This window comes from Antechinus flavipes, chromosome 2, assembly GCF_016432865.1.
Source record: "Antechinus flavipes isolate AdamAnt ecotype Samford, QLD, Australia chromosome 2, AdamAnt_v2, whole genome shotgun sequence".
Lineage (NCBI taxonomy): Eukaryota > Metazoa > Chordata > Mammalia > Dasyuromorphia > Dasyuridae > Antechinus > Antechinus flavipes.
In genome coordinates, this window is record NC_067399.1 from 141772222 (window position 1) to 141838880 (window position 66659).

Here is a 66659-nt window from a genome sequence, read left to right on the forward strand (position 1 = left end):
TGTGACTCCAAATTCAGGATTTGTTCCATGACACCTGGGTGCCTTCCTTACTAAGGAACAACTCAATAGATTGGGGGGAGGGAGAGTAGGGAGTAGGCATAATGGAGAGAGTCTGACCTATGTGGTGAACTTGGCACTTGGCTGAAATCTTTAGAACCAAGGATAGCACTCCTGCACTAGTGGTGCTTGTGGGTCCTACTTTCCTTAGAGATTCTGTTTCTAGTGCTGAGCCCCTGCAAGTTTGTGTGGTAGAACAGGGGAAACTCTGAAAATCCAGCTGTGCCAGGGATCTTGTTGCCCAAGGCTCCCAACACTGGAAGAATAGGGCAGTACCCCAAGGACTGAAAAATAGGTAGTTGCCAACAGGAAGGGTAGAAACAACCCACACCTATGATGGTTGTCTTAAGGCCAACTTAAGGCCAAGTTTACTCAGCTTGAAGCTAATTCTAGTTTGCTGTGCCCAGGAGGGCTTTTGAGAAATGAGAGCCCTTAGGAACTCAAACTGAATTATCAGCGCTTTAATTCTGAAGAGTCAGGAACAAACAAGCTTCAAAGCTAAGGGCTTGGCTTGGATTCTGAAATGCAGGGGCATTTCATGACCCCCATTGTCTAATGTAATATATAAGATCCCTGGACCAGGAGGCTGAGGGTTTGAGGACGGGAAGAGGCTGAAGTAACATGGATGTGGGCACCAAAGAGATCTTGATGGAGAATGCACTGCCACCACCGGTAAGAGGAAGTTTGGGAAGGATGAGAAAGGGCCCCCTGCTAGGAAGCTATGATACAATGGGACTATGGGCATTCATAAACCTATACCCTGGACTAAGGCATTTCATGGACATTTATTGCCCCTAGAAGCTTGGCACACATGTTGACCTGGAGCAGCCAAAGGTGGGGATATAGGAATGATAGTCAATTCCTGTGTCTTCCTTGAAGCCCTTCCCTGATTACTATCTCTTGTAGATTTCTCCTTCCCTTCAACTCTTTTATTAATTCCTAACTGGGACAATCATTGGTACCATTGCATGTTGTGTTATCTCTGTTTGTCTGTTTGCCTGCCTGTCTGTCTCTCTGTCTCTCTCTGTCTCTGTCTCTCTCTCTGTTTCTCTCTCTCTCTCTCTCTCTCTCTCTCTCTCTCTCTCTCTCTCTCTCTGTGTGTGTGTGTGTGTGTGTGTGTGTGTGTGTGTATTTTCAGTTGGATTCCTTGACAACAGAGATTCTGCTTTCTACCTCCTTTTATTCTTTTCAGGACCTAGCAGTACAGTGAATAGCAGGAATGTGATAAAATCTTGATGACTTGTTGCTCAATACCCAGGAGAAGTCTTTAGGAATCTGTTTATATAGTGTAAAAGAATGGGTGACATCAGAGATAGGAATAGGATGGCAAAAAAAAAAAAAATCAAAAATAAAGAAAAGGATAGAAAAGGAAAGGAAAGGAAAAAGAGAGACATTAAGGGATCTTTTGTAAAAATGAAGAATAAAGAATGGAAAGAAAATCAGAAAGAAGCACAGACAAGCAGGATAGCTTTAAAACATACTTTAAAAGAAAGCAAGCTGTTGATAACAGCTATCTGTGGTTTTGTTGGCAATCTTGAATTTTTTTCCATTGTATATATGGAAATGCTTATTTTTATTTGATATTTTAAAGTTCAAAATAAAAGTAATTTTTTTAAGAAAAAAAAAAGAATGGATATCTTTGTTAACTGACATAAGGAATCAAGTGGCAGTAAGGGTAGGGCAGGGAGTCATCTAGTCACGTACTTTGGCTTTGACCGTAATTTCCCTGGGCCCTCTCCCCATAACAGGACTATTCAGCTGCCTCTCAAGGCCGACTTAGAATACCCTGCTGCCCTCTGAACATCAAGCGGCTGCTCATCATCGTGGTGGTCGTGGTTTTGGTAGTGGTTGTGGTGCTGGGGGCTCTGCTCATGGGACTACATATGAGTCAAAAGCACACAGAGATGGTGAGGAGGTGCCAGAGAGATGGGCAGCTTGGGAGTGGGCTGGTAGGATGGGCAGGGAACAGTGAAATTTGATTTGGGATGATGTGGGGTGGTCCCTGTGAGCAGAAGATCGTGGGGCTATTGAGAAGGTTGAGCATGGAAGGCATGGCGGAATAGGTGCAAAGCAGGAGCAGAAAGAATAGACATAATAGACCTAACTTTTGCCCTTTATCAAGACAGCTTGATCTGATTAAAAAGTAGCAGAATTGGCACCTTCACACTCTCACCACATAAGCCCAAATGCTCTCCTCAGTTCATTCTGGCTGAGTAGCACTGCCCATACACCAGCCAAAGGCTACACTTTGAATAGAACCCTGAAAGAATAAGAAAGGAAAGCCCACATGAAATGAGAAGACACGGCAGAACTAACAGTCCAATTTTCTAGATCCTGGAGATGAGCATTGGGGGGCCGGATGTCCAGCAGCGCCTGGCCCTCAGCAGGCATGAGGGAACCATCTCTACCTTCTCCATTGGGTCTTCTGGCACTGTGGTGTATGATTACTATCGGGTATGCAAAAGATGATCTAGGACTGGTGTTAGGTGGGGGGTAAGGGTGGGGCAAGTCAATCACCAGATTGGCTGGAAGGTGGGGTTCACTATCTCTCTCAAGCATGTTTGGGATTTAGTTTAGGTGCAAACATGCCTGAACACCAGCCTCCACCCTTGTTCCTTCCTCCATACTTCATTCTATAATGGTCACCTGATCCTGAGTTTTTAGCTCCCAAAAGACCAGCAGGCTCCAATGCTGATCCTCACAGTCCACTAGATGGAGACTGATACTCTGAACCCTCAAAGGATCAGGATCCAAGGCTTGTTGAGAGCTAGGTTGTAGAAGAGGAAGAAATTTTCTTCAGTCCAGTTTTTTCTTTTCATACTCAGCTTCTGATTGCATATAAACCTGCCCCGGGTGCCACCTGTTACATCACTCAAATGACTCCAGAGGATATCCCTAGCCTAGATGTCATCACTCGAAAATTTCAGAGTCACCTGGTGAGTGGTGCTCCCCATTTCCATTGCATACTCAAGTATTTTTAGCTGATGTCAATCATATTCCACCCTTGGGGAAATGTCTTTTTTTAGGCTAAACCTTCTTTGCCCACTGCTAACCTGAATCAGGAGGAGGATACCCCTGCCAGCTCAGAGTCCCAGGTGGACCAGGCTTTCTTGGGCACTACTATGAAAGTCCTTTGTGGCAAAGTTCCTCTACACTACATTTAGGGACTATCTGGTGAGCAAGGGGATAGAGGCAAGATTCTTGGAGGGTACTGCTAAATTGAACCAAGGGAATTGTGGAAAACATGACATTATGTCTGTGTCTGCCAAAGGGCACTGAACTCAGATGAACTATGGGTAGAAGTGGAGGGGGTGGAGGAGGCAGATTATGCTCAGGAAAGCCCAGAAGTGAGAATGGGGATGAAGAGGAGAGCTGAGGTTCTCATTTTCTCCCCTTCCTCTGGAGAGGAACCTTACAAGTCTTTAAGTCTAGCTCCCTCATATTACAAATAAGGAAACTGAGGCACAGAGAGATTAAATAAATTTCTGACAATAACATAGCAGGTAAAAACCTGGAACTAGGTCCAAGTCCAGAGTTTTGTATGGTGCCGGCTGGCTTTCTGGTAACTTTGTCCCATGGTAACTAGGATATTTGCTTTCTAGGTTCTGGGCTGCCAAGAGAGCAGAAGAGATCCTGCATGGTTCCTGAGTTTGAAGAAGGTTATAGTTTAAAAGGAGTAGAAAAGGAGGGGGTTAGGAAAGGGGTGGGGGGGAGGAGGTTGAAGGGAAGAAGTGTGTTTGCTGGATGCAGGTACTTCTGTTACAAAAATAATAAAATTACTTTATGAGCTCTTTAAAAAAAACTTTTCTGTAAAACCTTGAGTGTGTTCCTTCCTGTCTGTCAGTCCACTACATCTCCCCGACCAGGGTCTCGGGGACTTATGGAGTAATGAATAGCGTTCTAAGGTAGGGCTGGGAAAGACGGTTGGCAGATAGGGGAGAACAGAAAGCTCCTCCCTCCGCTTTGTAGAACGTGACTCCTTGTCCCGGACACGAGTGGGGAAGTAGCTGAGATTTGAGGAGCGATCAGCGAGGCTGTAGCGCCCTCCCATGGCTATTTCAGAAACGTCCTTTTTCCGTGAAAAAAAGACAAGTTTAGAAGAAACAGAGAAAGAAAGAGAAAGAAACCAAGAGGGACCGAAGAGAGAAAAAGAGAAAGAGACACAGAGAGACATATATACAGAAAGGAAGTGAGGGAGGGAAGAGACAAGGAGACTAGGGAAGTCTCTCTCTCTCTCTCTCTCTCTCTCTCTCTCTCTCTCTCTCTCACACACACACACACACACACACACACACACACACACACACACACACAGAAAGACAGAGGGCAGAGAAAAGGGGCAGCGGGACAGAAGAAAAAAGAGGAAGTGAAAGAGGTAGAAAGAAAGGAAAGAGAAGAGGAGTTTCTGCAGGGACTGTGGCTGGAGGTGGAGGTGGTGGTGGGGCGCTTCTTTTTCTGTGACAAAATCTTAGGACTCCTTGGCACCCTAGGGACACCCTATGGAGAAACTCAACCATTAGGAGGCACTCCCCTGAAGCTTCCACCCCACAAGTGAACTCCGTACCGGGGCCACATCGCACTGTTTTTTTCTCTAGCACCCGCGCCCCACGCGTGTCCCTTGGTGCCCGGAGCTCCCTGTTCTCCCAGGCCTGCGCGGGTGGAGCCAGCAGTAGCAGCAACTGCAGCAGTGGTGGTGGCGGCGGCAGCGGCCAGAACCCCCACCCCCCACGCGTGGAGGGGGCCCCCTCCCGTTCCTCGGCGGGAGGGACCGCGACCGCCCGCGGGCCGGCTAGCTGCTTCCCCGCCTCCGGCTGGCCCCATTCCCGGGGCTGAGCACAGTCCGGGCCCCGAGGGGGGCTGAGCTCCGAGCGAAAACACGCCCTCCGGCGAGCTCATTTCCCTAAAAGAAAAAAAAAAAGAGGAAAAAAAAGAGGGGGGGAGGAAGAGAGGGAGAGAAAAGCAAGAGCCGGAGAGGGAGAGAGAAGGGGGAGAGAAATTGAGAAAGGGGGTGGACGGGAAGAGAGGGAGGAGGAGAGGAGGGGAAGAGATAGGAGAGGAGGGAGAGAGGGAGGGGTAGAGAGCCGGAGAAAGAGAGGGAGAAAGAGAGAGAGAGAGAGAGAAAGAAAAAAAAAGCCCTCCCTTCTCCTTCCATTCCTCCTCTTCCCCTCCTTCCTTCTCTGCTCTCTCGGGCTCGGCCCCGGCCCGTAGTCGCATCCCCGCCAGCATGCCGGGCTCAGCCGCTCGCCCGTCCCTGCTGCTGCTGCTGCTGCAGCTGCCGCTGCCGCTGCTGTCCTTACTGCTGCTGCTGCTGTCCCCGCACCCGGCCCGGGCTCTGGATTTGGCCGATTACACCTATGACCTGGGTGACGAGGAGGATCCGGAGCCCCTGAACTACAAAGACCCTTGCAAAGCCGGTAAGTGTCCCCCACCACTACCACCAGGGTGGGGAGGGCAGGCCTGGAGCTGGGGGGGGGGGGTGAGCAATGAAGGTTGGGAGGGGGCTAGTATGGGAGAGGAGGCAAGAAGATCCCTGCCACGCCACGGGGTCTACTAGGGGTTCGAGTTGGGGGAGGACAGTCCAGTGTGGGAAGCCGAGCCTGCCTGGTTGGCAATGCAGCGGGGAACAAAAGAGAGAGGGAGAGAGGGAGGGGGAAGTTTGGGGGACTTCTAGGACAGAAGTTTTGCTGCTGCCACCGCTGCCTGTTGCTGCTGCCTGCTGCTATTTCTCTGATTCCAGGAGAGGATTCCTAGGGAAATCTCCCAGGATCCGGGAAGGCAGCTGCTGGGCAGTCCGTTTTCCAATCCACTGGAAATTTTTTTTGGCCACACTTGTGTATGTGTGTGTGTTCGACCCTGTGCAATTTTTCCTTTCTTTCCACTCCTCCCCTCACCCCCCATCTCCTCTTCTGGAGCTGTAGAAGTTTTCCAGTCTATCCCTGATGGTCCTTGGGATTGCCTGACTACTAGTGGAAAGGAGAGGTGGGGAAATCCCTATGGGCCTAATCGGGACAGGCCTCTGACCCAAGGGGGAGAGGATAGGTTTTTTTTTTTTTTTCCTTATGAATGATGAGATTTCAGCTTCTCTTGTTGCCTGGGATTCTTTGGGTGGTTGTAAGCCCCCACCATGCTTGGGGAGACTGGTTAATCAGCTGTCAAAATCAATGAACACAACCCAGAGAGGGAATTAACCTTTCCCCACATGCCAGGAGGAGGCTCACTGGCACCCCCACGCCTAAGGCCAAGTTGGTGGTGGAGAAAGGGAGGACACAAAGAGAAGTGGAATCTTAAATATCCACTTTCCTACTCCACCAGAGCAGGAGGTTAATTAGTAGAGGTCAGGGTCTTGGGTCTGTGTGATGAGGTGTGTATATAAGAGTGTGCAGCCTCACTGTGGCTCATTGGAGAGTGTGTTTAACCCTACCCTGTAAAGGGTCCTGCCTTAGGAAGGTCTAGGTGGTCAGGCCACAGGGCCATTTGTGTTATAGGAAGTCCTAGAACAGGGTTGCCTGGGGACAAGGAGCCACATAAAGTATAGAGATAGCTGGGCTTTGTAGTTCAGGTCAGATCTCTCCAAAGAAGTTGGGGGTCGGGGAAGAGAATAAAAAGATGGAGTGGAGAGGAAGAAGAATTCTCAGGGCTGATGGGGAAGCCTTCTGGGGTAAGCCTGGCCCCCTAATATTGTGAACCACTAGCTCTTATAGAAAAAGTCCTCCTTCTAATGACTTCTTCCAATCTCTCCAATTCACTGAGGTCACTGTCAGGTTTCTTGGTAGAGAGGGACCACTGCAGGGACAGAATTTTCCCTACTCATCAATACCCACATCTGCCTTCAGTTCTGAACCAGAATCCTTTATTGACTTCAGTTCAACAATTCAGGAGACAATTAACAAATACTTTCTAAGTACAAAGCATTGTGCTCAGTGGTGGGGGATCCAGAATATCTGTTTATTTGGATGGTCAGTTGGTTGGTTGGTATGGTTTTTTAAAGGGCATAGCATGAGTTCTAGAGGACTTTAAGAGGGGCTCAGATAGTGACTCCCTTAGTATTCTTCCTAACTTCTATCCTCTGTATGTTACTCCTCAAAAAAACTTTAGCAGCTTCCCATTGTCTTATTTAAAAAAAGTATAAAGTGCTGATCAATCTGCCTTTTTCTCTAGCACCCTTAATTCCCTTCCTTTATTCTATGCCATGGTCAGACTGGCTATATCTTCAGTCCTCATTCTCATTCAGGACTTTCTTTCCCCTTGCCCATTAGAAGTTTATTGCCTGTAGGCATTTTTCATTCTTTGTACTTATATTGCCAATGGCCTCAAATGGTATCTGGCATTTAGGAGGTGTTTAATAACCGCCTGTTGATTGATTGATTTGCTCACACTGTACCCTGCATCTGGAATAGATTTCCTACTTCTCCAATTTCAGTCAGTTAACTGACACCACCCTCACCCCCACCCCCAACTGAACAGCCAACTTAGGTGCCTCCTCCATGAAGATTTCCCTGATCTCTCCCTCTTCTTTGACTTCTTCTCCCCCCACCCATCAAGTAAAAGTGGTTGCTCAAATTTCTCTTTGTGTGGATTTCTCCTTTACCCTTTATTCTTTGTGCTCATATTTTCTTCTAACTATAAGCACCTTGAGAATTGAGCTTGTGTCCTAATTCTATTAATAATCACAGTGCCTGGTGCAGAATAGGTGACAAATGTAATAATGTTTGTTGAATAAAAAAGAAATTTGAGAAGGATAAAATTGCTTATAGCACTTATAATTTATGTTGCTATATTTCAGTCCTTTCTTCTCTATACTTGCTGGGAAGAGAGACAGATAGAGGATGGTTGTCTGGTGAAAAGAGAGTTCTTGTCCCCTAAGTCAAGGTCCAGGTGTCCCCAAAGGAGTTTGTGTACTCTTTCTTTGAATAAATGGACATTTCCTGTGCATCTATTATGAACAGGGCTGATGGAACCACAAACTCTGGCAACTTACTGAAAATGTGTTATATGGGGTGTTCTGCCATCATACAGTTTATTAGTCTAGAAGAGGGAGACAAGACATACATGTATAAAATGTAATTACTAATATAGCTAATATATAAGTGCCATATAAATGGCAGAAAATTTATGATAGGAGAGTCTGTGATCTTTAGAGAAATTCAGTTCTCACTTTCCTTATCTGTAAAATGAAGGGGTTGAAATCAATGATTTCTAAGGTCCTTTCCAACTCTAAATGTGGGAGCAGGGAGAAAAAGCATTTATTAACCACCTATTATGAGTCAGACATGATGCTAAGCACCTTATGAATATAATCTATTTGTCTATTTCTAATAGAAATTGTTTCTTTTCTCTCTGACTCTTCCATTTGAAGAGTTGCAGTGGGGATAGACTTAAGTCCCCAAGCTCCACTGGTAAGGGACTGAATAGGAGTGGTGATAATAGTAATGGGTACTTGCTCAGGAGAAAGTCCAAACTGATAGCAAAATTAAGCTGCTGAGACTGAGGGGATAACCCCCATGCTCCAGAGATGATGTGGTTATAGGGGATAGCAATCTCTGGGTCAGTGACAAAGCAAACTGCAGGTCAAACTGGGCAAGTTGTTCTTACCCACCTATGTGGCCATTTCCAAAAACAAATTTCCAATCCCCTCTCTACACACACACACACACACACACACACACACACACACACACACACACACACTGATGGTTTCAGCAGCCACCTAGGCTCCCATGTTGGCAAAAACTTTGACTCCTCTCTCCTTTCCCTCTCTTATCAAATCAGGTACCAAGTTTTGTCAGTTCTACCTCCAAATATCTCTTATATCTGTTTGATTGTCTGTATCTCTATTGCCATCAATTTGGGGTAGGTCATCATTACCAATGACCTAACCACCTCCACTCTCTCTTGCTTTCCAGATTCATGCTTCACATGTTGTCAGTCATTTTTCTTCTATACAGAGCTGATAGTAATATTTCTCTGCTCAAAATTCTTCATAGCCTTCCTATTGCCCATAGAAAAGAGCATTGGATTGGTCAGAGGACCTGGCTTCACATTCTGGCTCTGCTATGTATGTGTGGATTCTGTGAATTCATTTCTAGCTTCTTCTGAGCATATGTGATCTCTCCCAGTTCTGAATACCCAGACTTTTTTGTACGCCGCTCACATTGTGCAGTCATTTGTACTAGACTTTTGGGATGTGGATGTGTATATATATGCATGTTTGTATATGTGTGTATACATAATACGTACATACATATATACACATACACACATATAATTCCCCTACTAGATTGTGAACCCCATGAGGTTAGGAACCAAGTCAGGAGCCAAATATTGTCTCTAATGCCCAGAAGAGTGTTCTGCACATTTTGTTTTTGCTCAGTCATTTTCAATTGGGTCCAAGTCTTCTACCACATTTGGGGTTTCCTTGGCAAAAATACTGAAATGATTTGCCATTTCCTTCTCCAGCTGGTTTTATAGGTGAGGAAACTGAGACAAAGAATTATGTGATTTGCGCAGGGAGAAGCCAGATTTGAACCCAGAAAGATGAATTTTCCTGACTTTGGGTCAGGTACTCTATCCCCTGTGCCACCTAATTGTCCATTCTACACATACTCATGACTGACCAGGTGGCTCAGTGACTAAGGAAGAGACCTAATATAGGATGTTACTCAAATCATCCAGAATGTCTATGTAGGAGTTCTGTCTACCAGTTCACACCTAGGTGTTCTCATATGGTACTATACTCTCTAAAACCATATTTTTCTTTCCTTTGCCCACTTTTCTTTCATACTTCTACCCTCTAGCCCTCCTGTGTTCCTGTTGTTTCTATACCCCAAGGGCTAAGGATTGCTTGGACATACCCAAGATCTAACTACTTTTTCTGGCTGACTCTTCAAGTGCCATACCATCTCTACAACAAAGTCCAAATTCTTGACCTTGAAATAGCTTGAGGTAATGGTGATAGATAGGTGCCTCTGTTTCCTAGAGACGGAATTTGTCTCTGTTCAATTCTACTCCCTCCTCCCGCTTTGTACATAGCTTAGACAAGTTTGCAGTCTAGGAGAGTTGACAACCCTATCAATAAAATGGAAATGTCCTTATGATTGGGTTGTCCTGGGGATAATCAGACACTATTCACTCCACCATTACCACCACCCCCATTCCCACCCCACCCCTGCAACTGCTGTTAACCATCAAGACAGCTTTGAGAGAGATCAAGAGATCCCCTAAATGGAATTCATTAGCATTTTTGCTCCCTTTGGGGAGGATTCTGGAATGTTGAAGGATGATTAAGAGATCATATATTGAGAGCTGAAAAGAACCTTAGAGATCATTTATTGAGTCCAACACCTATATTTTATTTTATTTTATATTTTATTATCATAGGTTTTACATCATCTACATTCCCCCTATATGTTTATTCCTCTCTTTTCTTCCCATCCCTTATAACAAATAATTTTTAAAATAAAAAAGAGGAGAAAAATCAGCCCCCCAAAATTAAGATATCAAAAAAGTCTGAGGCAATAATGTGATATTCAACAACTCTTCAAAAGAACAGGGCAGAGTATTCTCTTGTGTATCTTTTTGGGAGGCTGAATGTGTTCATTATCATCTTGCAACATTATTTCAATTGTTTTGTGGTGGTTTTCCTTCCATTTATGTTGTTGTAGTCATTGAGTATATTGTTTTCCTGACTTGCTTCTCTTTGTATCACTTCATCCTTCTTTCCATGTTTTTCTGTACTCATCATGTTCATTGTTTCTTAGATTCTAAACCATAGTCTTCCATTACAGTCACATACCACAATTTGTTTATGCTTCCCAGTTGAAGGGAATCGATTTTATTTCTTATTTGCTACCACAAATAAGGCTGCTATAAATATTATGGTATATATGGGACCTTTCTTTTTTATTAGTGACCTTCTTGATATATATACTCTCTGTGTAATCTTTCAGAGTATATAAACTTTTGAATGACTTTATTTACATAACTCCAAACTGCTTTTTAGAATGATTGCATCCATTCACATATCCTGTGTCTGTTTTTCCACAATCTTTCTAACATTTAAATATTCCCTACTTTTTCATCTTTGTCATCTTTGCTATTTTTTTCCAACTTCCCTCTCCTCCTGCACCCTTATTTTACAGATAAGGAAACTAAGGTCCACCAATTAAGGCTTTTATCACATAGGTAGTAAGTGGCAAAGACACAATTAAAATCCAGATCTTCTGCCTCCAAATCTAGCTTCCTTCCCACTCAGCAACTTTACCTTCTCTGCTTTATATTTTGTTTATAGTCTGAATATTTCCCTTCTTCCTGGCTATTTCCCCAAGTAGATTTTAGGGAAATAGTAGAATAAAGTCTTGCCTCCTTGACTCACATTCCCTTCGGGCCCTAAAGCCCATGGTTCTTACCCACATCTGACTTTTTTGGCTGGAATGATGAGGGAAACTGTGGGCAATGGGGAAGGGGGAGATGTAAGTTAAATAGGATGGAATACTAGTTAGACAGCCTATTTCTGTGCCTGCTCCTCCACTAGAAGCTGAATCTTAGAGATTGGGATGAAAACATCCTACATGTAGACTCTGGGGAACCATCTCAAGGAGAAAATGAGCAGAAGAGAAAGGATGGTGGGAGAGTTTTGGAGCCAAGTGAGAAAACTCTGTTTGCCTCTTATCTCCCACATTTCACATCAGCTGTTTGGTACAGGTCTCTTGCCACAGTTAGCACCTTGGAAGACTTGAGAGAATGTAGAGATATTTATTGCCAAGGAATAGGGTATGTAGCTGCAATAGTCAAGAACATAACTTTACTCTCACCATCTCTCAAAATCTATAATAACATTATAAACTCATGACATGTTAGGTCTAGAATGGACTTTATAGAGCAGTCCAACAGATTTGGACTCAGTTTACCGATAGGGAAACCAAGGTTTAGAATAAAGAAATATCCAGAATTTGGCTCTCCTTGTGGTCAGTCTAGAGCTCAAGTGTTTTTTCTGCCTTTTCCATTATGTCCACTTTAATTAGTAAATTAAGACATGTTTGGTCCCCAGGAAATTATGGAGGGAGGTGGTTTACTGGGCCCTGCAGGCTTTACTCCCAGACACATTAAATGACTCACCTCCCACCCACTCACGGCTCACTCCTTTGTTCAATTCTTTTTCTTTGGGGCCCCAGGGGTGAAAGAAAAGCTGAGGACTGTTCTAGATCTGATGTAGAAAGAGCTGGACACAGTTGATACCTGACCAGTACCTCTGGGACCAGGGGCAGGTATGCTTGGTGGGAGGGGTCTTAAAAATCCATTATCCCAATATTGAGTAACTCAAAATTATACCCCTAATTCCATCCCTTCAGCCCCGACCCGAGGTAGGGAGCAGGTAATAGAGCCAAGAGAACAACATTGTCCCTTTATGGGCATTCCCTAGCAAGGGCAGCCCTATCCTCAGGAGATTATCCTTGCCCTCACTCCTAATCTCATTTCCAATTTTAGGTTTTAAATACTTGATTTGAAAGGGTAAAATAAGTGTGATTTCTCATCAGACCATTCTGCTACAGAGGAAAAGGCATCCACTTTGAATCAATCAGAATTTGCTGGTGTGGTTCCCTCCTTCTCCTTCTCCCAATCATTCAGTCAATTAATCAACAAGCATTTATTAAGCACTCCTTTAATGCCAGATACAGTCCTAGGTGCTAGAAATACAAAAACAGAAAAGGAACAGTTCCTATTCTCAAGAATATTCTATGGGGTGGAGGAGACACAATTTGTCAGTATATTAGTATAGGTGGTAAGTAGCTAGATGGTTTGGTGGATAGAGCTCAAGTCCCATAGTCAGGAAGATCTGGGTTGAAATTTGGCCTCAGACATTAGCTGTGTGACCCTAGGCAAGTCATTTAATCTTTCAGCCTAATCTACTAGAGAAGGAAATGGAAACCAAGCCGGTATCTTTGTCAGGAAAACCTCACAGGGGATCACTAAGGGTCAGACATGACTGAACAACAGCTAGACTTGTAATTTCCCTGGTAGAGAGAACCTCAGGTAGAAAAACTCCCTTTACAACACGCCTGGCACCTTTTCTGCAAATTATCTTATTTAAAGAGTTGCCTGAAACATTGAAAAGTGACCTGCTCAGGATCACTCCACCTGTATGTGTCAGAGGTAAAGCTTCTTCATGCTTGGCTCTCTTATCATCTATGCCATGTTATTTGTTTATTTATTTATTTGTTTTTATTATTATTATAGCTTTTTATTTACGAGATATATGCATGGGTAATTTTTCAGCATTGACAATTGCAAAACTCTTTGTTCCAACTTTTCCCTTCCTTCCCCCCACTCCTTCCCCCAGATGGCAGGTTGACCAATACATGTTAAATATGTTAAAATATAAGTTAAATACAATATAAATATACATGTCTACATAGTTATTTTGCTGTACAAAAAGAACCGGACTTTGAAATAGTGTACAATTAACCTGTGAAGGAAATCAAAAATGCAGGCAGACAAAAATAGAGAGATTGGGAATTCTATGTAGTGGTTCATAGTCATCTCCCAGAGTTCTTTCCCTGGGTGTAGCTGGTTCAGTTCATTACTGCCCTATTGGAACTGATTTGGTTCATCTCATTGTTGAAGAGAATGCCGTGTTATTAAAAAAAAAAAAAGGAATTTGGGGGAGAGAAGAGGGTACTAACAGGTAAGGAAATCAAGAAAGGAAAAGTGTAAAAGTTTAGAGCCGAGTTTAGAAGGAAATAAGGGATTCTAAAAAGACAAGAAAGATTTAACTGTTTTCCAGGCATGGGAGGTAGGGAGTTGGTGCAAAGATGCAGAGGGAGGAGATCATGGCCTCATAGGTTTAGAACTGGACTAAACTATGTGTGATGAAATGCAAGAAGGCCCATCTGGCAGATTGGTAGTAAAGAATAATAAGCCTGGCTAGGTAAGTTGGGGCCAGATTGTGAAGAGCTTTAAAAGCCAGAGGAGTTTGTATTTGGTCTTAAAAGCCATGGGAGTTTATTGAGTAGAGAAGACACACAGTCAGACCCAGACTTTGGGAAAATCACTTTAGCAGCTGTCTGAAGAATAGATTGTAGGAAGAGAGAATGTATATAGTGGGGCGTATTTTTGAGATTGGAGATGTGTTTTAGACACTGTGCTCAGGTGTTTTCCTGAACAAGATCAAATATTTAGATGAACACATTTCCACACATAAGAATATGTGGTCAAGAACACATGTGTTCTCAGGATGGATGGTTACTTAAATTTGCTTGTGTATGAAATCAAGTGTGTTGGTAAAGAAAATGCCCACTTTTGGGCCGCACTGGGACATGTATATATCTATGCTCTAACCCTGAGTGTCCTTCATCAGGCACCCTCAGATCTCCACAGGCAATCAACGATTGGAGACACTGGGAAGAAGGTATAACTCCAAGTTTGCAGCTTCTAGGACCCTCAGGCTCCAAAGTTTCAGCCTTCCCTTTTCCTTCCAGCTTATCCAGTGCTTTGCTCTAAAATCCCATGCTAGTTAACAAGCAGAAAATAAAAACAAAAACTTTTGATCCCAAGTTGAAAACAACGGACCCTGACCCCACAACTTCCTTCCTGACTGAGGAGGGAAGGCATTGGTTCTGGAGAAGACAGCTTTTTCAGCCTTTGGCTGGAAGGGAATTCCCTAATGGGTGTGATTTTCCTGGTTCCTGTACCAGAAACTCCTCCTCCTCTCCATCCTGGGGCTCTCCCACATCCCCAGCTCTCCCTTTTACTCCTCTCTTCACTCCCTCCCCCCCCCCCAGTCTATTCCCACACATTCTTCGGCCATGACATCCCATTCCATCCCATTCTATCCCACGGGGCTCCCTGATCCAGGCCTGACTTGCTCTGAGATTCTCTGGGTAAATTACTAAGGCCCATCAACACACAATTCCCTTGCAGGCTCTGACATGTTCTACCTTCCTAAACGACCTCTCATCCCACACATTCCATTGTCCCCCAGATGGGTGCTTCCCCACTCTGATCCTCTGCACCAGACAGTGGCCCAAATGCTTAGAATTTGGGGTTGCAGGTTAGAACCATTTCAGCCTCCCCAGGGGCTCCTTTCAGCTGGGAGCTGATTAAGCATGTTCGGCAGGGAGGAGTTATAAAGTCGCATACTTTTGCAACTCCCTCCCCAAAAAGTGCCCTTGAATATTTAAGAAAAGGAGATAAATAGAGGACTGAGTGCTTTGGAGAGCATAAAATTCTATACACATGTTTGGGATTATTACTGTTGCATGTGCAAATGTGCTTACATGTTTGCAGGTGGGTGCCCATGAAGCTCCCTGGGCAAATGAATGTTTATGTATATGCCTGTACAACAGTGTGCAGAGCAGAGTGTACACTTGGGGGATCATGAGATTAAGAGTTGGCAAGAGATCAGCTTAGCTATCACCCGATTAAATCCCCTCATTTTGTAGCTGAGGAAAGGCAAGGTCCGAAGAATTAAACAATTTGCCCAAGATCAGACAATGGAGCCATCATTCACTCCCTCCCAATGCTCCTTCCACAGCATCCTCCTCTGTCCCTGGAATAGGACCCACTGTTCCCAGCCTGGGCTCATCCTCCTCTACTCATCCAGTTTCTTTGTAATCTTAGTTGTAGGTAATCTAATAAGGTCACCATTTCTTCATTTCCCATGGACTGGGATAGTTGAATACAGTTTTTAGAGGGGATGAATTGTGGCTTCTGTATCTGAATATGATGAGCGAGGCATTTCAACAGGCTGGAGAGAAAAGCCTATGCCTTAATGAGGCAGTTAGGTCGCAGAGTGATGGAGTACAGTACCTAAACTCAGGAAGATTCATCTTCCTCAGTTCAAATCTGGCCTCGGATACTAGCTCTGTGACCCTGGGCAAGTTTCTCACCCCTGTTTGCCTCAGTTTCCTCATTTGTAAACTGAGCCAGTGGAGGAAATGGCAGTATCTTTGCCAAGAAAACCCCAAATGGGATCACAGAGTCAGACACAGCTGAACAACACTGTACTTGAAGGAACATGAGTATTTGTGTGAACATGGATTTGTGGTCTATGAAGACGTGTTTATATGGAAGTCCCATGGTCTAATGAAAAAAGTCTATCACTTACCAGCTATGTGACTGTGGTTATATCAGTAGCCAAGGTGCTGGAACCAAGGTCAGGAGGACCCGAGTTCAAATCCAGCCACTTGGCTATGTGACCCTGGGCAGATCATTTAACCTCAGTGTTTTCATTTGTAAAATGAGGACAATAACAGTGCCTATCTCTCAGAGTTGTTATGAGAATCAAATGAGATAATATTTGTAAAGTGCTTAGTACCTAGTAGGTGCTTAATAAATGCTTATTCCCCTTAGGTGTTTGTAAATCCTACCATCTACAGGAAGCCTTCCCCAATGCCCCTTAATTCTAGTTCTTTCTCTCTGATGATTATCCCCAACTTAAATCTTTTCCCTACATAGTGGTTTGCATGTTACCTCCCCCATTAGCTGGTGAGCTCTTTGAGATCTGTATGTCTTTCTGGGTGTCTCCAGTAATTAGCCCAGTACTTAGCACATATAAGGCACTTGATAAATGTATAGTGACCCAGTCTTTATATCTTGTGTCAGTGCCTTCTTCTTAGGGCACCTGCCTAACTGTGCCTGTTTGTTGTCGAGTGTTTATGTACTAGTCCCACATCTGGATTGTCAGTAAGATATACTGGGAAGAATGTCTTTGTTTCTTTAAGACTGTCAGGGACCACAGGTGGGCCTTTGTGTACCTGTATGTGTCTGAGTAAATGATTGTGTGTTTCCACAGAGCAGGCCATTTGGGGCAGAGAAATCTGTGTCAAGACCCAAGGTTAAAACAATTTGTGTAATTCGGACAGCCAAGCCCCAGCTGAACTGTGGGATGGGAAGCAGATGTCTCCATGGGCGGAGCTGCAGGGAATCGGCTTCCAGCTCTTAGCTCTATCTCCCCGGCCCAGACTCTGCACAACTCCCCCCCCAATCCGGACTTCCAACTTGCTCCGATTTCCCGGAGACAATTCTTTTTTTCTACTCTCCCTTCCTTCTTTGCTCCCCAGAAAGGAAATAGACTCAGCTCAGATGCTCAGATCTGAGTGAATCTAACAATTCACTAGCATCTCTCAGTGTCTTAGTTTTTTCATCTGTAAAACGGCCATAATTGTACTTGTAGCACCCATCTCAGAGTCATTGTGAGGAATAAGCTATAAAGTTTTTTTTATATCATTATCCAAAAAAGAGATTTTTTAAATAATGTAATTATTATAGATATTGTAGCTCTAGTCTCTTCTTCTCTCTTCCCCCTACTTCTCTGCTTTTCTGTATGAATATTTTCCTAATCTCTTAGTTGACTCAAGTCCCCCTGAAAGCTAGGCAGCTAGACTTTGCTCTTGCAAGACTGCTCATTGAAAAAAAATCTTTTAAAGCTCCCTGGAGAGCTAGCACCCAGTCTTCTCTTCTCTCCCTGTTTTTTTCTCTCTGCTGTGGATACTTAACCTGTGGGGGAAGATTTGGGGAAATGTAGGGCTAAGGACCAGGAGAAGGTAGGGACAGTCCCCAGTCAAAGCAGGGGCAGAAAGACTGTGTTTTGCACTCATCTGATGGGCTAGTCCCACACCTCTGCTGCCTGTTTTCCCCCATCCAGGGAAGGGAGTAGGCGAGCAGAGACCCTGCCAGTTGTGGGGAGGATAACTGACTGACTTTTCCTCATGCCTTTCTCTAGCTGCATTTCTTGGGGACATTGCTCTGGATGAAGAGGACTTGAAGGCCTTCCAGGTGGAACAGATTGTGGAACTCAGGCAGCGGGCCATCCACAGGGCGACTGGCAAAGCCTCAGGTATCACCAATACTGTGCCATCACTGCTCCTAGAGTTCTGTGAGCTCATCAAGACAGGGTGGAGACTGCCTGCTTTCCAGCAGCCTCCAAAACCTCATTCCTTTCCTGTTCCACAGACAGAGGCCACATAGAGGCCAGGGCACAGCCCTGATGCCCATCCCTCTTCTCGGGTCAACTTAGTCTATGAGAAGACACATAGGGTGGACAGCTTAGTCCTCTGGGCTGTCCTAGGTTCAGGGATCCAGTGATTACTTTTATTCCTTGATTTGGAGAAATCTGACCTATGTCCTAGGCCCACCCAAGTCCCTTTCTCACCTTCAGCTTTCTATTGAAGGCTTTTATGCCCTGCCAGGGGACTACAGATGACAAGGACAAGAACTATCCCCTAAACCTCTGGGAGCACATCCCCAGGGAACAGAGGAAGTTCTTCAGCCCCTAGCACTCACCTTCATGCCCTGCCTTTCTTCTCCACTGAGGTATCACAAGTGGTAGCAGAGGGCAGATGCTTTGAATTTGGGAGCTCAAGGCAGGTCAGCCTTCACAGGAAAGTCAAAAAGTGGAATCAGGTGCTGAAAATGAGTATCTTTCTATTTCTCCCTACCACAGACCTTACATTTTCTCTTGAAATAGTATCCCAGGTCAAGTTTGTTCCAGCCCCACCACTGCTCCAAACTGGGAGTGGGCAATACTTGATCTTTTCCAGAGATGGCATCTGAATAACAGTCTTGTTCCAACTGATTTTCCTGTTGACAAGACCTCTAATGACTGTCTAATTGAACAAATCCTGATATAACCAGGCAATGTTTAGTCAGTCTAGTAAAGAGAGAGATTTGACTACCCCCAAGAGCCATAGTTTTGAGGTCAGAAAACTTGGATTCAAGATTTTGGATTCTCTGATACATTACTTGTGTGATCTTTGACATGTAATTTAACTTTCCTGGTTTTATTTTCTTCAATTGTAAAATAAGAGTAAAGGACTAGATTTCTTATGAGATCCCTCTCAACTCTATGATCCTCTGACTCAGCCTGAGAGGTGAATTAGATTGTGAGGTTCAAATATGCCATTCTATAGAAAAGTAAATAAGGCCCTGAGGGAGTTTATTATTTAGGATTGATTGATTGAAGGAATAAGGGAATATTTAGCCTTGAGCATGGAAGACTCAGAGGGTCATGAGAGATGTCTCTGAGTATTTGAAGAGTCATCACAGAGAAGACAGATGAGAAAAGTTCTCCTTTGTCCCACAGAGGAGGACTGGAACAATGAGGCAGAAGTAGAATGAATTTAGGCTTGATGTCAGGGAAAGCTTCCTAACAATTGTTCATCCTTCATTCTCTCTTTTTTTTCATAATAACTTTTTATTGACAGAACCCATGCCAGGGTAATTTTTTTTTACAATATTATCCCTTGCACTTGCTTCTGTTCCAATTTTTCCCCTCCCTCCCTCCACCCCCTCCCCTAGATGGCAAGCAGTCCTATATGTGTTAGATATGTTGCAGTATAGCCTAGATACAATATATGTTTGCAGAACCAAACAGTTCTCTTGTTGCACAGGGAGAATTGGATTCAGAAAGTAAAAATAACCCAGGAAGAAAAACAAAAATGCAAATAGTTCACATTCGTTTCCCAGTGTTCTTTCTTTGGATGTAGCTGCTTCTGTCCATCATTTATCAATTGAAACTGAATTAGCTCTCTTTGTCAAAGAAATCCACTTCCATCAGAATACATCCTCATGCAATATCGTTGTTGAAGTGTATAATGATCTGCTCATTTCATTTAGCTCATCCTTCATTCTCAAAGAGGACCAATGACATCAGGAGGGTCTTGAGTTGCAGGTGAATTGGATTTAAATGAGGCAGGGCTATGCAAAGTCATCAGGCTCATTCTCTCCTCCTGAGTCATGTAGTTCAGTGGCAAGACATAAGTCAAGACCACTGGTGATGACCCCCTTCCTAATAGTTGGAGCTATCTGAAAATAGAATGTGCTGCTTTGGTTGGCAGATCTTCAAGCAGAGGCTGGATGATCCCTTACCAGGGATGTTATATAGGAGACTGCTTATTCAGGACTCACTGGGACTCTGACTTTTGAGGCCCTCCTAACTCTGAGATTCTGTTATCTGGGCGAGGAATGTGATATAGTTGGAAGCTCATAGGTCAAGAGATATTCTATATGTAAAAAATATAAATGGTAGCTATGTACAGCAAGTATACAGAACTTTGTAATCCCAACAAGCTCATAATTATCAGCCAATACATTCTCAGATATGTGGATGCAGTTTATAAAACTGTCATATCCTTTGCAAATACAGGACATAGTTAAAAGAAGACAAACTTATTCTCAGATGGCTTCAGGTCCCTCACACATCTCAGGAAAAAGTGGATAAGCTTTCTCCCACCTAGAACTCCATCCTGCTTCTCTTTTCTTTTCAGGAAATAGTTCAACCCCCACCAACCAGTATGCTCGGGGACGGGCTCAGAGGAAGGCTCGAGAGAAGATGGGGGGCCGGAGCCGGGGCCGGTCCCGTAGCAGGAGGGCAGCAACATCTCGGCCAGAGAGGGTGTGGGCCGATGGCATCATCCCTTTTGTCATTGGAGGGAACTTCACTGGTGAGTGGAGAGTACAAGGATGGAGTACAAGGAGAGTGGGGCGGGGTGGGTGGGCAAGATCAGGTGAACCAACTTCTTTAGGAAGTTGACATCAGGAGGTTCCTGAAACTGAGTACTGACCTTCAGTACAGAAACTCAAAAAGGAAGATTTCTCCTCTTCCTCTACTTATCAGCCCCTCTTCCTGTTGACTTCTCTCTCCCAGGTCACTGTGTGACCTTTTTCTCTTCACAATAAATGGAGGTATTCAAAGAGACTGAGAACCAGAACATCTGGGCTCCATTTGTGACTGGCTTTGGACAATGCCATCCCTTCTCTGTGCTGATGCTCTTGTTTCCCAGCTGTAGAATGGGGAGAATAAGTTGGACCACTATCATTTTCCTCCCCACTTCCCCTGCACTGCCCTCTTCCAACCCTCTTCCTCTAATACTGCATTATAATAAGGGCAAAGCGCTTTTAGCTGCTTGGATGAGAAGCTGGGGTCTCTGAGCTGGTGATCAGCTAGGATAACCCGCCAATCCCTTTTCTTACATAGGGAGCCAGCGTGCGGTCTTCCGGCAGGCCATGAGACACTGGGAGAAACACACCTGTGTCACCTTTCTGGAACGCACAGATGAGGACAGCTACATAGTGTTTACCTACCGACCCTGCGGGTGAGTGGGAAACCCTAAGGCATAAACTTCCTTAGGTACCACCCCTAATAGAAGCAATGTTTTGGGCATGGCTCTACTCACCTGGGCATCTTGCTGGGTGCTGCTTATTGATGGAGATGCTGCCCAAGGGTATGGTTCTCCTCACCCTCAAATGTCCATCTCTCTTGGCCACTGGCCCCGGGATAGACCTACTTGGGTTTGTCCAAGCTCTTTGTCTTGGGTCCCGTCCTTCCCCTCAGCCTGGACTAGGAGTCTAGGCAGGTTCCTCCCCCTGAGTCAGCTGCACTCCCCCAGCTCGGGCCCTGCCCCCCTGAGCTGGCCCTGCCCCCCAGGTGCTGCTCTTATGTGGGTCGCCGGGGCGGGGGACCCCAGGCCATCTCCATTGGGAAGAACTGTGACAAGTTTGGCATCGTAGTCCACGAACTGGGCCACGTCATCGGCTTTTGGCATGAACACACACGACCTGACCGTGACAACCACGTGGCCATCGTGAGGGAGAACATCCAGCCAGGTAACCCCATCTGCCTTTCCCCCCTTTAGCCTCCTTGGTTCTGTGGCTGTGACCCTAGCGTTCCCAAAGCCTGATATCTGTTATACAGAATCACTGAGAAAAGATAGTGGTCAACAGACTCCCCTAACTTCAGCCTAAGTCAGCTCTGTCTCTGGGCAATTCCATGGGTTCCAATCCAGGGAGCTAAGAAGCCTAAGGTCATCTTTAGTCCAAAGGACCTTGATTAGAATAGGTTAAGTATGGAACCACTTTAGGAATACCAATCTCTCTTCTATCCTGGATAGAGGATCCTTAGGTCACTCCAGAAATCAACTAGTCTCTGGGGTAGAAAGGGGGGAACAGGGGCAAGGAGAGCTATTTTCCCAACCATTCACTTCTCTGCTGTCTCTCATCTTCTCACCCTTTCTCTTCCCCGGCCCTCTATGATTTCCATCTCCCATTCTTGCTTTCCCTCTCTGTCTTAGTCTCTGCCTGTTTTTCTCCATTTCATTGTCTCCATCTCAGTGTTTCCTTTTCACCATCAAGGCCCCATTCTTGTCCACTCCCCTTGCCCTTTTCCTCCTTGCTCTCTCCCCATCCACTCTTGGAGCTTTCTCTGAGACGTCTGGGCAGAGCTAGCATGTTAGCAGGAACTTCTGTCCTCCTCCTGGCTGCCCACACCTGGGGACCCCAGCTGCATCAGCACCTTATCCTTACCAAGAATCCTCCCCTTCCTGGTGTGCTAGCCCCAAGACAGGTCTTCTGACACTGTCTCAGTGCCCCAAAGCTGGGCAGTTCCCCTCTCCTTTCCCCCCTCCTCCTGCCCCCCGCATCCTTTTCCCCATCTCCACAGGACAGGAGTATAACTTCCTGAAGATGGAGCTCGAGGAAGTGGAATCTCTGGGAGAGACTTACGACTTTGACAGTATCATGCACTATGCTCGTAACACTTTCTCCAGGTAAGAGGCAGAGCCTAAGCTTCTAGTTCTCACTCTCACCTTACTCATTACTCAGTAGCATGCTGGATTTCTTCAAACTTGACATGGAGCCCTGACAGTACAGGTAGATGGTAGTGTGTACTATGATCCTATATAAATAACCTTAGCCACATCAATCTAAGTGATCAGCTCCTCTAACTCCTTCATTTTACAGATGAAAATGAGATTCTGAGATGTTATGGGTTTGCCCAGCATTACCCAACTAGTTAGGGTCTGAGATGGGATTTGAACCAGAAGTCCTGGGCTCCAGTGATTCCAAGCTGAGTTTCCATGGTCAGGACCAAAGACATCTGTCCTCTGAGCATCTGTAACCCCAAAGCTCGGAGAAATGCCTTAAGTGTATATCATCCACCCTTCCTCACTCGTGTATATTTTATCTAGCAGAATATACTGAATATCTTAGTATCTTCTGTAGTATATCTGCCCCCTCCCCCCATTTTCAGAATTTGCCACTGTTAGATTTGGAATGCCTGCTGGTCCAACATTAAGTTTCAGAGAAGAACCACAAGCCTTGCCTTCTGGGAAAGTTTGGGGAGGAAGTTTTGAGATCACCAGACTCCTTCAAGTCAGTATCTCAGTTCCTTTCTCATCAGAAATAGGACCTGGCCTCTTGCAGCTTCTAACTCAGCCTGCTCTTTCTGTTTTCTTTCCTTGTCTTTTCCTCTGCCCTTGAATTTGTCCTTCTACCCCTTGCCCTCACCCCACCCCCAGCCAAAGCTCAATCTCTCTCTTTCTCTTTCAGTTCCACTCTCTCCTTCTTCCTGCCTTCTGGCTCTTTCTCAATCCAAGGCTGTTCCCAGACCCTTGAAGCAACATCAGAGACCAAAGTAAAGTGATGAGGTCATTACATCCTTCCCCCCACAGACCCATATCCCACCCCACCCTACCTTCATGCTATGCTCCATCCAGCTGGATGTGAGTCAGGGACTCTGGGGAGGTAGAATCCTGTCCAATCTCTCATTCACCTCATGGGAACTTCCAGGATTTTAGCATTCCCATTAAGAAGGGAAGGAAATAATTGGAGCCATCAGGTTCCCAAGGTCTTCAGAGTGATCCCTAAGGACTGAGTTGGCTAGCAAAGTTTTAAATGTTCAGAGGATCTAGTTCCAGCAAGGTAAATTGCTAGGGATTGGCAGATCAGAGCAGACATGAGTGAACTTGAGCAGTGGGGTGAGAACTGGGAATAAAGTGGTAAGATAAAGATTGGAGATTCAAAATTTACTTTTTCTAAAAATAAGAATGTAGAATAGCTATGGAAGGTACCCTAGATATCTTGATCCCATCATATTTTTTGTCTCCTCCCTAAATGTTGAGTTCCCCTGTGGCTTCTCCAACCTCGTGGTGGGTCCAGCTGTCATGGGGTGGGGTTGTATCTATGGCATAGTAATGATAGGGTACTTTGTCTCCACCCTGTCCTAACCCTGCTGCAGAATGTCTGAACTCAGGCAGGGTTGTGACCTACGGAACAGATCCTGAGCCTCTTGAAGCTCCCCTCACTGATGATATTGTGTTTCTGCATCTGAGTGGGTCCCTGCTAAAGGCACTTGCTTCCCTTTCTTTCTCCCAACATTACCATTCTGATTTTGGTTTCCCTACCCAGGGGTATCTTTCTGGACACCATTGTTCCCAAGTATGATGTAAATGGGGTAAAACCCCCTATTGGCCAGAGGACTCGACTCAGTAAGGGAGACATTGCCCAGGCTCGCAAGCTCTACAAGTGCCCAGGTGAGAGGGAAAACTTACAGTTAGGGATCAGAGCTAGTCTCCTCCCCTTTGGAAAGGAGGGTTTGCTTGATTAGTGTCATTGAGAGTCAAAGGCATAGCACAAAAGACAGAGTAGTTTCTTTAAATAATTTAGCTATATTAAAATGACCAGGTATTTATTTTCTCTCTCCCTCTTTTAATTGAAAAATAATGTCAAAAAATAAAAATGATAAATTTGTAATAAATATGCACATAGTCAAAGCAAATTTCCCCAATGGTCATACCCAAAAATGTATATCTCATTTTGCATTTTGAGTCCCTCTCTTCTCTATCAAGAGCTGTATGTAGCATGCGTCATCTTTGGTGCTCTGGGATTGTGGTTTTTCTTGCATTAATCAGGGTGCAGAGTTGTGAAAGATGGTGGAGTAGCACGGCACCAGATAAATCTTGGGGGAATTAGGAGGCTGGCTATTAGAGCCAAATGAAAAGTCTTCAAATTGTACAAGGTGGAAAGAATCAGACATGAGGGGGCAAAACTGGGCCTTTCAAGGCCTGGGCAGGTGGTAGGGGAAAAGGAACAGAGTTGGGAAGAGTACAAAACAGAGCAGTATATTGAGGGATGAGCCCAAGGGAGTGAGTAGGAGACTTGAAAGGAGTGGCCTAAAGGAAGAAGAGATTAAGCTGGATGTAGAGATGAGCACTTAAGGGTTTATAAGACTTTCTGAAGCAATCAATAGATGGAAGTCTGATGGAGCCAAAGGCTCAGAGGAAGTAATTGAGCCAAATGCTGGTGTTGGGTATGTTCTAGGTATTAGTTGGTCCTTGTAGGGAGAATCCATTGGAAGGAAGCAGAAGATTCTCTTGTCCCCTGCTCTCTGTCCCCCAGTTTAACCTATGTTGAGCTTAGCTAGGAGTTGGGGCCCACTGCAGGGGAAATAGATTTAGGCCAGAGTTTGACCTCAAATGCAGGAACCCCTTGTTGCCATGATAACGCCCATAGTGCAACTGGTTGTCCTGGCAGCAAGAGGCAAGGAGAGGTGGAATGGGGGGGGGAGGGTATGTGTAGCAGGGGTGTATGTGTGTGTACAGGGAGAGGAACTTAAAGAGACAGATTCCTTAGAGATTCCTACATGCCTCCTTTTCCCGTCCTTGCCCCTATCCTTAAAGGAATAAAGCTCGGGTTTGAGGAAGGGTTGGATGCAAGTTGGGAAGGCTGGGTTACTGGGACTAATGAGCGGCACTGGGTCATTTGTTGTTTGCCCAACAGCCTGTGGAGAAACTCTTCAAGATAGCACTGGAAACTTCTCCTCTCCTGAATACCCCAATGGCTATTCTGCACACATGCACTGTGTTTGGCGCATCTCAGTCACACCAGGAGAAAAGGTACCACCAAGCCTCTGACCTAAATATGTTCTTCTCCCTAACCAGCACTCTCCTTACTCCATATCCCTAGGGTATTACTTTATTCTGAAAGGGAATTTAGTGTTGCGGATAGGAACCTCTCTACAGATTTTCATTCATTCATTCATTCATGCCGTATTTAAGTACACTGTGCGAGTGTAGGGATATAGTGAACATAAAATCTAGTTGGGGAGGCCAGATGTTGATACAAGCAGTGTGGTTTAGTAGAAAGAGCTCTGTATTGGATGTCATATAATATCCCCCTCTCCTCACTGAATAATAACATCAAAAAAGTGAAAATAATATATTTGTAACAAATACAAAGTCAAACAATTCAAATTCCTCCCATTGGCCATATCCAAAAATATATATCTTGCTTTGCATTTTGGCTCCATGGAGTGCTAGTCAGGTAACCTTTTGCAAGTTACCTCTTTCTGAACTTTGAGCACAAATTGAGGGAACTAGATCAAGTGATTCGTATGTTCCTTCTGGCTCCAATAATCTATAATTGTGGGCAAATCACTGAATTTCTCAGTGTCTCAGTTTGCTCAGCTATAAAATGAGGGAGTTGGGCTAGGTAACCTCTAAGGTCTTTTTCAGGACTAGACTAGATCTGTAATCTCTAGATTTTTGTCATAATCTATGTGCCATAGACATCTGTGACTCAAAGGGCTTGAGTTGTCTTCTGTGGGTTTACAATTCTTTCTGGATTTAAACACTAACAAAGAAACCTGGGAAATATATTCCAGGTACAGTGAAGACCATACTTGCAACTACTTACTCATTATTCAAGTTACTTAGTAATAAAAATCCTTACAACTCTACATGAGCCAATGGCCCTCCTCTCTAATCCCTTCCCTTGCCCCAGCACATATAACATGGTCATTTACAGCACAGGCTGAAAGAGACTTCTGGTAGTCTTGTTTTTTACTGTTCTACGTGTCACCACATTTCACAATCTCTCTTGAGATTAAGGGAGGTTGCTTTGACGCTATTGCCTTCCTCTGATGTGAGTCACCCTAGCTGTACTGTCCCTGGCTAAGAAGTCTGTGATTCTTCCCACACCGAGAAAGGACCTGGGAGTTCCCTCTTTTTAAAAACCATTTTTAATTTTAAAATTAAATTTTATGTTTTTTTATTTGTTTTAAAGTTAAATACAAAACAAAAAAACTATCATATGCACAGCATAACATAAGAGAATATTTAAAATATAATCAATTAATTTTCACTTCAAGAAATCCTATATAATAAATAGTACACACTATATTCAAAGCTGTCCATTTCTTCTTTGCTTCTTTGTAGATTTTCTTTTGTTCTTTGCTTTGCTCCTTCCCACCTCCCTTCCAAGAAAGCTGCAGTTAAGCATAGAGCTATCTGTGTGTGTCATTCATTTTTGTGCATACATGCCTGCAAATTTACATATATGTGCCCACATACATATGTATCTACATCCACATGCATTGTATATAAATATCTACAATTGTCTACATATATACACATATACATTCATATGTATATATATAAAACCAGACTATGCTTATATCCACTTGTTCTTTGTTTCTCTGAAGGTAGATAGAATCATCATTCATAAGTCCAAATCTTTCCATATTTTTCTAAATGCTCATTATTTCCTATACCACAGCAATATTTCAACCTTATACTGTCTAGTTATTTTAAAAAGTATAAAACAATATTTATTAGTGTGGCTGACATATAGTGTGGTTTCCCTATTTTTCTCTTCTGATTAAATCCATTCTAGCTTTAACTTTGAGATCATGATTACTGGGAATTTTTTACATAATAAATTTCACTCAGTTTTATTTTTTATTAATCATTCTTAAAAATGTTTAAATTATAAAATAGAAATCATCAGTAAGAATGAACATTTTCATACACAAAGAATGGGAACTGTGCATGAGACATGCAGCCTGTTCCTTTTAATATACACCATATTTAACATATTGAACCTATTAATGTAATTCCAACAGTTTTTGTTAACATATCCATTGTACAAGGATAGTACCAATATTTCTATTCTCATCTGTTTCCCTCTGAATTCTCTTCTAGTCAATTCTGAGTGTTTTTAAATGTTTCATTGACACCTACTTCTTTCCTCTCTTTTCTTATATGATTTTCATTATTCTCCACTTCCCTTCTCTGAATTCCCTTCCCCAAATAAAATCTTGTAACAAAGAAGCAAAATTTATGTTGAAATAGTTATATCTGGAAATGTCTCCACTTTCCATGTATGGTACATTATCATCATTCAGCAAGAAGCCGGAAACATTCATCAGCCTTGAAATCAAGATTGGTCATTACAGTGATCAGAGTTCTTAAGTCTTTCACAGTTTTCTTTTATAATGTTAGAGTCAATGAATAGAAATCATTCTCTTGGTTATTTTACTCTACATCCAGTTCATAGAAGTCTTTTGCAGTTTCTCTGAACCATTTCCTTATATAACATTTTATGGCTCAGTAATATTTCCTTAGATTTATATCATAATTTGTTTCATGATTCTCCAATGAATGGGTTCCCACTTTGTTTCCAGTTTTTTCTACAACAAAAGGTGTTGCTAATAAATATTTTTTATAAACATGTAGATCTTTTCCCTCTGTCTTTGATCATTTGGGGCTACATGTCTAATATAGTGTCACTGGATTGAAGAGTCTGCACAGTTAAGTGATTTTTTGAGTATGGTTTCAAATTGCTTTCCAAAGTAATTGGACCAAATTCACAGCAGACTAATAGTTTACAGATCCTTCTGGTCTTGGTGTTTTTTTCCCTTTGATAGTTCATTTATATCTTATTCAATTTCTTTTTCTAAGACTGGATTATTTAAATTCTCCATTTCTTGTTCTGATAATCTGAGTATTTTATATTTTTTAAATATCCATTTAATGCGTTGTTATTTTCTGGCAATTTGGTAAAATAGTTTCTAATGTTTTCCTTTAGTTATTTCATATGTTTATGATAATTACCTTTTTCATTTTTTATATTAGCAATTTGATTTTCCTATATTTTATCAATTTAGCTAATGATTTATATATTAAAATATTATATACATATATTAAAATTTGTTTTTTTGAAGAGCTCCTGCTTTTATCATTTCAATTTATTTATGTCCTTTTGGATTTTCAACTAATATATTTTGTGCTTAGTTGAGATTTTTAAATTTGTTGTTTTTTCCTAGTTGTATTCCCAATTTGTTGATCTATTCTTTCTTTTAATAGTGAAAGTGTTTAGTGATATAAATTTTCCCCTAAGGACTGCTTTGACTATATCCCAAAAGTTTTAATATGTTGTATCATTGCTATTTTTTGATGAAATTTTCTATTATTTCTATGAACTGTTTTTTGACCTACTAATCTTTAGAATTAAATTATTTAATCCCTATATAAACTGTAATCCTTTCTTCAGAGATCCTTTATTATGTTTATTTCATTATGTGTAGCAAATTTAATATTTTTGCTTTTCTGCAATTATTAATGAAGTTTATGTAACCAAGAAGAGCAATCCTTTTTTTTAATTAAAGCTTTTTATTTTTCAAAACATATGCATAGATAACTCTGTAAAATTAGCCTTTGCAAAACTTTGTGCTCCAGCTTTCCCCTCTTCTCCCACTCCTCTCCTCGGATGGCAAGTAGTCCAATATATGTTAAACATGGTAGAAATATATGTTAAATCCAACATATCGATACATATTTATACAATTATCATGTTGCACAAGAAAAATCAAATGAAACCAGAAAAGAAAATGATGAAGAAAACAAAATGCAAGCAAACAACAACAAAAAGAATGAGAATGCTATGTTGTGAACCATACTTAATTCCCACAGTCCTCTCTCTAGGTATAAATGGCTCTTTTGATCACAAGACTATTGAAACTGATCTGAATCACCTCATTATTGAAAAGAACCACATACATGAGAATTGATCATCATATAATATTGCTTTTGCCATGTACACTGATCTTCTGGTTCTACTCATTTCACTTAGCATCGGTTCATGCAAGTCACGCCAGGCCTCTCTGAAATCATCCTGCTTATCGTTTCTTATAGAACAATGATATTCCTTAGCATTCATATTCCATAATTTATTCAACCAATCTCCAACTGATGGACATCCACTCAGTTCCCAGTAAGAAAAACAATTCTTTACATGGAGCCTGTGAACTGAAAAAATATATTTTGATAATTGTACTTCAATATAATTATCTTTATCATTCTGTATTTATTTTGTAAATTTAAATTATTCTAAGAATGGAGCCATAGGTTTAATCAGACTGCAAGAGAGATCCACAATACAAAATAGATTAGGAACTCCTATCTTAAGAGCATGGTTAATTTTTGGACAGTGATAAATACATGTGTTCCTTTCTATTCCCATTTAGTTCATCACCCAGATCCTTATATGCTTTATTATTTATCTTTTGTTAGATTTGTCTAGATCTGAAATGGGAGGTTCCATTTGCTCAAACCAATACTGTCCTTTTCAGCTAGTCTGCCACCCCATTAGCCACGTAATAGATCAGGAGTTTAGTCAGTCTTTTAGTTCTTATGCTGTTCATTGTCATCTAGATATCACTTTGTCACCATTCATTTAAAAAACAGTTTCAATATACCTGGGGCACAGAGAGTCACGAGTGCCAAAACTATAGATTTCAAATATTCTGTCTATAAATCATATGACAGGAAAAATATTTCTTATTTCTTAACTTGAAAAATATGGTAAAAGAAAGCTTGTCATTATCAAGGTTTTTGGTGTCAAAATTTAGAAGTTGATGACAGCATTAACATTTCTTCAGCAGTAGAGAAACAACTAAGCTTAGTTCTTACCTAGTGAGACTAATTAAGTTACATCAGGAAGCAGCTAGACGGCAGCACCTACTCCTTTGTTGCAGGTATTTTCTCTAAAGAAAGAATTTTTAAATCAGCAGAATTTTTTGGATCTGAGTGTCCCTAAACCACTAACACCCCACCCCACTCCACTCCCAGCTAAATTTGTCTTAGAAGCTGATTTGAGGGCGTATTTTTTGCTGCTTGCCCCAGATGTGAAAAATACTATCTATAGCTCTGTCTGTGACATTTTCCTTAAAGAATGATATGGTCTGAAAAGTAAGTTTTTATCTTATTTCTGATTAAAGTCAAGTTAAGGGTAGGAAAGACTCCTAATCTTTATCAAAAATGACCTATTCCTCATTTCCACCCACTTACTTTCTAACCCTGTTTGGGAAAAGATGAAGTGTTATTCCTCAAAAGATTATATTCCAGCTTTTCAGGGTCTGCCAGAGCTCTCCAATTTGGTTATCAGTTAAATTCCATAAAACAGAGGGTGCATTATTCAAGTTAAAAACATACATAAAAACAAACAAACAAAAAAATTCTTCTCATGGGCTACATTGTTAATAGTCAAGTAGTTAAGCAATAACATGACTACATTGTTAATCAGGTTCAGTCGATAAGAGCATTGGGCCTGGAGTGAGGAAGACCTGAATTCAAATCCTCAAATACTTGACACTAGCTATCATTTAATTATCTGATCGCCTCACCAAAAATAAACAAACAAATACATAAAATCTACAAAAACAACAAATCACCAATATGATTGACACAACTAAGTAAAGCAACAGTTTTTCATTTCTCTCCTGTCTTTCTTTTTTGTATGAAATAGGCAATTTTATATTCTGACAACTTTCTCTCTCCCTTTTTTCTTCCCTTTAATCTAAGTTAAATTCTTCCCCAGAGAGGAATTTCAGCTTTCAATTTCTCCTTCCTTCTTGTGGATCAGCTCCTTTTTCAATCCCATGTTTCCATTATTTGTTTCTTTGGAACTAGGAGTGATTATGATTAAGACCAGTCTTCATCATCCAAGGCCTTGTTAGAATCTTCTTTGAAATTGTTCCTGACCTCTCTATCCCCTAGGGTTCTCGGTAGTACCAGTCTTATTGAATCCTAGAATCTTAGCTGGGAAAGGGATCTCAGAGATCACCTCTTTCCTCCCTTTCCCTGCAAGAACCCTAATGACAACATCCCTGATAGTGTCATTCAGCCTCTTCTTAAAAAACTGATAAGAAGTTCATTATAGCATTGTGGCAGCTACTTCATTGTTGAATGTTTTTAATTTGCTAGACAGTGCTTCTTTCTATTCAAACAGGATATATATATATAAAATCAACTAAACTACTGATCTGCCTTCTGACCCATGGAGCAGCACAAAGCAAATTGATGTTCTCTTTCCTACAACATCTCTGAAAATATTTGAAATCAGCTATCACATTCTAGAAAGCTTATGATCCCATGTATCCTCTCAACCTTCTCTTCTCTTCCTCAGGAGAAAGATCCCGATTTCTTCAAATCTTCCTCATAAGACATGATTTCCAGACCTTTGACTTTCTAGCCATGTTCCTCTTGACATCTTCTTGACATGTTTTTACTAATGCCTTTTTAAAAATTATTGTTACTTCCAAATGACCCAAGGATGCCCATGCGTGCACATCCATATGCAATAGAACCTTCCCTTGTATCGAAATGGGATATGTATGACAACATATACCTCCATCAAATACCTTGTTGTGGGTGATCAATTAAAATGTGAGACATTTTAATCCTGGGTTGTTGTTTGTTTCTCTTAATGTCACTTTTCTTGTTAGCTAACTTATTCTTTGGTTCTACTTATTTCACTCTATGTAATGTTCGGACTAGCTTTCTGGAAGTCCTTCAGAGAGGCCTTGGTCTCAGCAAAGTAGACATCATGAGAATTGTCAAGAATAGAGTCTAGATTCTTTATTCTGGCCCAGTCTTGATTTTAGTACAGGAGGCAGGAGAGCCATCACGAAGCTGGTCAAAGATAGAATGTCTCTCTTCCAGTCCTTATTAGCCCTTATATATCTTATTGTAATTACACCATTACAGCATCTGATTATATGTGAACTTAGAGAACCATTAAATCACCGTGCTAAGTACTAAGTATATGTGTGCACTAGAGAACCATCATCTCATCAATTCCACTGAGTTAACACTTTGTTTCAAGTATACTTCTCCAAAGTTCCACCCTCTACACCTCTACATCAGTTCACACAAGTCTTCCCAAATTTCTCTAAATTCTTTAGATTTATAGTTTCATATAGCATAATGATGTTCCATTACATTCATATACTACAATTTGTTTATTCATTCTCCACTTGATGGGTACCTGACATATGCCATTTGGTCAATATCCTTAGACCCAGACACACAAACAGTCCAAATATAGTCTGCCCAAGCTCAGAGTGGCCTCATGTAATTTGAACACAATAGTTTTTATTACTGTGGTCTCAAGATTGCCTTATCTCTTTTGGAAATCCTGCTATGTTCTTGGCTCATTCTAACCAGTCAAGATCATTTTTAATCTTGATTCTTCATTCCCTTGTTTACTATCCCTTCCAACTCTGTATCATCAACAGATTTGATGAGTATGCCATCTATGCCCCTTCCCACACTTTCTATAGACGACCTCACTTCCTAGAATGGAGGTGTTTGGACAATAGATTTAGATCTTCAAGGAGTCTTATTGGTCTTGTAGTTTAGTAGTGTTAAACTCAAATAGAAACAGTAAACTGTATAGAAAAACTTTTGAGGGCCACATTTTGATTTAGAAAACTACATATTAACATCTGTGTTCTAGCTTATTTTTTATTAATCTTGTTAAATATTTCTCAATTACATTTTAATCTGGTTCTGTCCTCACTCCACAATTGCATATGTGACATGCCTGATGTTTTTCCAAGTCTCTTATTTTACAATTTGGAAACAGAAGTCCAGAGAGAGGCTACTCATGTAATAAGTGGTAGAATCAGAATTTTAACCTTAATATTACCTCTTCTTTATATCAGAGTCCATCTCATCTTCCTATTTTCTCCTGTCTTGAAGGATTATATCTTCCCAAAGTTAATCATTTCACTTGTGTGCTTAATTACATCCTTATGTCACTTTCAGTACCTTACTTCATTGTCAATCTCTCCCTTTTTACTGGTTCATTTTCCTGTATCTAGAAATATGCTCATTCTAAAAGCAAAACAAAACAAAAAACTCTTCCTTTAACTCTACTGCCCTTTTAAGCTGTCACCCTATAGCTTCCTCCACTTCTTTTTGCTAAAATTCTAAAAAGAGCCATGTGTATTCTCTGTAACCATGCTTCTTCACTACCCATTTAGTCTCCTGTAATTTGACTTATGATCTCACCACTTGACTGAAACAGCTTTTTCCAAGGTCACCAATGATCTCTTTATTGCCAGTTCCAGTGGCTTTTTCATAGTCACATGCTCCTTGACCAACATGCTTTTTAAACACTATTAAACATACTGTCTGCTTCCCTTGGCTCCCATGATAGTGCTATCCTACCTCTCAGAACTATTCTCAGTTTCCATGTCTGGTAAAGGGATGAAGTCAGAAATCATTCCCACTTCCCATTCATTTATCAGGGATGTCTCCCAAGACTCTGTCCCAGGCCTTCTTCTCTCCCTCTATTTGCATTTTTTCTACTTCTGCTCTTTCTTATATACTTGGGATCTTCATTATACATGGTAATATCCTCCTATGTCCCCTAACCTCTTCACTGATTAATCTCAACTCCCATGGCCTTTACTTTCATTCTATCTCAGCCACACACCAGAATGGTCAGTCATACCTTAAGATCTCATTAGTTTATTTAGAGTCAGAAATAATTTTCACCCATAGCTGTTTTACCACTGTGATCCAGAATTCTAAACTCCCTCTTTCTTAGCTTTTTAAAATTTATTTTTCATTCTCCACAAGCCATTCTGTTCTTCCTTGCTCTCCAAGTACTACTCTTTAAGAAAAGGCTTCACTTTCCTCCTTTTAAATTCTTGGCCCTCTAGTGGATCAGTCCATCTATAAACTTCTCTACTCTTGAATCCTTTCCTCATTATTTTATTGCCCTCTATATTTTGGCAAACCCCATTTCAGAGTTGCTTCACCACTAGTCTTCTGTTTTCCTTCCCATGTATTTCTGAATGCTACTGGAGGAAATCATGATTCTGCCAAGCAAATGCCTTATAAATTTATGTTATTTACTCTCAATTGCACAACAAATTATTTTATTTTTTCCTCATTGGGTTTACGTTGTGCTCTCCACAATGACTTCTCTTTTCTCCTTGAGTCTCCTAAGCCACTACTTCTCCCTTCTTTCTCACCAGATTATCTTGACTCCAACTTTACTGAAAAAATAGAAATCATCCACTAAGAGCTTCCCATTTATTCCTATTTTATATATTTTAAAACCTCATTATGCCATTATTTATCCTTTTCCCTTTTTTCAGGTGTCCAATGAGGAAATGATCCTTTTCCTAACATGGCCAACTCCTCTTCTTATGCCTTGACATATTCTTATATTCCTTCTGGGAAACTGATCATCATCTCCTTTCTCTTTTCATCTTCATTCTCTCTTTATATACCAATACCTTCCCTATCATCTAAAAATGTGCCCATGCCTTTCCCACCTTCTCAAGTCAATATCCTATGTCTCTTTCTATGATAAATTGGCTTTATTGGTTGTCACTCCTTCATCTTCTACTCCCTTCTAAAATTCTTAAAAAATTATCTGACTCCATCCCGCAACTGAAATTATTCTCTTCAAAATTGCTGACCTCCTCTTAATTGTTAAATCTGTACTCCCTTTCTCAGGTCTCATTTTCCTGTTAACTTTCTGTGGCTTTTGACATTATTTAGTAGTCTCTCTTATGTATTCCCTCCTCCCTCAGCTTTCCTGATATTGCCTTCTCCTAGTTCACTTTTTATGATTTCCCCTTTTAGTTTTCTTTGGGGCTTATCTCCTCACTCTCTAACCATGAGCAAAGCCCAAGATTCTCCTTGATGTTCTCTTCTCTCTCTACCCCATTCCTTGGTATTTTCATCAGTTCCCATGGGTTCAATTATCATCACCATGAAGCTAACTTCCTAATTTATGCATCCATTTTTAATAATTTCTCTGAAATCTAGTCCTATGTCACCAGTTCGATCTAACATTGTATAAATATCTCAAACTTAACACATATAAAATGGAATTCACAATCTTTTTTCCTGTACTCTACCACTCCTTTGAACTCGTCTATTTCTATTAAAGAAAAAAAAAAACACCGTCCTTCCAAATTACTGAAATTTTCAACTCCAGCTTTCTTCTTTTCCTCCTCCTTATCTCATATTCAGTTGCCAAATATTAGATCCTTGCTTCACAACATCTTGCTCCCACTCTCATCCTCATCCCTTTTCTCCTAGACTACTGAACTATCCTCTTAATTGATGCCTTTACTTCAGTTCTTTTTTCCTTTGTAATCCATCCTCTACAGAACTATAAAAATAATATGTCTAAAACATGGTTCTTATTATGTCATTCCTCTGAGCAAGAATCCTTACTGGCTCCCTATCATCTCTAAAATTTGTTTGGCATTTGTTTGGCATTTAAAGCCCTTCACCATCTGGCTCTAGTCTTCCTTTTCCTACTTACTTTACATTATTCCTATCGTGAACTTTATACTCCATCCAAATTTGCTATTCCCTGGACTTAGTGGTCCATTTCCTATCTCCTTATCTTTTGTACAATCTGTCTGTCATTACCAAAATACGTTTCCCTCTTGGTCACACATGTTAGCATTCTTAGCTTCCCTCAAGGCTTAGCATGATGCCATCAGGCTTTCACCTGGGACAGAAATAGTTGAAGGTAGAGGTAATGATGTTAATGCTTGGGGCAGAGAGTGAGGTTGTAGGCCACAGACGTTGGGAAGAGAAGGGGAGGCATGGTACTTAAGGTCAGACTGTTTTTACAGAAGCCTTTCTGACTTCTTTCTCATGCTCCTTTGGGGTACAGACTAGATTCTTTGGGGAATGATCACTTCCCTCTGTTCAAGTGGATTTTCATAGGTGCCAGGATCCCTTGTTATGGTTCTGTAAATGATTGCTGAATGACTCTGTAAATGATTGTTGATTTGAACTGAATGTGCCCTAACCCTAATTCTTGGCCAAAATGTTGGAAAAGGACAGATCCAAGAACAGAAAGCCTTTATGGCATATAACTAGAGACTTGCCTTCAAGTTGCCATCAACTTAAATCATTGTTTTTTGGTTGTTTAGACACTTAACTATGTGTACTATAATCCGGTCCATCTTGTCCTTAAAATAGAATAATAATAACTTACATTTCTATTGTACTTTGTCATTTATTCATTTTTTCATTTAACAACCTTTTATTAAGTGAATTCTGTAGTGGTGGTTGTAGTAATAATAATAGTAGTGGTGGTGGTAGTGATGAGTAGTGGTGGTAATGGTGCTGCTGTAGTGATAGTGGTGATAGTAGTAGTGATGGTTGTGGTGGTAATGATAGTGGCGATAGTGGTAGTAGTATCAGCTATTGTTGTTGTAGTTGTAGTAGTAGCTATCATTTATATAGTGCTTTAAAGTTTGCAAATTGTAATTTGATCCTCACAACAACCTTATTATCATCCCTATTTTGCAAATGGGAAAACTGAGGTATTCAGATTTGAGGTGACTTACCTAGAATTGAACAGCAGGATCTGAATCCAAGTCTTCCTAATTCTCATTTCCTGCTCTCTATGTCACTATGTAAGTTTCTTGAGGGAAAGAGAGGGTTTTTTGGTTTGTTTTATATTTTGGATATTTCCAGGAGCTAACACATAGTTGGCATAGAGTAATTCAGTTCAACAAATGTGCTAAAACACCTAGCTTATATTTAATGTAAAGCACTGTGCTAGGCACTAGACAGAAATATAAAAGCAATCATTGCCTTCTATTAAAAATTTATTTAAAACTAAATACAAATAAGAAAAAACCGAAATAGAAAAAGAAAGAAAAGAAAATTTAAAAAAAATTGTCATGTGCATAGCAGAATATCAAGGAGGATTCAAAATATATAACAAATCGTCATTGCCTTACAGAAGTTTATATTTATTGAGTAGTAGCTTAATAATTGATCTGAGTCAAAACAAAGTATCTACTATGTCCAAAATATAGTACTTAGCTCTGAAAGAGATAAAATATAAATAAGATGTTGCCCTTACACCCAGGTATTTAAAACAACATTGGAAGACAGATAACACAAAGATTATCTCCAGGTCAAAGATGAACAAATTGAGGCTCAGGTAGAGTGACTTGGCCAGGGTAGTATAAAGTATTTATTGGCAAAACAAAAACAAAACCCTAGTCTTCTTGCCACCACATTCACTGCTTTTGTGACATATGGGCTTTTATTAATGGCTTTGATAAAATCCACCTATGATAGATAGATAGATAGATAGATAGATCTATCATGTAGCAATGATCATTAGTAGACAGCATGAGTTCACCAAGAATAAGTTATGTCAAACTGATAACATTTCCTTTTTGATTCAGTTTCTAGATTTGTATACCAGGGGATAACATTTAAATATATAAAATCGGGCTTTTTTCAATGACTTTGATAAAATCCAGATATGATCATTGCTTCCTTTCCTAAGTGCATACAAACCATCTATTTAGTAATCATCCTAGAATTTTTCCAGGACTCAATGTCAAAATCACTAGCCTTTAGTTTAAAGAATCTATCTTTTCCCACATTTGGAAAATTGGAACCATATTTACCCATCTGATGTTCTGGCCCTTTTCCTATCCACCATGATTTCTTAGACATCACTAGTAGTGCTTCTGTGTTCTCACATCTGCAAGTCTTTTTAGTTCCCTGGGATGTTACTTCAAAGTGATGAGATGTGCTCTTACCATTTTCACCTTATCTCGGACTTCAATTGCCTCTTAATCATGTTTGCCTTATCCTTTTGGATGTGATTGGAGAATTCATTCTCCCTGGTAAAGAAAACGAACAGAGAATACAACTTGAATGGTATTTTCCTCTATTAACTTTCCACTGTTTTCCCCCAGGTTCAAATCCATTCTTTTTTTTTGTTGTTGTTGTTTTTATTCCAGACATTTTTAAAGTCCTTTTTTGATGTTTGTTTTTCTTAGCAATTTTTAAAGTAAAGTTCATCCTGGGCTTTAGCATTTCTGACATGATTATCATAGCTCAAGGCAATAGTATTAACCTATCTCAGAAGGTGGTTGTGTGAAAAGGGATTTGATAAATAAACATAAAGCATCATGCCCAAGTATATTGTTATTGGTCATTGTCCCTATTTTGCATTCAATCTTGGCTGCATGGGCCTCCTTCATCTTTTATCCATGTGCATTAGAAATATTCACTCATCCAAGAATTTTCCTTGCAGTGATGTTGGTTTCTTCAGATACTTGACTCATTTTTCCATTGGAAATATTCACAACTGAATGTTCACAATTGCATTTGATATACTTTTTATTATTTTTGAAACATCTTTCCTATATGTTTAGAAAGGTTACATGTTTAACCTATATCAGATAGCTTGCTGTATTGGGAAAAGGGGGAGGTAAGAGAGGGATGGAGAAAAAATTTGGAATATAAAATTTTACACAAAATGAATGGTGAAAACTATCTTTACTTGTATTTGGAAAAATACAATACTATTGAGGGAAAAAAACGCATAACTTTAAAAATTAGTTCCCTCCTCACAAAAGTTTTTTCAGTGTAAGGTGGGTAAGCTTTTGTTCAAGTTATGTTATAGTAAGGTTTCCTTTGGGTTCTATCTTGTTGCTTACATTTTCATCTCTATTTCTCTTATACACCTCCAACAAACTATGAGCTCTTTGACTGTGTTATACGGACCTTTGTCTCCTTTACAATGTCTAGTATGTTTCTTTCATGGAGTAGGTACTTGTGAAAAGGAAAGTCATCTTTCTAGCACTTTTTGCCTCTCAGGTATCCAGTACTCTCATGCTATCCTGGACTGATCCTATTAACAGGAACCTTCACACTGAAGTATTAGTAGTTATATTAAATGAACTTTGAAAAGAAGCCTTTAGTGAGAGGGAACTCTCTAGTGCTATAAACAGAGATGTCATATATGCAGCCTGCAGTCTGTCTTACCCCAGTGCAAGCCAAGTGATGCCTGAAACAGATTAAAATGTATTTGGAAAATACTTAACAAAATGAAATACAATATGATATATCTAATATTAATTTATGGTTTTCTACCTGGAAAATACTTAACAATATAAAATACAATGTGATATAGCTAATATTAATTTGTGGTTTTCTACCTGGAAAATACTTAACAAAATAAAATACATTATGATATATCTAATATTAATTTGTGGTTTTCTACCTGTGGGCAGGTAGGTGGCACAGTGCATAGAATGCATGGATTAGAGTCAGGAAGACTACTCTTCTTGAATTCAAATCTGAACTCAGATACTTCCTAACTGTATGACCCTCAGCAAGTCACTTAACCCTGTTTGCCTCCGTTTTCTCATCTGTAAAATGAGCTGAAAAAGGAAATGGCCAACCGTTCTAGCATCTCTACCAAGAAAACCCCAAATGGGGTCACAGAGAATCAGACATTACTGTAATGATGAACAAAGTCAGTTTGTAGGGATCCTTATGTATGGTTTTCTATTTGAGTTGGACATCACTGCCCTAGAGCATCTCTATTGGGTACCTTGAGAGCTTTAGCATAGGGGATCTTTTCTTGAATTTCACAAGGCTGCAGGTTACTCAGCTGATGGATGGGACATACTATGGTGAGAAGGCTAGCTTCTGGCACCAGAAGTGATGTAGCCTTTCACCTTCTTCTTTTTTTTCCTGACAGATCCTTCTGAATTTTACTTCCCTGGATCTATACCGCAGCCGGCTGTGCTGGTACGACTACGTAGAGGTTAGAGACGGGTTTTGGAGAAAAGCTCCCCTCCGAGGTAACTGTGTCCTAGCCTGCTCTAGATCATGGTCAAATGAGATAACATTTGTAAAGCACTTTGAAAATATTAAGGTGCTGTATAAATGCTGGTGTTTATTATTATTATTTCTATCTTCCTTTCTGAAAACTATCATTTTTTTTCCTGACAACTTTCCTAAAGCTCCTCTATACACCTACTCCAAGCATACTCATCTAGCTGGTCATTATGCTACAAGAGAACAAAGCTTAGACTCAGAGGCATAAGCCTTGGATTCTAAGCCTGGTTCTGCTCTATGACCTTTGCGGGTATCAGTTTGCTCACCTATGAAGTGGGGATAATCATGTCTACCTGGCCTGCTTGATAGTAGAGTAAGAACTTAGTAGCAGAGATAAGAAGGAAAAAGGCAAGCAGGTTGTTTGTGGTTGTATCTATGTCCCTTCATGTAATCATCCCAGGTCCAGGAAGCTGGTTCACAGTTTTGCAGTTTGTGGAAGAAAAGGAAATTTGGAATGATTGAACATGGTCATTTATGTATGTGGTCCAATGAAGGAAAGGTGTCTGAGAAGAAAGGACCCTAAGTAGAGATAGATGGTCAGGACAAAGGGATAGAACCTAGAGTATCTGGCTGCCCCAGGCAAGGCTTGAAAGTTGTATCTCAGGGGTAACTAAATTGCTTAGTGGATACAGTAACCCTGTTTGAAAGAAAGAGGAAGGAAGGAGAGAAGGAGGGAGAGAAGGAGGAAGGAAAGAAAGGGAAAAAAGAAAAGAAGGAAGGAAAGAAAGACAGGATGGAAGAAAGAAGGAAAAGCTATATCTCTTTTGTGTTGCCATCTATAGTGAATGTCAAGCGTTTTCTGTGACACACGGGACATGACATCATAAAATAAATGTATCCAGGCTAAGGACAGGTGGGACTTTCTGATATTGTAAACATGTGCATATTAAGGAATCCCTCATTGTACCCTCCTATGTACTGCCTGCTTTACCTATACATAGTCTATAGATGGATTTATTGACATTATTCTCACACCTCTCTCTATCTTTTCACTGCCTTTAGGAAGGTTCTGTGGGAACAAACTCCCTGAACCCATCGTCTCCACTGACAGCCGCCTCTGGGTAGAATTCCGAAGCAGCAGCAATTGGGTTGGGAAAGGCTTCTTTGCTGTTTATGAAGGTATTTGTGGGGAATGTGCTGTGGGGTTGATAAGGCCTATGTATAATGAGAATGCCTTATCTTTGCCCTCTTAAACTGATCTTAGTCTATGAGCATTTACAAACATTTACTATGTGCTAGGCTCTGGGTTATACAGAGCAGCTAAGAGGTACCATGTATAGAGCACTGAGATTAGAACCGGAAAGACCTAAGCTCAGATGTGACCTCAGATGCTAGCTGTTTGACACTGGGCAACTCATTTAATTCTGTTTGCCTCCATTTCTTTATTTGTTGGAGAAAGAAATGGCAAACCACTCCATTATACTTGCCAAGAGACACCCCCAAAATGGGGACACAAAGAATCAGACATAACTGGATCAACTCAGCAACAACTGGGTATGTGGAAGGGAAAGAGACAAAAATAAAGTCCCTGCCCTCAGGAGCTTACAAACTAATGAGACAACATGCAAAAAAGAAACATCCATATAAATTATAAATGGAAGGCAATCTCAAAGGGCAGGATCTAACTGGGGCAGGACTGGAAAGGCAGGAAGGAGCAAAATTGTAAGGTGCTTCGAAAGCCCAACAGAGAATTTGATATTTTAATTCTCATTACTAGGAAGTACTAAGGAACCACTTTGCCTTAGGGAAAAGAGCAATGTAATAGGCAGAACCTAAAAGAAAACAAATGGAGAATGGAATTAGACAGAGATGGAGGAGAAGTTGGAGTGGATGCAAAGTTAAAGGGAGATAGAAGAGAAATATGTAGAACAGGAGAAGGAAGATAATAGAATTATGGAAAAGGGATCCTAAGAAATGTCTAGAAATGTTAGGAACTGGGGAATAAGGGAAGACAGAAAGGGGAAGCGTCTACTAAAATAGGGAATTATCATGAATTCTAAGAACCCAGGAAGGTGAGAAAGGTCAAACAACACCCCCTTCAAGATGGAATGAGGTCCTCTCTACTATTACTCTAACTTTCTCCACCCCTACTGTTTACAGCTATCTGTGGGGGTGATGTAAAGAAGGACAATGGCCATATTCAGTCACCAAATTACCCAGATGATTACCGACCCAGCAAAGTTTGTATTTGGAGGATCCAGGTGTCTGAAGGCTTCCATGTGGGGCTTACTTTCCAGTCTTTTGAGGTATGATGTCGAGTCTCTGAACATGGGACCATGCTGTTTATAGGGAACGATAGCCCTCTAACCCTGTGTATCTCTGGGTCCTCTGTCTTCAGGCAGTCAACATCCAAATACTTTCCCTCTGGTTCTTTTGATCAATCTTTTTTGCCCTCATCATGTTTTCAAGATTATATCTACTACTTCTCCAAGGGCCTACCTGGGGACAGGTTCCTATGGTATGTGGAAGCCCCTTCTCCCAATTTAGCTTCTGTCCTTCATCTTCCTTCCAGATTGAACGCCATGACAGCTGTGCCTATGACTACTTGGAGGTACGGGATGGAAACAGTGAGACCAGCACTCTCATTGGACGATACTGCGGCTATGAGAAGCCAGATGACATCAAAAGTACATCCAGCCGCCTCTGGCTCAAGTTTGTCTCCGATGGATCCATCAACAAAGCTGGCTTTGCTGTCAACTTTTTCAAAGGTGCCTCCTTCCTTGCTCCTACCCAAACTCTGCAGTGCCCATTCCTAGAATGCTTACTATCTTCCTGGGTGGTTGTAAGATTCAAATGAGATAACATTACATTGCTTTAGAAATTTGAGTTGTGATACAGTTACTTCTTCCCCACTGAACTACCCCATTGTCCATCACTCTCTGAAAAACCCATGTTTCTACCTCTTTTATTTGGTCTTTTGTTCATTCATTTACTCAACAAATATATATTGAATAACAACTCTGTACCCAGCATTATGATAAGCATTGGAGCTAAGAGTGGGAAGATTTATCTCTTATCTCTCTTAGTCATTTTAAGCCATTTTTAACATTTCACAGTTCTCCGCATTGATGTGTCACCCTCCTAAGCTCCTATAAGTAAGAAACTATGCTGTTTTTCATCACTGTATTTCCAGAACTTGATTGATACAGGACCTTACACATAGTATATCCTAAATAAATCTTTGTTGAATCAAATTTACTCACAAGGAATGTAAGACAGTTCAAGAAATTCACTCTCTAATTGGGGAGACAAAACACACACAGTGAAAACTTAACCAATAATACAAATCTCAAATGGTATAAGACGTAATAAAAATAGTTGCCATATCTGCAGGGCATTCCAAAAGATAGTCATAGCTTGCTTAAACTTTATAGCTTAGAACCAGATGAAGTGAGTAGCTATTAAAGCTTAAAATTTACTGAGATTTTTGGGACATGTGCATATAGATCTTTAATGTTTACAAAGGGCTTTATATAAAAACATATATTTCACAAGACAACCTCATGAAATTGGTACTGTAGGTATTATTAGCCCTGTTATACAGTTAAGATGATCAGAGAGGGGTCTTGACTTGCTGCTGGACACTTAGCAGATAACTGTCAGGGGCGGGCTTTCAGCTCAGATGTCCCCTTACTCCAAGCCCAGCACCCCTTCCACTATACCACACCTCCTCTCAGGGCAGGATATGCTCAGTGTCAATGGACTGGTACACTCAGTATTCTAGGAATTTAGAGAAAGATGAGGTCATTATGGGTAGTTAGGGAAAGCTTTCTGGATGGTTCAGTGCCCCTAAATTATACATACATGCATATATATGCACATAGACATAAGGTACACACAGTATACATCTATATATGTGCACATACACTTGCATGTACACATGTACACATATGGTTTATCTGTTTCATTCTCTGGTATCCACTGCCTTCATCTCTGTATTTTTAAGTAATAGAAATTCATGAGCTTGAATGGGAAAAAATTCCATTTTTATTTTCATTCTCCTTTGGTTTTCTTTGTAATGTTATGTAGTTGATTTTATGTATTTAAAAACATCACTGTGAGAAAGGGTCCATGTCCCACAAAAAGAGTAAGAACTTTTGGCCATAAGAGATCCCTTTGTCTTCCCATGGGGAAGCTGCAGGACCCTAGCGCTCCACCTGTGTCCTCCTATTAGATGGGATTCTGGAGCATGGGGGACAAAGCCGGCGGGAACTGTCTCCCCTGCCAAGCACAAAAAAGTGGGGCAGAGAAAGGAATAAAAAGAGCTTTGGAAGGGTCCAGAAGAATCCATGAAACTTCTCTACTCTCTGTCCCAAGCAGAAGTGGACGAGTGTTCCCGGCCCAACCGAGGCGGCTGTGAGCAGCGTTGCCTCAACACTCTGGGCAGTTATAAATGCAGCTGTGATCCGGGCTACGAGCTGGCTCCAGACAAACGCCGCTGTGAAGGTGAGCAGCGCCTCCGATGCCCAGAAATCGCTACATCAGTGGGCATTCCTGATGCCCCTCGGATAAACTCTTCCCTTGGAGGTCTGGGAGCTGTCCGGTGGAGGAGCTCCTGAAGTTTCTGCAGGCTTCTGCCCTGCCCCGGACACCTCCAGCACCACCCATCCTCATGCAGTGCTGCCTACCTGATCTCGTGGAGCCATTGGGCATTTCCCTTTCCATCTGCTGGCTTCTCAGCCAGGCCCAGGCCAGGGCTTACCTCTCCCATGCCCTCCCCCCACTCCCAGGCCAGGGGTCCCTGATGAATAATGGCCTCTCTAACTCCACCTTCCCATCTTCCCACCCCACAGCTGCCTGCGGTGGTTTCCTTACCAAGCTCAATGGCTCCATCACCAGCCCAGGCTGGCCCAAGGAGTACCCTCCCAACAAGAACTGTATCTGGCAGCTTGTGGCCCCCACCCAGTACCGAATCTCCCTTCAATTCGACTTCTTTGAGACAGAAGGAAATGATGTAAGTACCAGCTCTGGCTCTCAGCCCAGGGGAGGGCAAACCAGCCGTGGCCTATTCTCCTACTCCCATATCCTTCTACTATCCCATCTCCCCTATTCTGCCTTATATCTCCTACTTGGGTCTGGAGGGGCTGGGGGAAAGAGATCTCATTTATCTATGTAGCCTAAGAGAGGGAGCAGACTCAGAGCCAGGAGGTCCTGGGTTCAAATTTTGCCACTTCTGATACTGGCAGTGTGACCCTGAGGGAGTCATAATTTCTAGTGCACTAGTCAACTTTTTAAGACTATTTTAAGTTACAGAAATGATGTTAACTATATTTTGAAAATAAAAAACTTATTAAATATTCAATTTAATTAATCTGTTAATAACATTAATTAATTTAATTAAACATTAATTAATTAATAAAAGACTATTTTTAAAAGACCATGCACATAATATATGATCAATAAATATTATATGGCATTAAAAGCAAAAAGAAATGATGCTAACCCCCTTTGGCAAAGGGAATTTTCTCACTCAGGAGCTCCCTATACTGGTAAAATCTACCCTCCTTTCCTTCCTAAGCTGAAAAACATAACTCTTTTTTTTTTCCCTGAGGCAATTGGGGTTAAGTGACTTGCCCAGGGTCACACAGCTAGGAAGTGTTAAGTGTCTGAGGTCAGATTTGAACTCGGGTCCTTCTGACTTAAGGTACTGGTGTACCAGAAATAGTACTCTTAAGCCTAAGGTATCTTTGTTGCTGATAAGTCAGAACCTTAGGAATCAACTCCCAAAGACAAAGTCATAGAACCCTGGGGATTCCCTCTTATAATCAGGAAGCTAATCTTCCTCTCTAACTTTTTAAATTATCAAAGACAAACCTGAATATATTATTTTAATGAGGGTCTAAGCAAAGTTATTCTAGAGGCAACTTGGACCAGCTAGCAAGAATAGATTGTTAAAATTTCCATTTCATTTATACCTTGGAAATCAGCAAACTACACATTAGAGCTCATTGTTTTGTTGATTTCTTGATTTAAAAAAAAATGGAGAAAATAATGCAGATCAAACTTAAAAGCGTCTACCACGTACCTTTCCCACTACCTCCCTTTCTGCCCCAGCTGGAGAGTCAATTGTTAAACATACACCAGCATATCCCTGCATCTGCAAAGTTTGTGTCCTAACTCTTATATTTAAATACTTCTAATAATGCAGGTTGAAATCTCATCAGTCATTCATTTATTTTTTAAATTGTTGATTTATACTCAGCTTTTGGTCCATCGTGACTCATGAGTTTTCTGTCAATAGTACCACTCAGTTCACTAGTGGGTATTTTATCCTGTCCTATAGGAATCAAAATTTGTTGCAGTTATGTATGTTGTAAGGCTGCACTCCATCCCTAAGGTACAGCCAAGGAGGGTCATATCCTCTCTTCCCAGGGCTTTTGGAAAACTCTTTCTACCATCCCCTTTTGTCAATGATAGATTTGTATAGTTTGCATAGAAAGCTAGGTGGCAGAGGGAACAAAGCAGATCTCAGTTCAAATCAAGCACTTACTAGCTGCATGATAATGGGCAAATCTCTTAAAATCTTTATCTTTTATCTTTTTTCCTCATTTGTAAAATGGAGAAAACTGTAGCACTGACATCATCTAGTTGTTGGGAAAAGGTGCCAGGCACTGTGCTAAGCATTTTACAAATATTATCTCATTTGATTCTCACAACAACCCTGAAGGGTAGATGCTGTTAGTATCCTAATTATCCAGCTGAGGAAACTAAGGCAAACAGATGAAATGACTTGCCCAGTGTCACACTGCTAGTAAATGTCTACAGCCAGATTCAAACTCGGCACATAGACTCACAAATGTTTAATTGGTTTATAAGACGTGGATCCTTTCTCAAGGAGTTTACAATTTAGGATCAATTGAGGGAAACAGAGGTTGAAGAGAAGGCTTGGGATAAGGGTACAAGTATTTATAGGGAAGGCATGTGGAAGATAATCTATTCTGTTTGGCCATAGAGGAATAAACTGGGAGCAAGTTGGGGAATTTCAAAAGAGAGTGAGTTCCTCATTTCAAAGGAGGTCTTCATTTTAGAGAGACTGGATAAACATTTCATAGACTGGATAAACACTTCATAGACTGAATAAACACTTCATAAGATCTGAGAGCTGAAGCTGAATGGGACATCAGAGGCTAGGTATTCCAACCCTGTAGTTTTACATATAAGGAAAGTGAGATTATGACACAAATAAATATCAGAGATAGGATTTGAACTCAGATCCTTTGACTTCCAGAGTTAGTGGAAAGAGCACTAATTTTGAAATCCAATGATTCTATTGGAAAGCCCAGAATTAGTACTGTGAATCCTGTTCAAATAAGACTGCAATGTAAGTCCTTATTTGGGGACCCAGATATTTTAAGCACTCCAGGGAAGCGACTTTCACTTTTTTGTATATCAAAGACCTCTGAAACAATCTGGGGAAGTAAAGGGACCCCTTTCTCAAAATCATGTCATTATTTTTTTTTTTTAATATTCGAAGGAAATGCTAACTTTCAAGAAAAGGTTAGTAAAAATAACAAAGCAATTGTTTTTCCCCCTGAGGTCAGGACTCCCTGAAATCAACCCCAGGATCTCAAGTTAAGAAATCCTGTCCTCATGGTTCAGAGCATGAATAATAGATTGAGGGTTGAAGATGTTGGGGAAGGGAGGTGTCCTTGGAAGCGGGTCCTGAACTGTACCTTTTGGGGCAGGTGTGCAAGTATGACTTTGTGGAGGTGAGGAGCGGACTGACGGCGGATTCCAAACTTCACGGCAAGTTCTGCGGTGCTGAAAAACCCGAGGTTATAACTTCCCAGTACAACAACATGCGTGTGGAGTTCAAGTCAGACAACACTGTCTCCAAGAAGGGCTTCAAGGCCCACTTCTTCTCAGGTAACACCGGTGTCCCCTGCCCCGGGATCCAATGTGGAGCTCCTCCCATCCCACCTGATGGGTGCAGCTCTATCTCCCCCCTTCTCCCCTTGTCTCCCCCAGGCCCCCGCCTTGGGCAGAGACGACAGTCTGTCTCTGAGCTCTCGTGGTCAGGGGCCTGGCGGGTTTGGCTTTCCTGCCTCATGTTCTCTTGAGGCTTTGGGCAACAGTTCTCCACCTTGGCTGGTGGTCAGGTCCTTTGCCAAAACTCCATGCAGGCTGAGCTGGTTCATTACAGGGATTCAAGAAAGAATAGAGAGGCAGTGTGGTGGAGTAGCTGGAAGATGGGCCTTACAGTCAGGAAGTCTTAGTCCAAGCCCAGTTCTGCCACAGATGGGCTGTGGGACCCTTAACCTCTTACTGTCCCACACAGCCCTTTAAGGCACAGGTTATGGATAGGCTGGGGATTTGCATTATTGAACCGTTTCCTACACTGTTGAAATCAGGGACTCTGAATGGGAGGAGGGGAAAAGGGGGAAGAAATAATTAGGCATCTCCATCCTAATATAACACATTCCCTGTCCTCATTGTACCCACAATTGAAAGCCAGATTAAGACACATCACAGAATTTATTAAATACTTATTAACATACAAGGCACTGTCCTTGTTCCTTTCATATCCTTCTGTTTTCAGGCCAGTCTATAGGGTCTGCCCTCTTGCTGGGAGATATGGCTCTGAGGGGATCCAGCACAGGCCCCTCCGCCTTCCCCATCCCAGTTTTCAGATAATCTGTTGAATCACACTGTGTGCTCCATCCTGAGCTTCTGCCTTTTGGAGCTGGTAGAGTGTAAGACAGGATTCTGGTCTCCCAGAGCTGGCAGATTCATGGGGACATAAGACAGACACATGAAAATACCATGTGATAATCCAGGGATAAATTGTGTGGAATATCCTAAAAGAGCTCGAGGGTAGAGAGGATCATGTGGCTTGGAACCACTGGACATGGAGGAAGTTGGACTGGACTTGAGCCCACAAGCAGTTTTCTTCCCTTTATATCTATCCTGTCCCACCTCCCACTCACTGCCTAAATAACAGGACTCCGAAGTCCGAGTCAGTGACCAGCCTGTGCAGGGTTCTGTGGGAAAGGGGAGAGGTCTGCTTCTCATGCCCCTTGCCCCTCCCACACCAGCCATATTCCCCTTGCCTCCCCCCGCCCTAAGTCCTTCAGCCTAAGCCCCATGCGCTGCCTTCTCCAGCACCAGAGCTGATTTCTCCATTCCTGGAGTGCCCCCTCCCTTGCCTGCCCAGCTGGCCACATGCACCTGCTTCTTTTATTGTGTCCCGCTTGGCTCTGCTTGAAGTGTTCTCCATTTCTCATCCCCCGCCCTTTTCCTCTTGCTTGCCGAGATGCCCGTTAATGCGACATGGACCAGACTGTTTCCCTACCATCCAAAGCACATGTCCCTGTGCTGGTGCCTGAGGCCTGATGGAAGTGGCCAGAAGTGACATTGTACCCACTCAAGGGATGACGTGGCCCTAGGGGAAAACCATTACCTGCTTACTCTTGTCTCTCTCTGCCTTTCTATCACTGTGGTCTTATGAAGTGGGGAAAAGGGTATTCTTAAAACCCCAATCCATTAGGCCTGGATGCCAGGGTTGGCCAGCCCACGGATGGCTTCCTTCAGCTCAGTGATGGCCCACCTTGCCTTTGGGTACGAGACCTGCTGAAGACCCTTGGCTGGAGGGCTCTTCCTTTGGTGCTGGGGGCGTGGGGTGTCTGGCTTTGAGCCCCAAGACGGGCTCTTTGAGCCACTCGGACACTCACGAGGAGACCCTAGGCTGAGAAGCAGAAGACCCCGGAAGAGTTTCAGTTCATTCTCAGCCAAGCAAGATGCCAAGGGGCTTGCAGGCACTGCAGGGTGAGTGGTGTCTCCTCCTTCAGGCACATGTCCATCTTCCCCTTGCCCTTCACACTCCTGCCATTTTCCTTCCCCTGGTTCAGAGGTGGGACTCCCTCTCATCGCCAGAATCCCAACAGATGATAAATCTCCTAGGCTCATGGGACCCACCTTTCCTGACTGCCCTCCAAAGTTCCTTAAAAGTAAATCTTCCTCCTCTTTCAGTTTGGAAGCCTTCATCTAGGAAATCAGCCCAGAGGCTTCTGTAGAGTTCTTAGGACAAAGCCTCAGGAATTCCTCCCTCTTGTATCATTTGTCTTTTGAAGTTTCTTCTGTAAGACATCAGGTCCTCTGCCCAGGAGTTCTTCCATTATTACTTAGCCTGAGCAAGAGTCCCCGGGAGATGGAAGCTGAGCCCATAGTCAGAGCTGAATGGTCATATTGTAAAAGCTGCCCCTTTGAGGTAGTGGTGGTGGAGGACTCTGTCTTATTAACTTTCATGGGCACCCCTTTGCAGCTCTTGTCCCTAAAGATAGTGCTTTCTGATAGCTTCTCTTCTTGTCTGCTCCAGCTATAAGGCACCCCTCTCGTTTTGATTGGTTCCCCAGGGTCTCCAAATTCATGGCCTTGAGAGCCTGGTTTTTTTTTTTCTGCCAAGGGAATTACAAGAGAATACTAACTTGGCAACCTGATTACTAAGAGGCATTTTGACATTCTTGTTTTATGTCTTGGGGGGGGGGGGTGAAGGCAGGGGAGAGAGAGAGACAGACAGACACAGAGACAGACAGACATAGAGACAGACACAGGAGAGAGACAGACACAGACAGAGATGAGAAAGGGGGGGGGAGGGAGAGACAGCCAGGGAACGAGAGGAAGAGAGAGGGGGGGAGAGAGAGACAATCAAAAGGAAGGAGAGAGAGACGGGGAAAGAAGGAAGGAGGGAGGAAGAAGGAGGTAAAGAAAGGAAGGGGAGGGGAGGGAGGAAGAAAAAGACAGGAAACGGAGAAATGGAGAAAAAGAGGAGAGGATGGAGAGACAGAGGCAGAGGGAGGGGAGACAGAGAGGAGAAAGTGGGAGGGAAAGAAGGAGGGAAAGAGAAGAGATGGAGAGAAGGGAGAGACAGAGTGGGGAAGAGAGGAGGAGGGAGGGGGAGAGAGGAGGAGAGAGAGGACGAAGGAGAAGGGGAGAGAGAGCGAGCGCGCATATGTGTGCCTGCTTCTTTCTGGCTCCGTTTCTATGTTCCTGTCTGCATGTGAATCTGTATCTGTCTGTGCATCTCCGTGAATGTGTCGCTCACGGTGCGTCAGGGAAGCGGCGGGTGGGTCTGAGTGTCTGCGCGCCCCAGGGAGCATGTGTGTGTCTGTCCAGGATGCTCTGTAGACCCAGCAAGTAAAAGGACTAGGTTCTCACAGAACAGTCTCTTCCCTCCCTCCCTCCTTCCCCAGATCTCTGGCTCCAGACTCCCTGTGCCCCGGGCTGCTCCCCGGGGTCTGAGCCTGGGACGCCTTGCCCGCCCGCCAGCCCTCCCTGTCAGGAGCTCCCCTTCTGTGCCACGGTTGCTGCCCCCCTTGCTTCCCTTCCTGTGACCCGGCTGCTCCCGGATATGGCCGCCCTGCATGCCCCCAAGCCCCCTGACCTCCCCTGGCCCCTGTTTAATGTGCTTGAGACCCTGGACGTGGTTTTTCACCTGCTCCTCTTTCCTGACCCCCCTCTCTCCCCTTCCCCTTGGTCCCTTTTCTCCTCCTCTCTCTCATTTCAGAAAAAAGGCCATCCCTGCAGCCACCCCGGGGACGCCCCCAGCCGTTCAAAAACCGAATGCAGAAAAGAAACCGGACCCCCCAGTGAGGCCTCTGTGGCCTCTGCAGCCTGTTTGTTACTCAGGAACTCCACCTCGGACGAAGGGGGGGCCGCGAGTCCGCCGACCCCCAGCTCCTCTGTCCCCTCCATTCCGGCCGCCTCTCCCTGTCCCCCTGCCCCGGCCGGACAGAACTGGTGCTCTCCTGCTCCCCCTCCCCGGGTGCTTCCCACCCCGCCCCCCCATTTTGATGGTGTCTGTGACATTTCCTGTTGTGAAGTAAAAGAGGGACCCCCGCGTCCTGCTCCTTTCTCTTGCAGTCTGCTTGTCCATGTGTCTGTTTTTCCACTTGTCCGTCTGTCCAGTAAGCAGGTAATGGTAGGGGGTCCCCCTGCGGCCGCTCGCATTCCCCTCCTGCCTCCTGCCTTCTCCCCCACGCCCCGGGCCGTTCCCGGGCCGCACAGCTGGGCCTCCCACATCTGGTGGCTGCTTAACGCTCTGACCTCTGGATCCCGCCCTCCGCTCGCCCGGGCCTTGGGAGAGGAGAGCCTCGACTCTGCTCCCAGCCCCCAGCCCGGCCTGCCCTGCCTGCCCCCAGCCCACAGAGAGGGCTTTGTGTTGTGTTTGCTCTCCCTCCCACACAGACAAGGACGAGTGTTCCAAGGACAATGGCGGCTGCCAGCAGGACTGCGTCAACACCTTCGGCAGCTACGAGTGCCAGTGCCGCAGCGGCTTCGTCCTCCACGACAACAAGCACGACTGCAAGGAAGGTGAGGCCCCGGTGGCATTTGTTCTGGTCGAGGCCGTTAGTGCACAGAGCCCCAAGTTCAAATCTAGCTCCAGACGCAAGCTGGGTGATGCTGCTGCCTCAGTTTCCCCATCTGTAAGATGGGGAGTATAACAGGACCTCCTTTCTCAGGACTATGGTGGGGATCAACTAATTTGGTGGGGATTTAACTAATTCCATTTTGTAACTGGAGCCTTTTATCTCTATCATGTGGGAAGATTAAACATGCTAACCCAGTTATCAACAAACTACTAATGAAGACCAGCCCACTTCCCAGGACCCTTATGCACTCTGAAAATACCCATCTACTGCTATCATCTGATAGATCAACTACAAATCAATGAATCAACAAGGATTTATTGAAATAGAGTCCTTGAGAAATCCTAAAATCTCCATGCAATCCTGTGTAATGTATGTAAACCATGTAAAACCACCATACACTGGCAGTATCTAACAAGCCTAATGTCTTATCCCGCCGTCTTGGTGAACCCCGGCTCACTTTCGTACTGTCATTTGTCATGGAATATCATAACCAGCATTTATGTAGCATTTTAAGTTTTTCAAAGCTTTATACATATATATATTACATATATATTATATATATAACCTTGTTTAATCCTCACAACCTTATGAGATAGATACCATCATTAATCCCCATTTCACACATAAAAAATTGAATTCAAGAGATATTAAGTGATTTGTCCAGAATCACAGAGAGGAAGGAAGGATTCTGAACTCACCCACCTGTCCTTTTCTCTCTTCCTTTTCTTTCTTGGAGAGACCCGTGCAACTGTACATGGCATTTGTCGTCCTCTGGCAGGTCTAATACATCCTTCAGAATCATGCTAACCCTGTAGTTCGGGTCACCAGGGACACAAAGGGCTGGACTGATGGCAAGCAGGACCAATGAGCTCAGCTCTCCCCCAGACAACAGGGAACGTAGCCCACACATTCACACAGATTCTTTCCCAGGAATTACAGAAGAAAGGAGTTTTGGTACTTGCTGATCTTTTCCTGCTTCCCCGCAGCCGGCTGTGACCACAAGGTTACATCCACCAGCGGCACCATCACCAGCCCCAACTGGCCTGACAAGTACCCAAGCAAAAAGGAGTGCACCTGGTCTATCTCTAGCACAGCTGGGCACCGTGTCAAACTGGTGAGATGCCACACTCTGCATGGGCTCCCCCCTTCCCCTAGCCCCCTCTGGCCAGGATCCCCCATTGTTCCTCCTTCTGGAATAACTCACAGGGCGGCGGGTGGCTGGCACTGTGAGCACCACCATAGGGAGGGGCAGTACCAGCCCCAGTAATGTAGTTGAACCTGACCCTGAAATAGGGCATGAGCACCTGCAGCCCTGAGAATGTTAACTTTCACCGACAGTTCTTGCTTCCCCCCGTAGCGACCCCTTCCCCACTCATCAGTCTATGGGCGTTTTATGCAGGGTTGTCCCTTTTTGGTGGCTGAAAGGGGCTTATGATCTCCTCCTCTCTCTTCTCCAGACCTTCTCAGAGTTGGACATTGAGTCCCAGCCAGAATGTACCTATGACCACCTGGAAGTTTATGATGGGCGTGATGCGAAAGCCCCTGTACTGGGTCGCTTCTGCGGAAGCAAGAAGCCCGAGCCTGTCCTGGCCACTGGAAACCGCATGTTTCTGCGCTTCTTCTCTGACAACTCTGTCCAGAGAAAGGGTTTCCAAGCTTCCCATTCCACAGGTGGGGCCTGGGACTTGGCTGGGAGAGGGTGGGTCCTGGGCTCAGCAAATCCATCCGTCCATTTTATTCATTTTTTGTAGGGCACTGTATTAGACACTATGAGATGCAAAAAATATAAGATACAGGCTCTGACTTCTAAGTGGTTTACACTCTAATCAGGAAGCCGTGATGTGTGTCTGCACATAAGAAAGCTAATATATCCGTCACCAAATTAGTGTTAGAATCAATGTTTCTCTAGGTTTCTCCAAGGGCTCACTGGGTTGGAATGATCCTGGGAGGAAGTCAGCTATTGAGTCTTGAAGGATCATGAGACTTTGGGGAAAGCACAGTAAGCTCTCTGTGCACAAAAAGTGAGGGATTCCCACGCTGGCCTTGAGCTATCACACATCTAACAATGCCTTTGGTACAGACAGTAAGCACAATGAGAATTCAGAGGGGGCATCATTGGTCTCTGGGGGCTGGGACTTCAGGGAAGGCTTCATGGAGGACAGCAGACTGCCGAAGGGTACTGGCCTGGAGGCTCCTCAGCCCAGGGGCCAGGAGGGTGTTGCTGCCAGACAGCCAGGCATGTGGAGGCAGGGCTGTGCAAGGTGATGCTTGTTGGGATGCTCACTGCTTGTTCAAAGTTAACCTTGCAAGGGCCTAAAATGACTGCTGATGGATCCACACACAGAGCTTCCCCCTCCTCCCTTTGCAGTTTTGGCCCCTCTCCTTCTCCCTTCCCATGGCTTTGTCATGTCCCTGCTTTCACCCTTTCACTCCTTCCACATCAGCAGCATCTGGGCTCCTGAATGTGCACAAGGGGAAATCTGCAATAAGCAGTCGAGTGTGTGTGAGGGACAGAGAGACAGAAACAGAGTTCAGCAGACACAGAGAAACACAGAGAGATGGAGAGGGACAGACACACAGGAGAGGGACAGACGGAGGGAGGAAGGGGGGAGAGAGGAGGAGGAGGGAGGACAAGGGGTATTACAGGTAGCTCCCTCTCCTGCTTACCTTCCCATGTGTCTCCCCCTCCTATGTACAGAGTGTGGGGGCCACGTACGAGCAGAAGTGAAGACCAAGGACCTCTACTCCCATGCCCAGTTTGGGGACAACAACTACCCTGGAGGATCGGACTGTGAGTGGGTCATCGTGGCGGAGGAGGGCTACGGTGTGGAGCTGGTATTTCAGACCTTCGAGGTGGAGGAGGAGGCTGACTGTGGCTATGATTACATGGAACTCTTCGACGGCTATGACAGCACAGCGCCCAGGCTTGGGCGCTACTGTGGCTCTGGGGTGAGTTCTTCTTCCCCCTCAACAAGGTGGATTATAATGGGGGAGCTGTCATTAGCTCCTTGAAATGGGGTCTGGGAGTCTGGACGGGGAAGGCCTGACTGGGTTGAGGATTTGTGGATGATTCAGACCTAGGCTGAGATATTTGGCTTAGTTATGTTAGGCTCTCTGAAGACCCTAGAAAAACCAGTCGGTATGGGGCTCAGTCATGAGGTTTGGATCTACTCCCTTGTTTGTATGGGCCTGTCCTGAGAAGGTCTGACTCTGCCAAGCCATTGAGAAAGGAGGAGCTCTGTTTGCCCGTTGGGGTCAGTTCCCTGTCTCTACTGCCAAAGTAGGTTTAGGGGACCTTTTAGCATGGAGTCAGGATTGGAAAGACACCAGAAACCAGAGGCAACATGTCTGTCAATTCATCATGTGATCTAATATGGAATCTAGTAAGAACTCATCCTTTATTCTGTGTCCTCTTTTGTTGATATAGAAATTCCCACCTTCTCATAAGTCCAAGCTACCTCCACAGTACTTTAAAAAACCCCAATTCCATCCACAGCAAGGCCCTAAAAATGTATGTCCTAGAGGGGAGATCAAAGCCCAAAGTTCGTGTTTTCTCTTTTCTCCTTTTAAAAATTCTTTTCTACATAATCTCTCATCCTTTGTTCCTCCAGTGAAATTATTTCAACACTTTTCTCCTAAGCTCCCACCCCCTTCCATCCTCACACACAAACAACACCCACATGTACATGCTGCTGACTTGTTCTTCAGGGTCACTCTTGGGGGACAGCCTGGATGCTTCAGGATGAGTTAAATTCCAATGACCCTGCAGCAGCTGCTAGACTATTAGCTTTGCTCAGGCCTTTATGGAAGCAGAGCTTTATTCAGCTTTTGTGTAAATGGCAAGGAGAGAGAGGTGGGGGAGGAGTTGGAGAAAGGTCCAGAGGCCATGTACCCCATTCTTTCCTGGCCTGCCTCTCTCAGCCTGGACCAACTGGCCTGGTCTCCCCTGGCTACAGAGCTTTTCTTCCTATCTCCTTATGCTCCACAGCTTCTCAGTGACAGCACCTCTTGGTCAAGAAGAGTAAGATCTTTAGTCATCTGCCCCCAGCAGCCTTCTGTTTTTCCATTTCCCTCCTCACCTTGGACAGTAAAAGATGTGGAATGAGGGAAATTAATGTGTACAGTTTCAGGGTGTACCAACTCCAAACATTAGTCTGGTTATTTACCAAGATCCCTAGAAGCCTAGGATTTTTCCCAGCAGGTGAGAAAATCCTCCACATGTCACCACGCAGGTGTATAATCTAGACAAGGACAGTCTGGGATTGGAGTGGAATCCTTGGTGTTCTGTGGGGTCACAGGGAAGAACCTGGCTGTCCAGGGAGCAGCAACCTGGTCAGGATCAAGGCTGTTTTATGGATATCATTCCACCTTAACAGATCATTAATTAATCAGCATTTATTAAACAACTACTATATGTCAGGTATTACGCCAAGTGCTGGGAGAACAAAAAAGGCTAAAAAAAAAAAATTGCAAGAGCAGTGCCTGCCCTCAAGTAGTTTTTACATATTAATGTGGAATTTAGCATAAATATGTACATATAAGATACACACAGAGAAGAAGAAAGGTAACTTGAGAGGGAAAGACTCTAGTGATGGAGGGAACTGGGAAGATGAGCTGACCCTAAGAAACAGCAAGGGATGTGAAGGAGACAGAATTGAGAAGAGAGAGCATTCCAGGAATGGGAGATGGAAGATGAAATATCATGTACAAGGAATAGACAAGTGGGCAAACATTCCTGGGCCAAGAGAGAGGAGGTGGGCAGCTTGTGAAGAGTCTTAAATGCCAAACAGAAAACTTTATATTTGATCCCAGGTAATAGAGAGGCACTAGAGTTATTGAGTAAGGGTCAGACGTGGTTGGTCTTTAGGAAAATCACTGGCAGCTTTGTAGAGGATGGTTACAGTAGTAAGAAACTTGAGGCAGAAGGTGGGAAGTAATGAGAGCCTGAACTAGGTTAGAGGTGGTTAGAGTGGAGAAGTCTATTAAGAGTATTTAGCAGTAGATTGGATATATGAGCTGAGTGGGCCTTAGCAGTAGTAGGGAAGTGGTGATAATGAGCATCCTTGCTTTGTCCCAAAATGAAAAGGAGTAATAGATGTTCCAAAGAGGGGAGATAGAAGTTCTGTTTTGGAAGTGTTGAGTCTGAGATACCCATGGGCCATCCGGTTCAAATGTCCAACAGGACATTTTGGAGATGTGGGGTTGAAGTTCAGACGAGAGACTACTACCTGGATATATAAATCTGAGAAAAATCTGCAGAGATAACTGAAGCCATGGGAGCTGAAGAGAACACACCAAAAGAGAAAAAAGAGAGAAAAGGGAAGAAAGCAGAGACCATTCCTTCATCAAAGGGCTGAATCACCAGGTGCTATAATGATTAAAAAAAAAACCTTAGTTGGGTCTGGGGGCAACTTTGCCTCCATCCTCTGTTTTTCTCTAGCCTCATCCCCATCTCTGAAATCAAAGAGAACATTGTTCTCTTCATCTAAGAGTTGTGTTCTAAGGCACAACTGGATGAAAAATAATTTCAAAAATAATGATCATTTAATTATAATAAGGTGAAAAGCAGTGTAGTACAATTATAAAGATCTGGTCCTAGAATGCTAGAAAGCTTGGGCTCCAGGCATACCTTTGATTACTAGTTATATGACCCTGGCAAGTCATTTAACTTTATATACACTTGACAAAAAAGTTGCTAATCTACATTGGTGATAGTGATGGGGAATTTCCTTTTTAATCATTTACTATACCAGTGAAATCTCAAGTTGAAAAATTTAAAAAGAATGACATTTTGAATGTATGATCTCACTTGCTTTTTTACAGACAATCTGGAGAGGTAAGGAAAGGAGCTATCAATTCTTAGCTCTGTTTAGCAAAGAGAAAACCTAAGTAAAGGTGACTTGTCCAAACTCATCCACCTAGTGATTAGCTGTGCCAGATCCTGACTTGAGAGCTATGGGTCATCCTCCTAAATCTCCTCTTCCCAACTGGATTTCTTCAAATTCTTATTGCACAAGTCTCTCCTACACTGATAAGGCCAATAAATCTAGGGGAAATAGATGTGGGGTGTGGGGGGAGAGAGGGTTGACACTAAACAATCCACATGAAATTTTAAAGCCGAAAGCATTCTTTGAGAATCCCACTCCCTTAGTTTACAGATGAGGAAAACAAGGGCTAGAGAGGTTCAGTCACACAGACAAGACACAAAACTATAACAACTCCTGCTAGGAAGCAGCCAGTGTTTTTTGGTTGGGCCACAAGAAGTTCTGCCTTTTGATCCTAATAGACAAAGTTAGGGCTCGAGCAGATAAAGGGCGCGGGATTGACTTCTCCTAGCCTCATTTTTCCTTGTTGGCAAGGGAAGGCCTGTTTGAATCCTCCCCGGACCTGGGGTTCCTTAGTGACGCTGAACAAGATATTGAACATCTCTAAGACTTGGTTTCCTAACTTGTAAAATGAAAGGGTTGACTCAGATCCTCTCCGGTTCTAAATGCAAGCCTCTATGCTGCTGCTCTCTCGGGGGACCCTGTAGAGGCGGCCTGGGGAAGAGACGGTGTCCCTAGCCCTCACCCCCAGCTCTTGCCTCCCAACAGCCCCCGGAGGAGGTGTACTCAGCTGGAGATTCGGTCCTGGTGAGGTTCCACTCCGACGACACCATCAACAAGAAAGGCTTCCACCTCCGCTACACCAGCACCAAGTTCCAGGACACCCTTCACAGCAGGAAATGAGCAGGAAGTGACCTCTCCCTTCATCCCCAGAGGGAAGGCCTCCTTCCCTGCGACACCAGCTCCCCTCCTCCCCTCTGGTTGTCTTACATGGTTGGACAAGGGGACAGAGGGAGGCCATTCCCTTCCCTCTCTCGAGCCACAGCCTCCAGCTTGGGTCCCAGTTGAGTCTCTGGCGGTAGGGGAACCAGGGGAACCAGACTTCCCAAAATGCCTTTCCCCGCTGCTCTTCTCTCCTGTCCTGTCCCTGCCTGTGACCGAGGGGCGAGGGGCCAGGAGATGAAGGTTTCATGGAGATGTTTGAGGACACAGAGCTCTCCACAGGCAGCACCCCCTCCCCACTCTTCCCCTCCACCAGCATCTGGAAGAGGTTTGCTTGGAGAGGAAGACTCCCCCATCTTTCTTGTCCCCCTCACTCCAAATTATATTCTGTATAGTCAGTGGCAAAATCCTCATTGTAACGTACCAACAAGCCCAGGCCTCCCCTTGCCCTCCCCCACTGCATTTTGGTGTTATTCTTGAGCTCTGGTTTCAGAGCGTGCCTGTCCGAGGGGCGGGATGAGGGAGGGGATGGGGGACGGGGGGCGCGTGTAGGGGCCTCTCTTTTCCCTGGGCAGTGAGGTCAGCCATCTGGGGATATCCCCAGCCAATAAACTGAAAGTGTTACGACCAGCGACCAGCGGAGTCACTAACCTCGCCAGATGCGCCTCCACGGCACACGCACGCCTGGGGGGCTGTGCGGACTCCAGATGTGTGGGCTCGCCGTGCGGCTGGTGCTGCGTGGGAGGGAGCCAGGACACCTGGTTTTCCTGGCCAGGATGCTTTCCTTGCTCTCGGGTCCCCCAGGGCTGTTGTTTCAGACATAGCGGCACAAGGGCACACACCCGTTGTCACAATATAGAGACCTATCGGGGCACACAAGACGCACCCTGCCCACGGGGACACCACAGCCTCTGTCCACAGACACCCTGCCCCCACCACGTTGGGCCACTGGCAATGAGAATATATCCCTAGGCAGATCTTGTACCCAGAGTTGAGGGGGTGTTAAAGAATGGGGGGAAGGGGGAAGGGAGGCAAGTTTCCTTGTCAGTCTGGGTTTTTCCATCCCTGAGTATGGTGTTTGTGTGTGTGAGAGAGACAGACAGACAGGACAGAGAGAAAGGGTGGGAGGAAGGGAGAAAGGGAGAGGTGAGGGGGAGGAATGTGGGTTACATTTCTAATCTTGAGAATCCAAATCCGGGCAAGAAAAACCCTGGATTGAGCTTGGAAGACTTAACTTTAGGGTTGTTACACAATTCAACACCTCCCCCCCAAAAAAAAAAACAACTCAGCCACCTCTTTTTCCAGTGTTTTCCCATCAGCCCCCAGGCTCCGAGTCTCCGGAGGCAGTGCTGAGCCTTGTCTCCTTGTGAGAGACAAAGTCAGACGGCCTTTAGCTGCTGAATAAACATTCCAGCTCCAGGCCCCTTTCCCCAAACTCCTGGGAGTCTGTGTGTCCTGGGGTGTGGGGCGCGGGGGGAATGTTAAGGCGCACATTGACCTCATCCCCTCCATTCGTTTGGGAGTGGAGGTCAAAAAGTCACACACATCCCTGCTGTCTACAAGTTTTGCTCTGCCCTTTAAATTTAACCCAAGGGAAGGAGTCCTGGGGCTGGGAGAGGGGACTCCTGATCTTTCTCATTTCTCGCCCTGTTTTTGGCACGTTCCAGATGGTCAGCTACCATGGCCCCAGACAGCCCACTCTGGAGGGGAGCTAACTACCAAATTCTCCAACTCTTCGTCTATAGCCTAAGCTGATAGTTGGTTTATCAATCATTTGATTGTCCCGCTTTTTTCCCCATTTCAGATGAAGGAACTGAGGTTTGGGGGGGTGAGTAAGTATTCCAGCATGACTTTGTAGGGGAAAATAGGGGAAGGAAGCAGCACTGAAGATCCTGTCCATGGCCCTGGCATCCCGGGCACTGTTCCCTGACCGCAGCACGGAGAGTGTACTGTTCTCTCCACCACGCCCCCCACGCCGCCACCACCATCCCCCAACCCCTTCCCCACAATAAGAATCTATCATGTTCTTAACTGGAAGTTCTGTCCTTTGAGGGAGAGAACTCTATCTCTTGGTTGAGCTTGGAATTCACTGGGGGCATTACCCAACAAGTCCACTTATTACAGTCATGGGGAAAGTGCTTGTGACCTCACTGGAGCCAAGGACGCCATGGCAACCTCCACCCCTCTTCCTACCCTCCCCAAGGCTGGGATGAAGGTCGCCATGGGGCAGGCTGGGGGGCCAGGAGCAGAATGGAAGGGCTCCCCAGCAAATGGAGCAAACTGGGACTTTCAGCCAGACAGTTTGCCAGACGGATTGGGGTCACTTATTCCATGGCAGAGTTTGTAGTCTATGGTCACCAGCACCCTCCCTGCCAACCCAAAGCTTCCAAGAGCAAGACCACAAAGGACCAAAAAGACATTGTGCAAGTCACATCCCTGAAGTCAGCCCATATGGTGCCCAGCAAGGTGCGCTCCTCCCAAAGATACCGTCGGGCCATGACCAGGAGCAGGGCTGGTTTGAAGAGATACAGACAAACTCAACCCAGGATCAAGCTCTCTAAACATGGTCAGGCCAGGAAAAAGTCCAAAATTGCTATTATGTGCAAAGGCAAACTCTCTGCCTCCACATGTGAGGCCAAATCTGACAAGGGCCTCAAATCCCCAAGTTATACCAAACCTAGTACCAAACTCAGATACAAGAAATGGTCAGTCACCAATATGCCGCCCAGAGGGAAGTCACCTAGCTCCAGAAGGAGGTATGTCAGAAAGCATACTCATAATCCAGTGGTTTGGAAGCGGTGGTGCAGAAACATGTCCAAGAAACTCGAGAGTGGTAGGGTTCCCCTCCAGAACATACGAGCCCGGAGGCAACGAAAGTCCAAGACCAGGAAAGTACACTCAGCTGTACAGGTTCCCTCCATTGTGATCAGAGAGGAGTCGACATTACCTTTACCTATAGAATGCTTGGAGTTTTCCCAGGAGCAGGGCGAACACAATAACCTGTCCCCTGGGACCCAAGACAGGATGACCCAGATGACAGCAACCGAATTCAACCAGGAAACGGAAGCCAGTGAGGAGGCCTTCCAGGAGAGTGAAGAAAAGAAGCCAGCGGATGAAGAGTGGATGGAAGGAGAAGGAGAAGGGGAAGGGGAAGAGGAAGAGGAAGAGGAGGAAGAATCCGTTTCCTATGGATGGTGGGAGCTGTTCAGGAGCTGGTTGCTGTCCCTGGAGACGTATTTCAGAATTTAATAAATTAATAAGTTCTCCAGGAATATACCTTCATCCTCGATTCTTCCCCTACCCTACCTCCTACCCCAATTTTAGAGTGACATTACTATTCCTTTTTTCTCGGGCTCTCTCTTGTAGGTACTAGTAACCCCCAGGCACTATCATTCAGTCCCCAAAATGCTGACTGAAGATCTCCACATTCCTACTTTTTACCCCTACCTCTCTCTTCCCCTAGGGCTAAGCATGATGTTTTGAAACCCTGAATATCTAGGACATATGATCAGGTGAACAAATTGATTTCTCCTCTCTCTCGGACCTTGTCCCTAACCCAACCAGCTCCACAATCAAATAACCTCATTACCCCTCGAGTCCCAGGCCTTTCTTCCACATTCTATAGGATCCCCCCCAGCCAAGCACAACGTAGCATGATGTAGTAGAATGAACATCATACTGGAAGGCAGGAAATCTCTGGTCCTGGATAAGTCATGTCTGGGTGATCCTAGGTAGATCATATAATTTCTCTCTCTGGGCCTAAAATTTCCTCACTTATAAAATGAGCAGGTTGAAATGGATACCATATTTCTAACTCTGACATATAATTCTAAAAGGAAAGCAATTCCCAGGAATAATCCTGGGATCAGATTGGATTCTATAAGGTACAGAGAGATGACAAGAGAATGTTTAAAATCAAGGGCTGTTAAGAATGGTCCTTGCCTATGTGAAAACAACCTAGAGACAAAGCTGAGAGAGAGGCGGGCAAATTCACTTACAATGAAGGCCAGGGTAGAAGGTCTAAGTCAGGGACAGCAGAAAGCCATTTCTCCAATCATTTCCAAACTCTGTATTCCTCAGGTTCTATGTTGTGTGAGTATTTGCAGCTTCTGAGGTGTGATTTTGACCTGCATTCTGAAATGAATATTGTTTGTTTGGGCAAACTCCTGCTAGCTTTCCTACATGCACCAGGGGAGCAGCAGAGGCTACCACACTCTGGATAAGGCCAGAAACCAAGGGTTGAAAGTTCTCTGCCCTCCATAACAGAGTAACGGGTAACAGGGGTAACAGAGCTGGTCACAGGAAGGCATCCTTTTGTGTCCAGACAGTATCAGGGATATCTTGTAGATGATTCTTCCCCCAGGGTGATTGAGGGACCCTTCTTTGGGGGTGATGGTGGGAAGTATGTGACAATTGAATAGTTCCCAGGCCTCAGAAGTGGATTCTGTTCAATTGCTTTCTTTTTTTTTTTAATCCTTTTCTATAATCTCCTGTTATTTCATATATCTCAGAGTCTCTACGGAACAGTAGATCCCACTACAATCTTAAAAGAAAGCTACAGATAAACTAATCCCTACAAAGGCATTACCCCATCCAGAAGTATGTGGACCTCAAAATACAATCTAAGGAGTAAGCAATGTTTAATCCAAAGCAGTGAATTACTAATGGCAACACATAAGAAGTCAAAGCGAGGGTGGATAACATACTTGGGGCACAGGCATCCTTTAAATCAATCACATGATGTATTGACTGCCTATTCCACCATGGCGACATATCACAGCATTTGTTCCAGATAGAAAAACTCTAGAGCCTAGAGGGAGTGAAAGAGGGGGTTAGCTTGAACTCAAGCCACCATTCTCCTAAATAAATGTTAAGGATCTCTTGCCCCTTCCCTCCTCATGGTTGCCTGATCCAGGGAGGGCTGCTGTTTCTCTTCATCATTACCTCTCCCCACCCCCACCCACCTCCTTTCCTTTCCCTCATCACATCTGGTTCTAATATATTCCAGAAATAGTGGCGTAGCTTTTTTATGGCCAGTTGCCTTTGGAGGCCTCAACTTGGCTTCCTGAGGGCCCCCTACCTCAGGGGATGGTGTCTGGTCCCCTGTGGTGGTCTCTGCAGAGGCTAAAAGAATACGTGACAGGGGCCTTGTGGCAGGCAGCCTTACAGCAGCCCACTGTGTGGGCTTGTCTGCTAAGCTGCAGCAAGGAAAATTAGGTTCCACACCTTGGAAAAGGAGGAAGGCTCAATAGGAGGGACTCTAGCCCAGAGGCTAGCCGGATAGACGGACAATAGAGGGAAAGTGTGAATGTATAAATGAGCTTGTCCCTGTCTGTGTCCATATTGGATAGAGGAATATACCAAGTATCATCAGAAGTGTACATGTGAGTTTTTAGGGATGTGTACAAAATGTAGGTCGCTTTGTGAATGCCTGAGAGTTTAGCTTTACGGACATAAATATTCCAGCTGGACCCCTCCCCCGAGATTCTTTTCTGCTGCTCTCATCCCCGTTGCCTGCCCTACCCAGGGAGATAAGGTAAGAGCTTCAGCCCTACTGGGGAAGGGGAGAGACAGTTGGAGGACGTGAGATTCTCCAGTTGTCTTCCTTCCTCTTAGCTGAAAGACTAACAGTATTGTGTGTGCCTTTACAAACACAGTTAATGTGTTAAGTCTACCTATTGAGTCAGACCAGAGGAAAAATGAGATTCTGGAATTTGGTTGGGAAAGACCCTTGCAGCAAATTCTTACTTCTGCTCAGTTGATGATGATGGCTGCTCAACAGCACAGAAAGAAGTCACCAATTAGAATTGAAAAGAGTAAACCATCTCTCAAGCTCCTTTGCTCTTTTACCTCATCCCTTTCCTTTCCTACTCCCACCCTCAATAGAGCAAGTATGGGACATAGAATACCAAAACTCCAAGAGATAATCTTTTTTTCCCCAGGAGATGAGGAGGACCTGGAAGATCCAACAGTGAGCCAAGAATTTCCCAATAAATTATTCCTAAGGTTACCAGGGAAAGCTGTGGAATTTGTTCCTTTTTAGATCTTAAAAAAATAAACACATTAAAAAAAAGTCAAGATTCTCATTTAACTCAGAGAGCTTCGTGCAGGCCTACTTGAAGGTTGACCTTGGTGACCTTTTGCCATCCCTTGTAATCCTAGGCTTTCTGAACTCTCTGCCCCACCCACCCTTCTCATTTAATCTTTTTTTCCCACTTTTCCCCAGTTTTGGGCACCGCATAGTTTTATGACTCCACAGCTCCCCCTGGTGCTAAACTAGACTGGAATTCCCATGTTGCCAAGCTGGGGCAGGAAAGTAGGAGAGCCCCAGAGAATGTCACTCAGAGGCCCAGAGAAGGGCTGGATGAGGTCCTGTCTTTAATCACTGTTAAAGTGCTAATTGATAGCATTTTAAATGTTTGGAAATCATCCCTATTTAACAAATGAGGAAACTGAAGCAGATGAAAGTTGGGACTTACCAAGAGTCGTTCAGCCAAGAAGTCTGAGTCCAGATTTGAATTCATCTTCGCGACTCGAGGTCCAGCACTCTGTCCAATGCGCCAACTAGCTGCCCCTAACCTGAGACCTGCCACTGGACAGCCCCAATCCTGGGCTAACGGCCCCCTCTGACATTCTGACATCAGGACTTTTTCCTGGAAGCCACCTTTCCTTTAGCCTTCCGGCTGTCCTCCCTTCTGTTCAGCAAGGATGCTCATTAGCTACTTTAGCGGTTCTTGAGGAGGCACACAAAGAACCAGTGGGCTGCTCGGCTTTTTCTGGATCTTTTCTGCTCAAGGCAGAGGGGCCATTTTCATACCTATAACTGATGAAGAGGTGACTCAGAACAGCAACCTTTTAGAGCCTGGCTAGGGGGAGGGGATATCCAGGTTCCAAATTTAGGCAGCAAAGTCTCCTGGAAAGAACAGATT

At 43.6% G+C, this 66659-nt stretch overlaps 2 protein-coding genes across 3 annotated transcripts; both read left to right on the plus strand.

Annotated features, from left to right (window-relative positions):
* Positions 1–647: 647 nt before the first annotated feature.
* On the plus strand, positions 648–3859 carry SFTPC (surfactant protein C). Its single transcript, XM_051982939.1, has 6 exons — positions 648–729; positions 1806–1964; positions 2389–2511; positions 2883–2993; positions 3084–3231; positions 3660–3859. The coding sequence occupies exons 1-5, from the start codon at positions 679–681 to the stop codon at positions 3219–3221; spliced, it is 582 nt and encodes a 193-aa protein (XP_051838899.1). The 5' UTR covers positions 648–678; the 3' UTR covers positions 3222–3231; positions 3660–3859.
* A 535-nt stretch (positions 3860–4394) lies between these two features.
* Positions 4395–60360, plus strand: BMP1 (bone morphogenetic protein 1). Of its 2 annotated transcripts, XM_051975691.1 has the most exons (20): positions 4397–5471; positions 17777–17890; positions 20319–20495; positions 21029–21146; positions 21479–21657; positions 22490–22595; positions 24235–24359; positions 25606–25721; positions 40456–40558; positions 41598–41714; positions 42696–42841; positions 43108–43303; positions 44916–45041; positions 45389–45549; positions 48281–48461; positions 52779–52904; positions 53950–54077; positions 54421–54634; positions 55662–55912; positions 59557–60360. In XM_051975691.1, exons 1-20 carry the CDS (start codon positions 5282–5284, stop codon positions 59689–59691), a joined length of 3009 nt encoding a protein of 1002 aa, XP_051831651.1. In that variant the 5' UTR covers positions 4397–5281; the 3' UTR covers positions 59692–60360. The 2 variants fall into 2 exon arrangements, with proteins under 2 accessions (XP_051831652.1, XP_051831651.1); XM_051975692.1 differs by lacking the exons at positions 52779–52904; positions 53950–54077; positions 54421–54634; positions 55662–55912; positions 59557–60360 and adding an exon at positions 52099–52453 and having other exon boundaries at positions 4395–5471.
* Positions 60361–66659: the final 6299 nt, after the last annotated feature.

Excerpts from the sequence above, each read along its gene's own strand:
- SFTPC (XM_051982939.1), top strand. The coding sequence starts at position 679 with ATGGATGTGGGCACCAAAGAGATCTTGATGGAGAATGCACTGCCACCA. Across the intron at positions 730-1,805 it reads AGAATGCACTGCCACCACCG|GACTATTCAGCTGCCTCTCA; the intron begins GTAAGAGGAAGT and ends TCCCCATAACAG. Across the intron at positions 2,512-2,882 it reads TGGTGTATGATTACTATCGG|CTTCTGATTGCATATAAACC; the intron begins GTATGCAAAAGA and ends TTTCATACTCAG.
- BMP1 (XM_051975691.1), top strand. The coding sequence starts at position 5,282 with ATGCCGGGCTCAGCCGCTCGCCCGTCCCTGCTGCTGCTGCTGCTGCAG. Across the intron at positions 20,496-21,028 it reads CATTGGAGGGAACTTCACTG|GGAGCCAGCGTGCGGTCTTC; the intron begins GTGAGTGGAGAG and ends TTTCTTACATAG. Across the intron at positions 54,635-55,661 it reads CCAAGCTTCCCATTCCACAG|AGTGTGGGGGCCACGTACGA; the intron begins GTGGGGCCTGGG and ends TCCTATGTACAG.